This window comes from Coregonus clupeaformis, unplaced genomic scaffold (genome assembly GCF_020615455.1).
Source record: "Coregonus clupeaformis isolate EN_2021a unplaced genomic scaffold, ASM2061545v1 scaf1702, whole genome shotgun sequence".
NCBI lineage: Eukaryota > Metazoa > Chordata > Actinopteri > Salmoniformes > Salmonidae > Coregonus > Coregonus clupeaformis.
Window position 1 is genome coordinate 5,422 of NW_025535156.1, and position 72,089 is coordinate 77,510.

Here is a 72,089-nt window from a genome sequence, read left to right on the forward strand (position 1 = left end):
AAGAGAGCAGTGTCCAGGGGCTCCATTGGCACGTCCCTGTGTAGCCTGGAGAGTCTCTGCATGTTCATCCTGTAGGACGGCTCAGCCAGAACTTCCTGTAAGGCCTCTAGAGAAGTTATTGTTCTTGTCTACTGTTGCCAAAGATAAAGCTTTGCTCCTCCTCCTCTTTCAGACGAAGGAGGTTGTCATATTGATCAGAAAACAGAGGTAGACCCACAACAGGAATTCCATGTTAAATAGCCTCATGAAGTCCATTTGTTCCTCCGTGAGCTACAAACAGTTTTGTCTTCTGGTGTCCTAACAGATCATTCTGAGGCATCCAGTCAACTTGTCAAGGTGTTGTTGCCCAGAGTAGCTGGCCTGTCTCCTTTGTGTCTCCAGATGACCTTCTGGAGGCAGTTGGGCAAAAAGCAGCAGCAATCACATCAGCATATATCATGTGGAAACTCAGTGACAAAAGTCCCCAAAGACATGATAATGACTCCATGCCCCCAGAACTCTGAACAAACTCCCTCCAGTTCTTCGGGGAAGAGCTAGCAGGTTACATTGAACCCTCCAGTATAGATAGGAACATTAGGGCATGGTGGGACGAAGGGAATTCAAACACAAAGTCAACTCTCATGAGCCATGATCAGCCCCCTGTAATAACTCATAGAAGTCCACACCCTGGTTGGAAAATCTCATTACAAACAGCCTGGTAATGTGGCCGGATTATAAATATGTCCTGAACTTCCCAGAGCAAATAGAAAAGCATATTCTTTTACTCTCTCTGTGAAAGTCCATGAGAATAGTGTGAGAGTCCTGATCCAGTCATCGGTAATAAGACATGGGGGATGGCGCAATGGCTAAATGTCCCTCTCCACTGGTTACCCACCGTACATTGTAGACTAGAGGTAGCTGAAGATAGTGAGCCACCAAAATACCAGTCCCCATGCTGGGTCAGTAAGCACCAGGTCATACTGGCTCTCCTTTAGGGTCTCTCATTAAATCCTTGTCTTTCAATACAGCAGTTGCGAGTCACATTCCAGTCCATGAACCTTAGACATTGCAGAGAACATCTCAATTTGCAAATGTATAAGTTTAATACAGAGCTCGTTCCTCTCTCATATCATCAATGACTTTCTTTATGATTGGCTTTACAAATTCCTCAGCAATTCCACACCATCAGTGACAGGTATTGTAATAGAACTGTATTGAAGAGACTCTTCTTTAATATACAAACTTTTAGTTGTTCGTACCACTGTGACGTTGTGATCCCTGAGAGTGAAGAGCCTTGATCAGAATGTCCATGTTCACCCAGTGACTCCCCCTTCTAAGGAAATTACTAGAATTTTTCCCACGCCATCGTAGATTCTCCAAGAAGCAACCAATAAAGATATGAGAAGGCATGAGTTTATGCTTCCATTGTGGCTTGCCATCTTTCATCTGAATGATAGGAGAGAAATCAGAAGGCAGGTTGGAACAGAATGCAAAAGAACAACTCTTGTTGTTGTATCAGGTGGACTCGGACTGACTTCGAAGTCTCCAACTAAGTCCCCCAGCTTCTAACAGACTCACAGACTTAAAAGCTAATCTCAAGAACACCTTTGTGAATGCAAAGAGCTTTAGAAGCTGGAAAGTAGGTAAATTAATTCACTGTAACAATGATTTGTTTGCTAACTTACCTGTATCCGCACAAGCCAAACAGTTGTAGTTTTTTGCTCATACAAGAGGATTCACAGCTGAATTCTTCAGTGAAGCTTATTCAAGCGGATAATAATTAAGCTCTTGCTTGATCTTGTTATGTAATACTGCTTTTCTGAGAATGTAGCCACTGTTAAAAAAAACAGGTATTTTATTTTGTATTTACCAACCTAGGGGCCCAGTTAACTAAGTTTTGGGCCATTATTTTTCAGAGTTAATGAACATTTAAAAGAGTAATGTAAGGGTAATCTAAAAGGTAATATAAAAGGGTAATATAAAAGGGTAATGTGTATATAATGGTAATGTCGACTTCAAATATAAAAAAGTAAAGGGGTCATATAAAAAGGGTAATGCGGTAAAGGGTATTGTACACTTATTTACAAAGGGGTGGATTCAAAGTTATTTATTAACACCTGTTAATTATTGTAATAGTCTCATGTGGCCAGCCTTCCGAATCCTGTTCGTTAACTTTGAGAAGTCTGTTTTTCCGAGGCCTAATTATTGGCCCTAGTTTATATATAGATTGCATGTCAAACTTTATTTGTCATGTCAAACACGGACACATGATGACTTGAACATGCATTCTTGCAGTTAAGGAGGATAATACTGTTTTATACTTAACCAAGAAAGACAGCAACCTGGATAATTGTATTCATTGATGTACTTTTACTTTGTGAGATATGCCTATCAATCAATCAATCAATTTTATTTTATATAGCCCTTCTTACATCAGCTAATATCTCGAAGTGCTGTACAGAAACCAGCCTAAAACCCCAAACAGCTAGTAATGCAGTGTGTAGAAGCACGTGGCTAGGAAAAACTCCTAGAAAGGCGAAAACCTAGGGAAGAAACCTAGAGAGGAACCAGGCTATGAGGGGCACAGTCCTCTTCTGGCTGTGCCAGGTGAAGATTATAACAGAACCATGCCAAGATGTTCGAAATGTTCCAGTAAGTGACAAACATGGTCAAATAATAATCAAGAGTAAATCTCAGTTGGCTTTTCATTTAGCCGATCATTAAGAGTTGAAAACAGCAGGTCTGGGACAGGTAGGGGTTCCAATAAACCGCAGGCAGACAGTTGAAACTGGAATAGCAGGCAAGGCCAGGCGGAGCTTGGGGACAGCAAGGAGTCACACGGCCGGTGAGTCCCGGCGAGGTCCTAGGTGCTCAGGTCTCTCAGTTGGCTTTTTCATAGCCGATCATTAAGAGTTGAAAACAGCAGGTCTGGGACAGGTAGGGGTTTCAGAAACACGCAGGCAGAACAGTTGAAACTGGAATAGCAGCAAGGCCAGGCGGACTGGGGACAGCAAGGTGTCATCATGCCCGGCAGTCCTGACGTAGTCCTAGGGCTCAGGTTCTCGGGGAGAGAGAAAGAGAGAACGAGAGAATTAGAGAGAGCATACTTAATTCACACAGGACACTGGATAAGACAGGAGAAGTACCCAGGTACCAACCAACTAACCCCCAGCCCCCGAACATAAACCACTGCAGCATAAATACTGGAGGCTGAGACAGGAGCGGTCCGGAGAGCACTGTGGCCCCATCCGACAAGAAACCCGGACAGGGCCAAACAGGAAGGATATAACCGCACCCACTCTAAGCACAGCCCCCCGCACCACTAGAGGATAGATCCTCAACCACCAACTTACAATCCTGAGACAAGGCCCAGTACAGCCCAGAGGTCTCACCACAGCACAAACCAAGGTAAGCCAACCCAGACAGGAAGATCACGTCAGTAACTCAACCCACTCAAGTGACGCACCCCTCCCAGGGACGGCAAGGAAAGGAGCACCAGCAAGCCAGTGACTCAGCCCCCTGCAACAGGGTTAGAGCAGAGAACCCCAGTGGAGAGGGGAACCCGCCCGGCAGAGACAGCAAGGGCTGTTCGTTGCTCAAGAGCCTTTCCGTTCACCTTCACAACTCTGGAGCCAGACTACACCAATCATATGACCTACTGAAGAGATAAGTCTTCAGTAAAGACTTAAAGGTTGAGACCGAGTTCTGCCTCTCTTACATGGGTAGGCAGACTGTTCCATAAAAATGAGATCTATAGGAGAAAGCCCTGCCTCCAGCTGTTTGCTTAGAAATTCTAGGGACAATTAGGAGGCTCATGCGTCTTGTGACCGTGCAGGTACAAGTATTGGATATGTAATGCAGGACCAACTCGGAAAGATAGGTAGGAGCAAGCCCATGTAACGCTTTATAGGTTAACAGTAAAACCTTGAAATCAGCCCCCTTGCCTTAACAGGAAGCCGAGTGTAGGGAAGCTAGCACTGGAGTAATATGATCAAATTTCTTGGTTCTAGTCAGGATTCTAGCAGCCGTATTTAGCACTAACTGAAGTTTATTTAGTGCTTTATCCGGCATTGGAAAAAATAGAGCATTGCAGTAGTCTAACCTAGAAAGGTAACAAATGCATGGATTAATTTTTCTGCATCATTTTTGGACAGAAAATTTCTGATTTTTGCAATGTTACGTGGAGATGGAAAAAAGCTGTCCGAAACAGTCTTGATAGTGTTCGACAAAAGAGAGATCAGGGTCAAGAGAGAGTAACGCCTATAGGAGGTATCCTCCTTTCAGAATATAAAACAATTGTATATTAATTTAATCTATCAACAGATACAGCAACATAGAGACAATAATCCCTCATTCATATAAACAAATCAAGAATCATGATGGAACTAGAATCCATTGGCAATTATAACTGGTCTCCCACACCCACATGTGTGAGTAAGTGTCTCTGCCTCTGCACTGACTGTAGTGTCTCTGAATTTGGTGTGCTCAGTGCACTTAGTCTCAGCTTAGTCTATCCGCTGCTGCCTGCAAGGTTGGGGACGAGATGTTGCGCCCATTTGTAGATGACAGGGATGAAGAGTAGAGCAGAGCCCAGAACTGAGACCAGGAGGAAGGTCCACATGGAACACAGGTCCAGAACCTGAGCCACAAACTTCCAGTCCTGCACCACCTGAAGAGAGAGAGAGACCAAACATGCCCTTCAGACTCCAACACATGACCTCGTTGACACATGGGTGGGGAGGGCTTTGCACACAGAGGTGAAGTTACGTGTGACAATCAGAGGATGGAGACAAATATACAGTATGAGAGAAGATGAATATATAGAGAGAATTACAGTAAGACTTCAAAAACCTAAATTCAGTACTTTAGGGATTGATTTGGAATTGTGTTAAAATCATAACAAACAAACACAATATTCTCTCATGCCAACTTTGGCATTTATACTGCAGGGGCAGATTGATTCTCTGTAACTCTATGGGATCTTACCTCTCTGACCCTCGTTCTCCTTGACCACATGCATGGTGATGTAGCGGATAGAGTCCAAAGCAGCCTGCAGGTTATTCCTAGAGGAGAGATGAGGGGTGGACTCTGGTGAAGAGCCCTTCATAATGCCCCCAACTGCCCCCTCTCGCCCTGCCAGTCCTGCACTCTCTCCCTGCAGTCCTGCCCCTGGCCCCGCCAGGGCTAGCATAGCGGTCCACATGGCTGTGCATACACAGCAGCTTGGGCAGCCTGCGCAGGAAGATACAGCGCACCCAGGGCGCCGCCATGGTGCGTGGACGAGGAGCGGTGGTGGATGTTGATGGCGAAAGACGGTGATGACGATGGAGAGCGTGACAAAGATCATGGTGAACACCAGGTACTCCCGATCAGAGGGATGACCTTGGAGGAGGACGGAATGATCTCCTCGATCACGAGAAGGAAGACGGTGAGGGACACCAGCACAGAGGTGCACAGGGAGATCTTTCTCCCGCCATTGGAGGGGAAGGTAGAAGACCAGGATGGTGAGGAAAGAAAGGCCGATACAGGGGATAATGAGGAACAGGGTGTAGAAGAGCGGCAGTCTACGGATGATAAAGGAGTAGGTGATGAAGGGGAAGTGGCAGGATCCGTCCATCCTCAGACCACGGCTACCTGTCGCTTTCACTATCTCCCATTCACCATTGTCAAAGTAGTCCCTCTTGTCCACATGGAAGTCCTCCAGGAGGATGTCAACCTGTTGAGTAAATAAAAGGTTAGAAAAGACTAAACATCAACAGACGTATCTCCCCTTTAACTCCCTAAAGTATAAACAAGAGATTCACGCATTTCTGACATCAGTTAAAGACTGTATGGTCATTAATATACTGTAGACTGTTTCACAATGCTGTGTAGGCTACAACCTGTGAGCCATCATAGGTCCAGGAGCCAAACTTCATGGAGCAGTTCTGCAGGTCAAAGGGGAAGAAGGTGACATCGATGATGCAGGCTGACTTGTAGTTAGCGGGCTGTGTCCAGGTGATGGTGCCATCGTACTTCACCACAGCCTTGGTGACAGAGCCCTCAAAACGTCCATCGGCACTGTTAGAGGAAAGGATAAACATCTGTTTTTCTTCTACAGGATTGAATCAGGCTTTGCTTGACGTGTTGGATTAATTGAATCTGTGCTGTTCAAAATATAGTCTACAGTGAGGGAAAAAAGTATTTGATCCCCTGCTGATTTTGTATGTTTGCCCACTGACAAAGAAATGATCAGTCTATAATTTTAATGGTAGGTTTATTTGAACATTGAGAGACAGAATAACAACAAAAAAATCCAGAAAAACGCATGTCAAAAATGTTAGAAATTGATTTGCATTTTAATGAGGGAAATAGCATTTGACCCCCTCTCAATCAGAAAGATTTCTGGCTCCCAGGTGTTCTTTTATACAGGTAACGAGCTGAGATTAGGAGCACACTCTTAAAGGGAGTGCTCCTAATCTCAGCTTGTTACCTGTATAAAAGACACCTGTCCACAGAAGCAATCAATCAATCAGATTCCAAACTCTCCACCATGGCCAAGACCAAAGAGCTCTCCAAGGATGTCAGGGACAGGATTGTAGACCTACACAAGGCTGGAATGGGCTACAAGACCATCGCCAAGCAGCTTGGTGAGAAGATGACAACAGTTGGTGCGATTATTCGCAAATGGAAGAAACACAAAAGAACTGTCAATCTCCCTCGGCCTGGGGCTCCATGCAAGATCTCACCTCGTTGCAATGATCATGAGAACGGTGAGGAATCAGCCCAGAACTACACGGGAGGATCTTGTCAATGATCTCAAGGCAGCTGGGACCATAGTCACCAAGAAAACAATTGGTAACACACTACGCTGTGAAGGACTGAAATCCTGCAGCGCCCGCAAGGTCCCCCTGCTCAAGAAAGCACATATACAGGCCCGTCTGAAGTTTACCAATGAACATCTGAATGATTCAGAGGAGAACTGGGTGAAAGTGTTGTGGTCAGATGAGACCAAAATCGAGCTCTTTGCCATCAACTCAACTCGCCGTGTTTGGAGGAGGAATGCTGCCTATGACCCCAAGAACACCATCCCCACCAGTCAAACATGGAGGTGGAAACATTATGCTTTGGGGGTGTTTTTCTGCTAAGGGGACAGGACAACTTCACCGCATCAAAGGGACGATGGACGGGGCCATGTACCGTCAAATCTTGGGTGAGAACCTCCTTCCCCCTCAGCCAGGGCATTGAAAATGGGTCGTGGATGGGTATTCCAGCATGACAATGACCCAAAACACACGGCCAAGGCAACAAAGGAGTGGCTGATGAAGCACATTAAGGTCCTGGGGTGCCCTGGCCAGTCTCCAGACCTTAATCCCATAGAAAAATCTGTGGAGGGGAGCGCTGAAGGTTCGAGTTGCCAAACGTCAGCCTCGAAAACCTTAACGACTTGAAGAAGATCTGCAAAGAGGAGGACAAAATCCCTCTTGAGATGTGTGCAAACCTGGTGGCCAACTACAAGAAACATCTGACCTCTGTGATTGCCAACAAGGGTTTTGCCACCAAGTACTAAGTCATGTTTTGCAGAGGGGTCAAATACTTATTTCCCTCATTAAAATGCAAATCAATTTATAACATTTTTGACATGCTGTCAGGATCGTCGATAGATGAAGTGGACCAAGGCGCAGCGTGGTAAGCGTACATACTTTTATTGAAGTACACCACACAAACAAAACAACAAACCAAACGATCACGTGAAGTCCTAGGTTAACACCAAAAAACAAACCTTAACGGAACAAGATCCCACAATGACTAGTGAAAACAGGCTGCCTAAGTATGGTTCCCAATCAGAGACAACGAGCTACAGCTGCCTCTGATTGGGAACCACCTAGCAAACATAGATCTAAACGATCTAGAATGAAAACATAGAACAACTAAACATAGGAAAATCCACACCCTGGCTCAACATTTAAGAGTCCCCAGAGCCAGGGCGTGACAGTACTCCCCAAAGGCGCGCGGACTGCGACTCGCGCCACACCAACACAAGAGGGTAGGGGCCGGGTGGGGCATTCCGCCTCGGCGGCGGATCCGGCTCCGGGCGTGACCACCACACTCTCTCCACCCTCGTTGCGCCCTGGTCTGGTCTGGCCCTCTGGCCGGAGCTGGACTGAACACCGTGGAGCGGATTGCTCTGGCTCGGCGTGGAGCAGCTGACCGGTGCGACCAGGCACCCGGTGGAACAGGCACGGACGTGCCGACTGACGACACGCACCACTGGCTTGGTGCGGGGAGCAGGAACGGGCCGGACGGGCTGACGATGCGCACCACTGGCGTGCGGGAGCAGGAACGGGCCGGACCGGCTGACGAGTGCGCACCACTGGCTTGGTGCGGGGAGCAGGAACGGGCCGGACCGGCTGACGACGCCACACCACTGGCTTGGTGCGGGGAGCAGGAACGGCCGGACCGGGGCTGGCGCAGCGCACCACTGGCTTGGTGCGGGAGCAGGAACGGGCCGGACCGGGCTGGCGACGCGCACTACAGGCTTGGTGCGGGGAGCAGGAACGGGCCGGACCGGGCTGGCGACGCGCACCACAGGCTTGTGCGGAGAGCAGGAACGGGCCGGACCGGGCTGGCGACGCGCACCACTGGTTTGGTGCGGGAGCAGGAAGCGGGCCGACCGGCTGGCGACGCGCACCACTGGCTTGGTGCGGGAGCAGGAACGGGCCGGACGGCTGGCGACGCGCACTAGGCTGCTAGTGCGGGAGCAGGAACGGGCCGGACCGGGCTGCGGCGGCGCGCACCACTGGTTTGGTGCGGGAGCAGGAACGGGCCGGACCGGGCTGGACGCCGCACCACTGGCTTGGTGCGGGGAGCAGGAACGGGCGGACCGGGCAGGAGCGCACCATTGGCTTGGCGCGGGAGCAGGAACAGGCCGACCGGGCTGACGACGCGCACCATTGGCTTGGTGCGGGGAGCAGGAACGGGCCGAACCGGGCTGGCGACGCGCACCACTGCCTTGCGTGCGAGCAGGAACGGTCCGGACCGGGCTGGGTTTCCTCATAAACCTCCGCTCCCTCTGCTGCCTAACCAATTCCTCTCGCCGTGCCTCCACACTCTCCTTCTCCCTCGTGACCAGTGGCCCCCGTAACCTGGCGGCCTCCTCTGCTAACCTGCTGAACCGCTCTATTGCGGCCTCCTGCTGTCCATCCTCTCTCCTCTTCACGCTGCTTGATCCAGTCATGGTGGGATCTTCTGTCACGATCGTTAACGGAAGATGAAGCGGACCAAGGCGCAGCGTGGTAAGCGTACATACTTTTATTGAAGTACACCACACGAACAAAACAACAAACCAAACGATACGTGAAGTCCTAGGTTAACACCAAAACAAACCTTACGGAACAAGATCCCACAATGACTAGTGAAAACAGGCTGCCTAAGTATGGTTCCCAATCAGAGACAACGAGCCACAACTGCCTCTGATTGGCAACCACCCTGGCCAACATAGATCTAAACGATCTAGAATGAAAACATAGAACAACTAAACATAGGAAAATCCACACCCTGGCTCAACATTTAAGAGTCCCCAGAGCCAGGGCGTGACACATGCGTTTTTCTGGATTTTTTTGTTGTTATTCTGTCTCTCACTGTTCAAATAAACCTACCATTAAAATTATAGACTGATCATGTCTTTTGTCAGTGGGCAAACGTACAAAATCAGCAGGGGATCAAATACTTTTTTCCCTCACTGTATGCTGTGTAGGGTTGCAAAGCTACCAGTAATTTTCCAAAGTTACCGGAAACTTCAGTAATTTTGGTAATTAACAGAAAATATATGACAATCTATCGTAACTTTGGTAATTTATACTTGAAAACATTTATTTTTAATGAATATATAGTATTTATTTATTATATCTGTGTCCATATTGTCCATGAGTTTCAAGTAGATAGACCATATGGTTAAGAGAAAATAGCCTAATTAATTAAAAAAGCATTTAATCAACAATGGCATTATTTTCAATTAACTCTGCAACTCTTCCAACTATTAACTTTTATCACAACTACCACCAGTTTGACGCCAAAACATTGACAACAAAGACATATTGACATAGTAAAACATTTTTTGGTTTAGCATCTTATTGAATTATTTCAGATATTTTATGTGATGAGGCCACTAAGGCTGCATTTAGACAATTCAGATATTTTTTAATTAATTGGTCTTTTGAACAATCAGACCAACTCTGAAAAAGATCTGATGTGAAAAGATCTGATGTGATTGGTCAAAGAAATCTGAATTGCGTTGCATGTGTAAAAGCAGCCACAGAGGGTCAGAGATTGTTACAGACACCTGTGATAATCTGAAGTACCCAAAAGGGCCACTAGATGTCTGGTGATAGATTACATAAAATCCCTGAAAGATACCAAAAGTCTGGTAGTTTACTGGTAAACTTAGAATGTTTCCAGTAATATACAGTGCTTGACTTGGGATGGAATGAGTGCAGGAGCTGTATTTTTTCCAAGTCGGTCCATTAGACATTATACTATAGAGACCTCTGATTATTCACTGTTAATTGTTTAAACACATTTTCCATTACTTCTCCATGACTTTTAACACATTTTCATGACTATTATTATAGCGTACATGAAAAAGTAGCATTATTGACACTGGAAAGCTGCTGTGTCTGATTTCATGTAGACCTACCGCCTCCTGCCGTTGTGCCCTTGATCAAGGCACTTAGCCCCCCACATAGAGATGCACTGTTAGTCACATGTTATCATGATCAAGGCACATAGCCCCCCACATAGAGATGCACTGTTAGTCACATGTTGTCAATATGTGGTCAACCCTCCATCTGGAGAGCTCCTGGGTGTGCAGGCGCTTCAACATTACAACCAAATGCTTTTGTCTTTATAAAATTATTCCCTCATTCAATAAGTCAGGGATCAAATGGATAAGGTAGTCTACTTCAAAGCAAGGTATCTAACTAGACATGTTTATATATAAGGCTAAAATATTCATGTTCAGGGGAGATCTATGCACAGCAAGTTATTTGTCAATTAGGCTATTCTTAGAATATTTTTAACGTTGTCGCAATTCCATGGCTCCTGTTTAATAGAGGGGAATCCCAGCTTTCTAAAGGTGCACATTTATTTAGGCTCTACAGTGCCCGTGGAAAGGCAACAATGAAATGAATGCTTAGTTTGTTAGTTAACTAGCGAAATAACTGCTACAAGTTATATTTTGAATTGGTGATCTAGTTAGTCTGTCTGTAATTATTTTATACCTGCTGCTGAAATGTCGCGCTCTCTTTCCTCCGGCAACGGCCCACTCGCACTGGCACACACACAGCGCCACAGACATGCGCTAAAGGGTCATTCCGATTATGGCTGATATGTAGTTTTTTTATTGATTGACCATATTTAAAAGTGTGCTTTCATGAATTACATTTACAACAATTATTAAACTAATTTCCATAACTTTTCATGACCTTACAAATCCTAATTTGACAATTTGTAAGAGGCATCATGCCATTCCGGCTGGCACGTTTGTAACGATCCCGGCAGTCTGAGTCGGGTCCTGTCTGTGTACTAGTTTTTCTGCTCGTGATCTCCAGTTTCCCGAGGGTTCTGGAACGCTCCCTGCCTGGTTGCCGGGCAACGTTGCTAGGTGGGAGCTCTCTTGATTTCCGCACCTGCATCCCATCAGCAATCTGCACACCTGGTCCTGATCATCACCCTTCTTAGGCTCTGTCCTAACATCCATTCCCTGCGGATGCGCTAGCCATGAACAGTATGTTTATCAGCGGATCCAGTCTTAGAGCTTAGAGCATTAGTTTTGTTGTTTTGCACCTTGGTTGCTTGTTGTATGCTTACCTCCGTTTTGTTCTCCCTGCAGTCACTCGTCCGGAACCTTCACCCAACCTCTGCCTGATGAGTCGGCGGCTGCCGAGCCATCATTGGACCAACTACTGCACCCTCAACAACTCATCCACGCCGCCCGCTCTGTTCCCTGGATTATTCAGCAGCACTCGTGGATCAGTTAAATAAACACTCACCTTTGACACCACTTACCTTGTCCTGGTCTGCTTCTGGGTTCTGGCTTAGTAAACCGTGACAACGTTTTCAATCTGCGCAATCTCGAACAGGCTATACTGTCACTCACAGATTCAGAGATTGAGTGCAAATTAACTTGAACAAAACAGAATTAGGAAATGAATGCCCACTCGCCATTGCTATTCAATGAAGATGCCACCTTCATTCTGCTTTGATCAAACTTTTTTGCCTCAGTGTGTGAGTCTGGGCCAACAAAAGGCTACATTGTTTTTATATAGGGGCTGGTACTGAATTCCCAACAAATTTGAAGTGCCGGTAAGGCGTGCTAGTATGGCGTTCCGGACAGCTACCGCCCAAGTCAAGACTAGTAATATACCCTCCATTTGCAACCCTAATGTGGAGATTATAGTGCTCAGAAAGCTTTAGTTCAATATCAGTGCCATCTTTTGTTCTAAATTGTTGGCAGTGATGGGCATGGTACATACTTGTCATAGAGCACAATGTCTGGGATCCAGATGGAGTCTGACGGGACTCTGATGGTAGTGATGCCCAGGTAGTCATCAAGGTTCCAGCGTAGCTTCATGTCCAACCATTCCTAAACAGGAGAGAGAGAGAGAGGGATGAGTCACCTTCACCATCTTTCATTAATGGTCATCTCTTTTACAAGACTGTTGCTGGAGCACACCATAAATTACTTTTCTCCTCCTGAGAGAAAATTGATTCCACTACTCTATACACTGAGTGTACAAACATTACTCTTTCCATGACATAGACTGACCAGTTGAATCCAGGTGAAAGCTATAATCCCTTGTTGATGTCACTTCTTAAATCCCCTTCAATCAGTGTAGATGAAGGGGAGGAGACAGGTTAAATAAGGATTTTTAAGCCTTGAGACAATTGAGACATAGATTGTGTATGTATGCCATTCAGAGGGGAATCGGCAAGACAAAATATTTAAGCGCTGTCACGATCGTCAGGGAGAGACCAATGCGTGTTGAACGAACATGGTGAACTTTATTATCTTTAGTGATAATCGACACAATAAACAAAACAAGAAACGACTCGTGAAGTCCACGGTAACAATGACCGAACACGGAACAAGAACCCACAAACACAAAGGGAAAATAGACAGTATAAATATGGCTCCCAATCAGAGACAACCAACGACAGCTGACACTCGTTGCCTCTGATTGGGAGTCACTCTAGCCAACATAGAAATAAACACAACAGAACTACCAACATAGAAATAAACACATAGAATGAACACACCCTGGCTCAACATATAGAGTCCCAGAGCCAGGGTGTGACAGCTACCCCTAAAGGCGCGGACTGCGAGCCGCGCCTCCAACCTGAACAAAACAGGGCTGGGCGGGCATACCTCCTCGGCGGCGGTTCTGGCTCGGCCTTGACCACCACCCTCCAATAAACGCCTCATTGCGCCCCTGGTCCAGTCTGGCCCCGCCGGCTGGAGCTGAACTGGACTTAGCAGGAGCGGTTAGCTTCAGCTCCATAGTGGAGCAGTTGACCGGTACCTTACCAGGCACCTGTGACCCAGGCACGCAGGTTGTGCAGGACTGACGACGCGCACCCCTGGCTTGGTGCGTGGAGGAGGAACGGGCCTTACCAGGCTGACTGACGCGCACCCCTGGCTTGGTGCGTGGAGGAGGAACGGGCCTTACCAGGCTGACGACTGCACCCCTGGCTTAGTGCGTGGAGGAGGAAACGGGCCTTACCAGGCTGACGACTCGCACCCCTGGCTTGGTGCGTGGAGGAGGGACGGCCTTACCAGGCTGACGACTCGCACCCCTGGCTTGAGTGCGTGGAGGAGGGACGGGCCTTACCAGGCTGACGACTCGCACCCTGGCTTGGTGCATGGAGGAGGAACGGGCCTTACCAGGCTGACGTCTCGCACCCCTGGCTTAGTGCGAGTGGCAGGGAACAGGCCGGGCCGGGCTGGCGACCGCGCACCGTAGACTTGGTGCGAGTGGCAGGAACAGGCCGGGCCGGGCTGGCGACGCGCACCGTATGCTCGGTGCGAGTGGCAGGAACAGGCCGGGCCGGATGGCGACGCGCACCGTATACTTGGTGCGAGTGGCAGGAACAGGCCGGGCGGGCTGGCGACGCGCACCGTATACTTGGTGCGAGTGGCAGGAACAGGCCGGGCCGGGCTGGCGGCGTACGCACCGTATACTTCGGTGCGAGTGGCAGGAACAGGCCGGGCCGGGCTGGCGACGCGCACCGTATACTTGGTGCGAGTGGCAGGAACAGGCCGGGCCGGGCTGGCGAGCGCACCGTAGACTTGGTGCGGTGGCAGGAACAGGCCGGGCGGGCTGGCGACAGCGCACCGTATACTTGGTGCGTAGAGCAGGGACAGGCCGGACTGGGCTGGCGACGCACACCGTAGGCTTGGTGCGTAGAGCAGGGACAGGCCGGGCTGGCTGCGACGCACACCGTAGGCTTGGTGCGTGGAGCAGGGACAGGCCGGACTGGGCTGGCGACGCACACCGTAGGCTTGGTGCGTGGAGCAGGGACAGGCCGGACCGGGCTGGCGACGACACCGTAGGCTTGGTGCGTGGAGCAGGGACAGGCCGAACCGGGCTGTGGAGACGATAGGAGACCTGGAGTGAAGAGAGCGGCCACAACCCGTCCTGGCTGAATGTCACACACTCTGTGTGAGGCATCCCGCACAGGACGTACAGGGCGTGTATCCGTAACCTGGTGGCCTTCTGAATCAGCCCCTTTTCTGCCTCCGTCAGCCCCGTCGTCCATGCCGTGTGCCCCCTAAAAAATTTCTGGGGTTGCCTCTCGACCGTCCGACGAAGCGACCCTGATCACGCCGTTGCTCCTCTCTCCGTCGCCTCTCCACTGTCTCACTCCATGGCCGGGCGATCCATCCCTGCCAGGATTTCCTCCCAAGTCCAGGACCCTTTACCGTCCAATATCTCCTCCCATGTCCAGGCTGCCTGCTCCTCTCTACGGCGCGCCTCCACCGTCTCTTCTCCCGGCGCTTCCTCCCATGTCCAGCCCAAGAGCTGCCCCTGGACACGCTGCTTGGTCGTTGCATGGTGGGTTCTTCTGTCACGATCGTCAGGGAGAGACCAATGCGCAGCGTGCTGAACGAACATGGTGAACGTTATTATCTTTAGTGATAATCGACACAATAAACAAAACAAGAAATGACTCGTGAAGTCCACGGTAACAATGACCGAACACGGAACAAGAACCCACAAACACAAAGGGAAAATAGACAGTATAAATATGGCTCCCAATCAGAGACAACCAACGACAGCTGACACTCGTTGCCTCTGATTGGGAGTCACTCTAGCCAACATAGAAATAAACACAACAGAACTACCAACATAGAAATAAACACATAGAATGAACACACCCTGGCTCAACATATAGAGTCCCAGAGCCAGGGTGTGACAAGCGCATTTGAACGGGGTATGGTAGTAGGTGCCAGGCACACCGGTTTATGTCAAGAACTGCAACGCTGCTGGGTTTTTCACACTCAACAGTTTCCTGTGTGTATCAAGAATGGTCCACCACTTAAAGGACATCCAGCCAACTTGACACAACTGTGGGAAGCATTGGAGTCAACATGGGCCAGCATCCCCGTGGAAAGCTTTCTACACCTTGTAGAGTCCATGCCCCAACGAATTGAGGCTGTTTTGAGGGCAAAAAGGGGTGCAACTCAATATTAGGAAGGCATTCCTAATGTTTTGTACACTCATTGATCACTAGTAGTAGCAGGGTCGGGGTCAATTCCATTTCAACAAAGTCAATTCAAGATTGAAACTGAAATTCTAATTTCTTTCTCATAGAGAAGCATAAAGTAGAATTGGAATTAGATTTGGAATTTCCGTTTACTTCCTAAATTGAAATGGAATTGACACCAACCCTGGTAGTGAGAATAGTAGAGCCAATGATGGATTTCTCTATTCCGCTTTGAGTTACTATTGCTGTACAACTTCATATTACAATCTTTCTGTGTTCTCAGTGCTAACAGTCCTTTAGCAGATGCTCTTATCCAGAGTGACTTACATTAGTGCATTCATCTTAGGACAGTTAGATGAAACAACAACGGGGGGGTGGGGGGAAGGGGGGGGGTGGATATAAACATTTATGGTCTAATAAAGTAGATAGTGGGAGAGAAGCATTGACGTGGACAGAGCCATATTTTCAACCTTATCTCCTCATTCACCGCTGATGAATAGATGTGGCCATGTTAGCTATTGCTCTCTGTCCTCTGATTTGCATGGAGTTGTTTGTCATTGTGGCAGACTAGGGAGAGGCTGACCTGCAGACCCTGGTCTGGAGGGATGATTCCCTGTCTGTAGAGAACAGATGCAGTCAGAGGATATGAATGAAGCTGTCAGGGTGGCTGGGGGCTAGGCAGGCTGCTGGGGAGCGAGAGCTGCAAAGTGGGTGGCTCGTGTGGGCACAAGGGAAGGTGGAGGAGGGTGGGGAGAAATTAAGATGTGAGCTCTTCATGAAATGCCATAAGAACAAGGGGACTTGCAGGGGACGGGAGGTTGATTGTTACTCTAAATGCCATGTTGCCTTTGTTGGTCTAGCTGACGCTGCTGTAGAGCAGGGGTTCCCAACCTTTTTGGTTACTGTACTCCCAAATGAATTTTGCTCCGCCTGGAGTACCCCTGAAGTACCCGCTATGAGCATTTTACCAGTAACCCTATGGACTTATGAGTCTTTTCAAGTATCCCCTCTGGATAGGCCAATATCCCCAGGGGTCCTAGTACCCTGGTTGGGAACCACTGCTGTAGAGTGTTGTGAATATACAACGGCTGGGTCTAATCCTGGACACTGATTGGTTAAAACCGCATTCCAGCCGATGTCTATTCCACAAGTTACCACCGGCTAAAGCCATGACATTGAAATGCCTATTTACACTGTTCCATCTCACTGCGCAATCCACTGTCTCATCAGCCCAGCCAGACAATTTATAAACTTGACCTCCACTGTAAAAGCATCTAGACATTATCTCCCATTTCTTTTAGACTAGCAATTGGTTTTCAATAGTGGAGATTTGTATAAACCTTGCTGTCTGTCTATCTGACATTTGTAACACTGTTTCAATATTGGAAATTTGATCTCCAGCTATCCCATAGTAATGAACTTGTAGGGGTCAGCGAGTTGAGACAAGACAGACAGGCAGGCAGCTTTTTCTCAGCCAGTCGAAATCATGAATCAGCATAATTTGTATGGATTTATACTGTACAAAGAAATGTCAATAGAACACAGGTAAACAAAATCAAGTGCAGCTAGTTTGCAGTCTTTTCCAGCTTCAGTTTGAAGTGATTGTGTTAGCATGTGTTGTTGGCTAGCTCCTCTGAACAACAGTGTCCTGACGAGAGAGCACATTTTCTATGGCAGGTGAAATCGCACATCATTAGCTCATTGTTATGGATGTATCCAAATAAATGTCACTAGAAAACAGCTTAAACAAATGCAGATGCAGCTACTTTGTTGTTATTCTGGCTGCACTGTTTGACGTGACTGTAAGTTAGCCATAGTTGGCTAACTAGCAAGCAAGAACGTATGCCAGCCAGTATGGCAATATAACATTTAGAACGATACAGAACAAAAATATTTAAATACTGTGTCACATCTCTGGGAACCGAACCAATAGAACGTAGCAACCCTTGATTTGTGTCGGGCCTATATCTTGTGTGAGGATGAAATAGTATGAATAAATGTATCAAAATAACGTTTTTAATGAAAATATGTAAGTCATTATTTAAATATGTTGGTAACCCATTGTATAAAAGTGATAATGCCCTCGAAGCCTGTGTATGGAGGATATATTGGCATGGTTTGCCAGCCCTCGACTTCGTATCGGGCCTAACAACACCCGTACCAATATATCCTCCAAACACAGGCTTTTCAGGCATTATCACTTAAATATACTATGCACCCCCCAAAATATGTTTAAGATCTTGCCTGTTTCATCCACACATTGGTTGTCATCAGCTGGTTCTTCTCGTCCTGTAATGGAGAGACCATACTGTAAAGGTTTTATCTGTACCTTTGTGTTGTTATACTGTCAGTATGTGTGTAAATGTGGTACAGAGCAAACAACTAGCCTAAAAGCCTAAATGTATGTATAGTGATATATTCTTTGCAGTGGTGTAATGTACTTAAATAAAACATACTTTAAACTACTTAAGTTGTTTTTGGGGTATCTGTACTTTACTGTTTATATTTTTGATTACTTTTACTTCACTACATTCCTAAAGAAAATAATGTACTTTTTACTCCATACATTTTCCATGACACCCAAAAGTAATCGTTACATGTTGAATGCTTAGCAGGACAGGAAAAATGGTCTAATTCACACACTTACAAGAAAACATCCCTGGTCATCCCTACTGCCTCTGATCTGGCAGCCTCACTAAACACATGCTTCATTTGTTAAGGATGTCTGAGTGTTGGAGTGTGCCTGGCTATCCGTACATTTGCAAAAACAAGAAAATGGTGCCGTCTGGTTTGCTTAATATAAGGAATTTGAAATGGTTTATACTTTTTCTTTTGATACTTAAGTATATTTTAAACCAAATACTTTTAGACTTTTACTCAAGTAGTATTTTACTGGGTTACTTTCACTTTTACTTGAGTCATTTTCTATTAAGGTATCTTAATAAAGTCCAGCTTGCATTGACAAACATCAAAATAATCATCAGGAAAACACAAATCACAATATACCATAATAATCATATTTTTCTCACCACGTCCACTAGCTGGGAGATGGCCAGTCCAAATCTGACCCGTACTGTGCCGTTGAGGTATTCTACAGGCCTTACCCATTTCTGGTAGTTTCTGAAGAGGTTCTTGAACAGTTTGTCCTCTGTCTTGGCATAGGAGGACAGTTTGGGGATTCCTATAGAGGCAGGGAAACACCACATTAGCCTTCCTTAAGCTGCATCATGTCAGCGACGTGTTAACAGGGGATATTATCCTGGTAACAGCTCATGGCCCATGTTCAGCCCAACTAAAGCACATTGACGATGATTCATAGTCCCTGGCTCCTGGCACTTTGTCAATAACCCCATCAATCTCCAGTTTAACATGCAGGAAATCACCCCAGCGATCTCAGCATCATGACAATCACATCTCTGGTCCCTGTTTATCAGACCAGGACCAGACATTCACTATCTATAGAGGAAGAAAGCTCACTGTCACTTTGTCAAGGCAACATAGTCAATGCCTTTTGTTGATGATTTGGTGTTTTCCATTGCTCATGGAAGGAGACAAAGGTCAAGTGTGTCCTTCCTGTTAGAATTCTCTGCAAACTAGTATGTTTGATCAGATATGTTGGTGTTTATAACAGAAGTGTTATTTTATTTACAAGGAGGATTTTTGAATAATATGTTTTATTGTATTTTTCCCTCAAATGTATCCTCCTCTTCCTCCCTGGAAGAGACTCCTCTGCTGCCAATACAGAGTGGTGCTTCATCCCCAGTTCTTCGCCATAGAAGTAGGCCTATAAACAATCTAACAGTGATTAAAGGTTAGAGTCACTTGGCTGGGGTTCAGGCAACAAAGGCTGTCCAAACCTTTAAAAGCTGATGAAGGTTTTGCACAGAATAAACTAAAGATAGCAGCCAGGGTTGCATTTGTGCTCCAATTTCCTCCGTAATTGATGACTCACTGTCAGCGGGATGCATAGACATGGAGAGATTAAATTTGACTCCATTGCTCAATGCCAGCACCAGTGTCAAGTGGGAAGACTTTAATAGTGTAGGCTGCCAGTCTAGTCTGCCTCCCTCCATCATCCAACACTAATGCATTTCTTCCTATCAGCTCTGTTTTATTTGGTCTCTCTCTCTGTAAATCCTGTCAGTCATCCCCCGCTCTGTTCTAATTTAATTTGACTCAGTGTGTTTTCTATCTGGATTATGAGGAACGAAGCCCCAATGAGTTTTACTCTCCATAACTTCATTACAGATGGGTCTGATGTTGTGACTGTGGTTGATGGATACCTCATTGTATCAGTGCATCAGCTGGCCTCTGTGGCATGCTGGTATCCATGGCAGCCTGGTGTTGTAGGCCCCTAGGGGGGTTGATGATGGAGAAAAGGGCTGGAGGATGGAACCTTAGATAGAGGAGGCTTTTTATGTGTGAAGGACACAGTGAGGTCTTTGTGCCCCTTAAGGGCTAGCTGGGTTTTTAGAGAGTGAGAGACCGGAGGTGCACCTTCCATATTAAAGACATCAGCCGTCACTCTAGTCTACATACAACTGCTGACTGGGAGGAACATCTGGAGTTAGCCTCTGTAAATGCAGAATTAAGCACCAGCAATTTTCACGATTAATTTATTATATTCAGCACTTTAGTTCAAACGAAGGATGTAAGGTTGCTGTATTATTACTGTAAACAGGTCTCCAGCGCAGGGAGAAAATGAAGAAGTATCGATTAAATTCTTGAGGGACACAATGCTCTTAAATCATTCCCCACATGCTCATGGGCTTATTTTATGTGTGTTCAATATGACTGTAAATTTACCTGAAGATGACAGGCCCATGGCGGGGCTGACTACAGTTAACACCCCAGTGTCGTCCTCAGGCTCAAGATCAATAGCAGCATTCTTAGACCTCCTCAGTCAATATCACTGTGATTAGCAGATTCATCATCCTTAGACTTTCTCTCTCTCATGCTCGGCACAACTTCATGCAGAAAATTCTGCTGCATGTCTGGCTTCTCTGGGAGATTCTGAACACTACCCTTTGTGAAAAACAATATAAATATGATCCAACAATGTGTCATATAACACCTACAGTACAACCATCACACCATCATCTATTGTAAGTAGTAACTTAGTAACTGTCACGGTTCAGACAGACGACAAGAGGACCACAATTGCGTCACACCAGAAAGTTTATTAAAACTTAAGGGGAAAAGGGAAGTAGGGAGTGAGTGAAGGCTCCGGGGTTATCCCGTCCAATGTGCTGGGTCTGTGCCCCCCCAGTGGCAGCGATCGTCCGATGACGCCGGTGGTTGGTGGTCCAGAAGTCCTGGGGGGAGGAAACACAGACACAACGGGCGGATGAAACAAGGCAGAAGTACAGTTCAGGGAAATCCAAATACGTTGTAGCAAGGCAGAAGGCTGGTCAGAGTTACCGGGGTCGAAGAGTAGTCAGGAGTCGAATGGCAGAAAGCAGGTCTGGTTTTCCTGGGGCAGAAGAGTATCCAAGAATCAGGCAGGTCGGGGTCACAAAACAAGGGTGAGCCAGAAGCGCGAGCACACAGGTTCCGGGTGTGAGCTTTGCAGACGATCTGACAAAGGAGAGCTGAAAGACGGGACTTTAAATACTGGGAGAGGTTAGTGGGTAATGCAGCGCAGCTGGCAGAGTAATTAGAGCCGAGCAGAGCAGGGACAGGTGGAGCTCGTTAGGCTGAGTAGAGAGAGAGAGATGAGCAGAGTGGAAGATAGTGGAAACACATTAAGGTGGTAACCCGGTGAGTGAGAGGGCTCATGACAGAACCCCCCAAGGGACGGCCCCAGAAGTCCCAAGAGCAACACCACGCCGGGCGGGAGGAGGGGAGCCGGGAGGAGGGCTAGAACTCCTCCGAACGGTCGAGCGAACGCCCTCATCCTCGGAGGAAGCCGGGAGGGCCGTGGTCGGGAGATGGGACAGGTCCCGAGACAGGATCAGGCACAGGACAGGAAGCCGAGCGGGCAGGACGGTTAGGGATCCTCTGGGGCGGCCCCTACGGATTGCAGGTTGATCAGGATGCCGTTGGTGGAAGGCGGTGATGAGAGTCCTATCCACAATCCGACTAGCTGGCACCCAGGTCCTTTCCTCAGGTCCATAGCCCTCCCAGTCAATGAGGTACTGGAGACCCTACCCCTCCGTCTGGACCGAAGCAGGCGGCGGACGGTGTAAACCAGACCACCATCGACGAGCCGTGGAGGAGGAGGACAAGGCGCAGCAGGGACCAGCGGACTCTCATGAATGGGCTTAATCTTAGACACATGGAAAGTGGGGTGCACCCTCATGGAATTAGGGCAGTTGGAGCCGGACAGCAGTTGGGCTAATCACTCTTATGATAGGGAATGGGCCAATGAACCGAGGTGCCAACTTCTGCGACTCCACCCTGAGTGGCAGGTTCCTTGACGACAACCACACCCTTTGACCAACATGGTAGGTGGGAGCAGGGATTCTCCGACGGTTGGCCCCGGTAGTGTAGCTGGCAACGGATCTGAGAAGTGTGGCTCGGGCCTGTGACCAGGTGCGGCGACATCGACGGGCAAACGCAAGGGCAGATGGGCAAGTAACCTCCCCTTCCTGACTGGCAAATAGAGGAGGCTGGTATCCATAAACACATTGGAAAGGGGACATACCGATGGCAGAGCAGGTCAGAGAATTGTGTGCGTACTCCACCCATGTCAATTGCTGCGACCAGGAGTGGGGGTTGCGTGAAGTCATGCATCGCAGTGCCTTCTCGAGCTCCTGATTTGCCCGCTCTGACTGCCCATTGGATTGGGGATGGAATCCGGAAGTCAGACTGACTGTGGCCCCCAGCAGGTGACAGAACTCCTTCCAAAAAGCGGAGGAGAATTGTGGGCCACGGTCAGAAACTACATCCTTTGGCAGTCCGTGGATCCGGAAGACGTGTTCCAGGACCACCTGGGCGGTCTCCTTGGCGGTTGGGAGCTTGGGGAGGGGAATGAAGTGTGCCATCTTGCTGAATCGGTCAACTATGGTGAGAATGACGGTCTTGCCCCCTTGAAGGGGGCAGCCCCGTGACAAAGTCAAGGGCGATGTGAGACCAGGGGACGTCTGGGCACAGGCAGGGGCTGCAGCAATCCGGCTGGGGGCTGGCAGGACGACTTGTGTTGGTTGCAGATGGGGCAGGCTTGGACGAATTCCCCGACATCCTTTCTCAGAGCGGGCCACCAGAACCTCTGGGCGAGCAGGTTGTAAGTGCGGGTGGAGCCAGGGTGACAAGCTAGGCGGGAGTCATGTCCCCACTGAACGACCTGGGACCTTAGGTTTTCGGGGACAAAAGGCGGTCAGCTGGGCAAGTGCTGGGACCGGGCTGGTTACGGAGAGCTTCCAGCACCTGTTCCTCAACAGCCCAGGTCAGAGCTGCTACGATGCAGGGACTTGGCAGAATCGACACAGGATCCTTGGAGGGGTTGTCATCCTTCTGGAATTGACCGGGAGAGGGCGTCTGGCTTGGTGTTGCGTGATCCAGGCCGGTATGACAGAGTGAAATTAAACCTGGTGAAGAACAGGGCCCAGCGGGACTGCCTGGAGTTCAACCGTTTGGCCGTGCGGATGTACTCCAAGTTCTTATGATCGGTCCAAACGAGAAATGGAATGGTGGACCCCTCCAGCCAGTGACGCCACTCCTCCAAGGCAAGCTTCACAGCCAGCAGCTCTCGGTTCCCTATGTCGTAATTGCACTCAGAGGGGGACAACCGACGTGAGAAAAAGGCACAGGGATGGAGCTTCCTATCCTCCGCAGCCCACTGAGAAATCACAGCACCAACTCCCACATCCGAGGCGTCCACCTCCACAATGAATTGCCGGTCCACGTCAGGCATCTGGAGGATGGGAGCGGAGGTGAACCTTACCTTGAGGGTACTGAAGGCCTTGTCGGCTGCTGGGGTCCAGGTGAAGGGTTGCTTGGTGCTGGTTAGAGCAGTGAGAGGGGCAGCAACGGTACTGTAGTTCCGGATAAACTTTCTATAGAAGTTAGCAAACCCCAGAAACTGTTGCAGCTTCTTTCTGTTCTCCGGAACTGGCCATGACGTGACTGCTGATACTTTGGCAGGATCCATTTGGATACTTCCCTCTGCCACTATGTACCCCAGGAAGGCCACTGTCTTGACGTGAAACTCACATTTCTCTGCCTTGGCGTAGAGGGAATTCTCCAGAAGACGATGAAGGACTTGCTGGACATGGCGGGTGTGTTCAGACAGGTTTCTGGAGTAGATTAAGATGTCATCCAGGTAAACGAAGACAAACTTGTTTAACATGTCCCGCAGTACATCATTCACTAGAGCCTGGAACACAGCAGGAGCATTGGTGAGGCCAAAAGGCATAACCAGATACTCGTAGTGGCCTGTTGGTGTATTGAATGCGGTCTTCCATTCATCTCCCTCCCCGGATCCGCACTAGGTGGTAAGCGTTTCTGAGATCCAACTTGGTAAAAACAGTGGCTCCCTGGAGCAACTCAAAAGCAGAGGTGAGCAGAGGGAGAGGGTAACGGTTTTCACTGTGATGTCGTTGAGTCCCCTGTAGTCGATGCAGGGGCGAAGAGATCCGTCCCTCTTCCCCACAAAGAAGAAGCCAGCACCAGCCGGAGATGAAGATGAACGGATCAATCCTGTGGACAGAGAGTCATTGATGTAGTCCTCCATGGACCTTCTTTCAGGAGCAGACAACGAATAAAGACGGCCCCTTGGAGGGGCTGTTCCAGGGAGGAGGTCGATGGCACAGTCGTACGGTCGGTGAGGGGGCAGAGATGTGGCTCTTGCTTTGTTAAACACTTCTCTGAGACCATGGTAGCATTCTGGGACATGGGAGAGGTCAGGGGCGGAGTTAGTAGGTACTGGCCGAGGGGGTGAGTGCGGCAGCAAGCAGGCAGGTTCGGTGGCAGTCCTCTCCCCACTCCCTGATCACCCCGGTCACCCAGTCGAGCTGAGGGTTGTGCCGGCGGAGCCATGGGTAACCCAGGATGAGGGGTTGGCCTGGAGAGGGGAGCAGGTGAAACTGGATAGTTTCTTGATGGTTTCCCGGACAGACCCATCAAGACCGGGGCCGTGACATGAGTGACCGATCCGAGTAAGTGTCCGTCCAGTGCCCGGGCAGGAATAGGAGGTGTCAAACGGAGGTTCTCCAGTCCCAGTTGGCGTGCCAGCTTGATGTCCATTATGTTGGCTTCGGCGCCAGAATCCACCAGAGCAGCCAGGGTGTGAGTAGAGTCAGAGAGGCGGAGGTGAACTTGCAGCAAGGGTTTGCGGTCGGAGGACTGGATGGTCATTGAGCTCAACCGGACTCCCCCTATGCCCGGTGAGCTTCGGCTTTTAAAGGGCAGGTTACCACACGATGTCCATCACCTCCACAATAGAGGCAGAGGTTTGAGGTGAGCGGCGCTGGCGCTCTGCAGGAGTGAGAGAGGCTCGCCCAATCTCCATAGGCTCAGACTGATCAAGCTGACTTGGGTGAGTGGCAGTAGCTGACAGGAGCCCAGTCGGATCTCTCGAATGCCGGTAGTTGGTGGACCTTGGCGCCCCCTCTCACGACGACGGGTCTGTATCCTTCTGTCGATCCGGACAGTCAGTGCGATGGCTTCATCAAGAGTGGAAGGCAGTTCATGGGAGACCAACTCGTCCTTGATATAGTCAGCCAAGCTATGGAAGAACGCGTCCACCAACGATGGTGTGTTCCAAGAACTTCGTCTTGCCAGGGTTCGGAAGTCGATGGAATGGTCTGCGACTGTACGTCTGCCTTGTCGAATACTGAACAGTTCACGAGACGCCTCTGCGGTTGGTGAATCCAGGTCAAACACCTTCAGCATCTCCTCAGCAAACAGGTCGAAGGTTGCACATGCGGGGGGTTTGACGTTCGAACTCTGCTGTTCCCCAGAGTCGAGCTCGGCCCGTCAGGTGAGTGATGGCATACCCGACCCTAGCCCCCTCCGTGGCGAAGGTCCTTGGCTGCAAGGAGAACTGAAGTCGGCAGCTAGTCAGGAATGGCCGGACCTGGGTAGAATCGCCGTTGAACCGCTCGGGGTTTCCAATCTTGGGTTCCGGGGCAGCGGCTGAAATGACCGGGGCAGGTAACTCGGAGGCAGGGCTGGTGGGCAGACTGGCTGGGGGTAAGGTTGGTGAGGAGTTGGATGATCCTGGCGAGTTGTTGTTGCTGCTGCTGGGACTGCTGCTGGTGCTGCTGGAACTGCTGATGCTGTTGGTGGCCGACCTGAAGCAGAGAGGTGATGTCGCCGCTCATGCGGCCTAGCTCTCTCTCAGTGTGTTCCAGGCGTAGCATGGCGGTGGGTTGCTCAGGTTCTTCGGTTTCCATGTCGGGGAAGTGTGCGCTGAGTCCATGATGGTCGGATCGTACTGTCACGGTTCAGACAGACGACAAGAGGACCACAATGGTGCGTCACACCAGAAAGTTTATTAAAACTTAAGGGAAAAGGGAAGTAGGGAGTGAGTGAAGGCTCCAGGGGTTATCCCGTCCAATGTGCTGGGTCTGTGCCCCCCCAGTGGCAGCGATGCGTCCGATGACGCCGGTGGTTGGTGGTCCAGAAGTCCTGGGGGAGGAAACACAGACACAACGGGGCGGATGAAACAAGGCAGAAGTACAGTTCAAGGGAAATCCAAATACGTTGTAGCAAGGCAGAAGGCTGGTCAGAGTTACCGGGGTCGAAGAGTAGTCAGGAGTCGTAATGGCAGAAAGCAGGTCTGGTTTTCCTGGGGCAGAAGAGTATCCAAGAATCAGGCAGGTCCGGGGGTCACAAAACAAGGGTGAGCCAGAAGCGCGAGCACACAGGTTCCGGGTGTGAGCTTTGCAGACGATCTGACAAAGGAGAGCTGAAAGACGGGACTTTAAATACTGGGAGAGGTTAGTGGGTAATGCAGCGCAGCTGGCAGAGTAATTAGAGCCGAGCAGAGCAGGGACAGGTGGAGCTCGTTAGGCTGAGTAGAGAGAGAGAGATGAGCAGAGTGGAAGATAGTGGAAACACATTAAGGTGGTAACCCGGTGGAGTGAGAGGGCTCATGACAGTAACTAGCTAAGTAATACTTTTTAAATAAGGTATGTATGAAATAAAAAGCATTTAATTGAGTAAATACAACTCGTGCAAAATCTCTTCTGCAGTTGGCTCTAATGTCCTCCATTAGACCAACACCAGCAAGCATGCTGAGAACCACAGGACCCTATTAATTTAAACTGAGCAAAGATATCCATATCAAATCAGAGGGGAAGAGTCTGCACAACTGGAAAATCCTCACAGAGCAAGGGCATCATAGTTGCTTCATTAGATTTTTGTAATGGAGCAACAATTCAGCATGAATTGTCATGATTGAATGATAAACACAATCTGAAGACCACTTCCCAACCCTTTACGATATCTGTAATCCAGTGTATAGATTGTGTTAGAAATGCTCAATAGGTGTATCTACAATTAGTGTAACCTGAGTGTGTAGCCAGTCAGGCATTACTCCAGGCTATCTCTCCAGAGGATCCCTGGCTGTGTACTGTACTGATGAAAGATGTGAATATTTTATGAGTCATCTTGAAGATCTGGGGTTTACAAAAACACCCCAAGAGAAGGCAGATTAAAATATGTGATCTTACACATCTCCTATCTCTCCTCTGCAGTCCACACAGCCCATGTCATTAAACCCAGCCCGCTAACGAAGGACAGAATTTCATATGAGGAGCTCCATTACATTTTTCCATTTGAGCTATTTAGCAGACGCTCTTATCAAAAATAAATTACAGTCAGCGACTCAAAGTCAGTGCAAGAATCAATCCTGTTTCTGCACAGGCTGGCTGGCAGGGAGGAGGCAGACGTGGAACTATCTGGACTGTCCAGCTTATATTTCTGCTATTGACTGGACAGTTATTAGAACTCTGAGGTTCTTTACCCAAATGGTTAATAGAGACATTTCTTCCCTTATTCAGCTCATCTCCTCTCCCAGCTGAACAGAAGGTCACCAACCACAGGAAATTACTGCACTATGCCAGACAGGGTTGCATATCATTGATACTTAATTAACTGAGAGCAGGAAACCAAACCACTCACCTTCATAACAAATGTTGACAAAGTCTTTGAGACCATACACTTTGATTACAAATCCACTTAAAAGGGAAATTAGGTCTGGATAAATTGAGTGGTCATACTGACATTACTCAGCCCATCTGTTAATGATCATCCCTCATAAGTTCCTCTTTTAATGTAATATTAAAGTCTCAGCTGACGTAGCCTCTTCACTATCTCCCATCCTCAGCTTACGTATCCTCTTCACTATCTCCCATCCTCAGCTGACGTAGCCTCTTCACTATCTCCCATCCTCAGCTAACGTAGCCTCTTCACTATCTCCCATCCTCAGCTGACGTAGCCTCTTCACTATCTCCCATCCTCAGCTGGTGTAGCCTCTTCACTATCTCTCATCCCCAACTGGTGTAGCCTCTTCACTATCTCCCATCCTCAGCTGGTGTAGCCTCTTCACTATCTCCCATCCTCAGCTGGTGTAGCCTCTTCACTATCTCCCATTCTCAGCTGACGTAGCCTCTTCACTATCTCCCATCCTCAGCTGGTGTAGCCTCTTCACTATCTCCCATCCTCAGCTGGTGTAGCCTCTTCACTATCTCCCATTCTCAGCTGACGTAGCCTCTTCACTATCTCCCATCCTCAGCTGGTGTAGCCTCTTCACTATCTCCCATCCTCAGCTGACGTAGCCTCTTCACTATCTCCCATCCTCAGATTTTCCATCTGCCCTCCCGCTCATCTCCTTATCATCCTGTCCCAGTAGATTACCCTAGTTGTGCAGAGTGGGCATCTGTCAGTCTGATAACGTCTCTGATGGCCCATCACTCTGAGAGTGTCTTCCATGTCCTCCACTGTGGTACTGTAGGGAGAACTTACCCAGGGAGTGACACAGGTGGCAGCAGCAGTATGACAGCAGCAGGATTAGAGTGGTGGCCGCTGGCCCAGCTCTCAGCATGATATCAGAGGGGGCTCCAGATCCACACAGCCAGGGAGCAGTCCCTCAGGCAGCCATGACTCCAACACAGCTGGAGCCTAAGAAAACACTGCAATATAATCACAACAGTGCACAAACAGAGGAAGTTATGGGACATGTATACATCAGTATAGATACCTTACATGTACACACAAACATGAATACAGACACATACTGCATACACACACATTTAATCTTACACATTACACACACACACATACACGTGTACATACACATTACACTCACCTGCTTGGATGTAGTGAACACACACAAACCTATCCACATTATGATCACAAACACACATACTGTGCATATCAGACCTGCATCCTCTCTTCCTATCATCCACTCAACACACAATCTATCCTAGATGCAGCGTGAGAGTCCAGACAGTGTGTCGACAGACAGACAGGCAGCACTACTCTCTAGTATTCATCCACTCCATGCAGCCCTGCTCCCCTACCTCAGCTCAGACAGACGATGCTTCAGTCCCTTGCTGCTGCCTCTAAATGAACGGTAGCACACTCTCTCCTCCTTTTCCTCCTCCTCCTCAACCTCCTCCAGAAAGCCAGCCCCTCTCTCTCCCAGAAGAGTCGATCCCCCTAATCATACAAGGGAGCTTCCCCAACAGCACACTGCCTGCAGCCTGTAACCTATCCACAGCCAAGTGTCTACACTGCAAGCCCTGCCCCAGCAGCTCTACCTACATAGATCCAGCACACTGCTATTGTTCTCTCTCGTTCTCTCTCCATAGACAGTGGCTAGCAGCGAGGCTGCCTCAGCCATACGTCTTACTAAGGTAGCTTCAGACTGTTGCTTCAAGTTTAACGGCAGGGTTAATAGGGTGAAGGAGCATGTGTGTATCTGTATGTGTGTGCTGAGAGCTTGCCTAATATACAGCATTCATACCCCCTGATACTAGCTGGAGCACCTGTGGGATGAGAAGATTTAGATTTTGAGATGTTATTTTGTGAATGTGTGTGTGTGTATGTGTGTGAGCCAAATAACTCCATCATGTCTATGATGCATTGTCTCACATCAGATAGCCCGACGGCCGTCTCCACTGATGGGTTGAGGGACGAGCGTCACAGAGGAGTGACGCCATCTGGCGTGAGACATTGGTCTATGATGACGATGCCTTGTGAGAGTGACAGCAAATGGAAAATGCTGGAAGGGAAAAATCAATCTCTTCTGCCTAGCCCCTGGGTCATGGTGCGTGTGGAGAAATGGTAATATGGTGCAGCCAGACACCCACTCCTTTCCTCCTCTCCCCTCCTCTCCCCCTCTTCTGGGAGACATGATAATGGTGGCTTGTCTATTACTCAGCCCTGTCTCCCTCTCCCATTAGACTGAGCTTGCTATGGAAACACTGTAACTACATTAGCCTGCAACATACTCTCATTTGTCCACATCTCTTTCTCTATGTGTGTCTCAGTCTTGTCTTATTATTAATTTGTGTCTTAGTTCATTGGTATTTTCATGTTGGCAGAACAAACCTGTGGAAAACATTGGCTAACACTTTGTTTGAATTTATAATGTTTTTATTCAAGCTTGGTTTGTTTTTATTGAATGAAAGGTTGAATAATGTCATGTACATCTTTGCTAGGCTCAAAGAAAGCACACAGACTGTAGACTGCATCAAATGCAGAGGAAAAAGTTCAAAACCAAAGCAGTATTTAAAAAACGAATCGACACAATAAACATGCACCTAGCTGTACAGTATTAATATCCCCTCTCCTACCAAAGGGGCAGATAAACCACATGTTCTGTCATGTCATTTCAAATGTCATATACTACTGTATAGCACTACTGTATTTGTAATGACAAAGTATACAGTATCATGGTGTTCTCTCTGTTTATTTTTTCAGCAGACAGTAGACAGGGTCCTGTTTTTCTTTTTCCTTCTTTGTTTTGGTCACTTTGGCATAGATGTCAGTTTCACCCTGCTGTTCTGGTCTTTCCACTGAGGGGAGAGGTTGGTAGATTTAGTCAAACATGTTGGATACTGTATGTAGAGAAAGTTAACTGAGTGTTCTGAGAATGAAGTGTCTGTGCAAAACCAAATCATTACAGTTAAGTGTATCTTTATATAAATATACCTCAGAAACACTGTGGTTTGAGTTGTGTGGGACTTGTGTTATGTTATGAGTCGTTGCTCACGTTGCCTTCCTCTGTCTGCAGGCCTGTTGGTCTCTGTGTGCATGTGGCTAAAAATTCATCAACCTGTGTAGCATGTGGTTACGTGTGATGTTCAGGGCTGCCCTTACTCTATGTCAGTATAACAGACAACAGATAAAAATAGGTATCATGTGAACCTACCTTTGTAACCCATCAGACAGTACATGTACATGATATTATTTTACTTGTTTATTTTTTTAGTACCCACCTCTAGTTATTACACTGTACAGTGCCTCATCTCCTGGACGATCAGTTGGAGAGCTACAGAAACAGAAAATGTACTTCAAACTCATACATTTAAATATATAATTAGAGAAATATCAACAATAAGCCTCATACATTTCCTTGATACTGAAGGAAGAGTAAGAGCAGGATTCAGACTTACTGATGAACATCCGATCCCATGCCTGCTGGGAATAAAACAGAGATCAGTTCTATGTATTGTAAAGGCTAAGGGACTCCTGAAAAGAGAGGAACAACTATGACATTGCATACATACCTGACACACCTTCTGAACCCAAGGGCTCAGGACTCCTTCTGTTTAAGGAAAATATTACAGGCATATATCATTTATCATTTGTTATATATCATTTATCATTTATGCATATTGAGTGTGGGAAATGCACTTTACAAATTAAATATTATTATTATTATTTGTGTCATATCTTGTGTCTGGTATAGGATTTAGAAATAATGTAGTAGTTACTTGTCAAGTCTACTCCCGCTCTCCCTCTCCGGTGCTCGAGGTCACCAGTTCACTCATCATTACACACACCTGCCACCATCGTTAAGCGCACCTGCGCTAATTATGGGACTCCATCACGTCATTGATTACCTCCCCTATATCTGTCAGTCCCTCAGGTTCATTCCCCAGTCAGCATTAATGTTATGTTTCTCATGTCCAGACGCAGGTCTTGTTTTGTTCTATGTTTATTTATTATTACACCCCTGTACTTACTTCTCATCTCCCAGCGTCTGCGTTACAGTTACTAAAATGTCTTACCTTTGATGCCCTGATGATTTCAGTCCTGTATTAGAAATAATGTTTTTTAATAGTCAGATACAGTATATCATAAACCAAGGGCTTTCTCTGCTAGGTTATTATTAATAATGTAATGATTAGACAAACTCTCCAGTCACCTATCATGGAATAGGCTCCTTCATCACCATCAATGGGGACCTCACTACTGAACAGACAAGACAAGACATTGACACCATTGTAAATAACTTACAGAAGCCATGGAAAAGGGAAATCATGTTAGACTGTGAAAGGGTATTGTATGAAAAGTACTAAACCTATATGGTAACTTCATTGTTTCATCAAAGATACTGCATATCAGATATTTTCTGGACCAAAATAGGGAAACTAACCCAGGCCTATGACACTTTTATGAAAACTGTCTAATCTCAATATTGTGGTGAAATTGCATAATTTTCCATTAAAAAAAAGTTTCAATTGAAGAGAAACTTACATTACACCAGCTGCGACTAGAACATCCAGCATAATAAAATCAAAGACAGAAAACATACAGTATAACTTAGTACTTAAAGAACTTCATTAAAAGAAAATGAACTATATGTGATGCAAAATATGCTATGTTAAAATATGAACTGATATACTGTACCTGGTACAACTGAGATTAGACTGTAGGTTTGATCCGTATCCTGATTCTCACTAAGGGAAGAGTACAAATATTTTAACCCTGTCTCAACAATGTGGACATTGATAAATCCAGTAGTATTTTGTTTTTATATGGTAGGCTTTCTGTACCTCGGTCGATGGTCACTGCTTATCACTGTAACAGAAAGCAACAGTAAGGAATGACTTAAACCATTGTGTTACTATACATAGACACTTAGTTTTTTTTTTTTTTTTTTATATACTTTGTTTATTGAATTTTCAGTACCAGCATTTAGTAAGTAATTACACTTGAAAGTTATTTGGTATGAATATGGAACAACAATTTGAAGACATCAATACAGCAAAACATGGAGAGACAGACATGAAAGAAAAAATAGACATTAAGTACATAAATAAGATAAAACACAAAAAAAAAATAAAAAAAAATAAAGGAAGAATATCTGTTTTGATCCAGTTGTTATAGGTCAGCTAGCACAGTTATTACCGTCCTTAACATCCGAGATGTCGTATATGCACATACCAGGCTTCTTACATCACCAATATATAAATATACATCACTCTGGAACTGCAGGGAAATGTATTCTTTTGACATAAGAAAAGAAGGGGAGCCCACTTTGCATAAAATTTGTCTACAGACCCATTGAGTGTCTGTTTTATTTTCTCCAACTTTATGCAATTCAAAATAGATTTAATCCAAAGAGCATGAGAAGGGGCTGCAGAGGATTTCCATCTAAGTAAAATTAATCGTCTCGCTAACAACGTGACAAAGGCAATTACATCCTTATTCATTTTGGTCAATTGTATTGTGGGTAAGGAAACTCCAAATAATGCAATGAGAGGGTCTGGCTCGATCTGTGTGCCGCTTAATTCTGAGAGTGTGTTAAAGATGTCTTTCCAGAAACCAACAAGAGATGGGCAGCACCAAAACATGTGCACATGATTAGCAGGGGACTGGTTACATCGAACACAATTAGGGTTCACATCCTTGTAAATTTTTGATAGTCTTGCTTTGGTCCAGTGAGCCCTATGAATGAGTTTGCATTGGATGAGGCCGTGTTCGAGCGCAAATAGAAGAGCTATGTACCCTTTTTGAGTGCCTCTTCCCATAGTTCATCAGATATTTCCTCACCCAGTTCCTCCTCCCAAGAGGATTTGATATTGTTTAATGAGATGGCTTGTAGTGAGCAAATTTGACTATAGATTATTGACATTGTGCCTTTCTGATTAGGAAGAGGGGTGAGAAATGTGTCGAACTGTGTTCCACTAGAAAGGTTGGGGAATCCTGGATCTATGCTGCGGATGTAACTCCGGACTTGTAAGAATCTAAAAAATGATGTCTGGGGAGACCAAATTTAGCTGATAGTTGTTGAAACGTACTAAATGTATTGTTAGTATACAGATCTCTGAATCTTTTAATACCGAGATTAGACCATGTTGAGAAAGCACCATCAATCATAGATGGGGGAAAAGCTGGGTTTGAGGCTACCGGAGCCAAGGAAGAGGTTGTTTGAAACCCAAAGTGGCGCCTAAATTGATTCCAGATCTTCAATGTTGTTTTGACACATGTATTGTTGGTGAAGGAGGAGTAAGGGCCTGTAATAGAGGAGTGAGCGAGGGAAGACAGTGATGCCGGTGTAGACGAGGCAGCCTCCATCTCCAGCCAAGTTGGGGGTGGGAATATTACTCTGCTCTGCAACCAGTACTGAATGATCCTAAGGTTAGCGGCCCAATAATAGAATCTGAAATCTGGTAGAGCTAGACCGCCGTCTGGTTTGGGCCTCTGCAAGAGCTGTTTTCGCATCCTAGGAGGCTTTTTGTCCCATATAAAGGGGTAGAATTAGGCCGTCGATCTTTTTGAAAAATGTATTGGGTAGAAATATTGGAAGGCACTGATAGAGGTATAAGAATTTAGGGAGAGTATTCATTTTAATAGAGTTAATTCTAGCAACTAAGGAGAGGTGTAGCAAAGACCACCGTTCCAAATCGTCCTTAGTACGGGTTAAGAGAGGAGCAAAGTTGGCTTGAAAAGGTTTTCAAACCTAATTGTGACATGTACCCCGAGATAAATAAAACTGCTGTGTGCTATTTTAAATGGCAAGTTATGTAAAGGGGATTTTTTTGCAGCCATGTTAAGTGGCATCAATTCACTTTTACTGAGATTTAGTTTATACCCTGATATGTGACCGAAGGATGCGAAAGTGGCAAGGGCAGCAGGGACAGAGACAGAAAGATTGGATGTGTATATTAATAAATCATCTGCATATAAAGACAGTTTGTGTTCGTGCCCGTATCTGACTATGCCTTTGATGAGGGGGTTGGAGCGAAGTGCTATTGCAAGTGGCTCTATGGCGAGGGCAAACAGTAAGGGACTTAAAGGGCAACCCTGACGTGTCGATCTTTGCAGAGGGAAGCGATCTGATTGAGTGTTATTAGTCCTGACAGAGGCTTGGGGGGATGAGTACAGAAGTTTTATCCAGGTCATGAATTTGGAGCCAAAGCCAAATTTATTTAGAGTGTAAAAAGGTATTTCCATTCCACCCGATCAAACGCTTTCTCCGCGTCCAGGGATATAATGGCTTCAGAGGTATTGTTGACAGAAGGATTGTATATAATATTAAATAATCTTCGGAGATTGAAGAATGAGTGTCTATTTTTTATAAATCCTGTTTGATCCGGAGAGATAATTGATGGGAGGACTGTTTCTAGCAGCGTTGCCAGAATTTTGGCTAGAATTTTATAGTCCACATTTAGCAGGCTAATTGGACGGTATGATGCACAGTCAAGAGGGTCTTTGTTTTTTTTAAGAATAACACAAATGGTTGCTTGAGTGAGAGTATGTGGGAGAGCACCATTTACAAATGCATCATTGTACATTTCAATTAGAATAGGGGCTATTTTGGTGATAAACTTTTTATAAAACTCTGTCGGGTAGCCATCAGGCCCTGGGCTTCTCCCAGATTGAAGGGATTTGACAGCGTTAGACAGTTCTTCAACAGTGATCGGCTGCTCTAATTTTTTTACCAAATCCCGGCCGACCGAAGGCACAGATAGTGAGTGGAAGAAATTATCCAATTCCAGTGTATCCGCTTTACTTTCAGAGGTATATAGAGACTGGTAAAATCTCTTGAACTCCTCATTGATCCCCCCAGGATCTAATGATATCCCAGATGATGTACGAATTTTTGTAATCTGAGATGATGATGATTGTTGACGAACTTGTGAGCTAATAATTTACTGGCTTTCTCTCCTTGTTCATAGTAAGTGCTCCTAGACTTGACAAGCATTTCAGTAACCTGGTCTGTTAATAGTGTGTCAAATTCTGCTTGCAGAGTTAAACGTTCCTTATAAATATCTGGGGATGGTGAAACGGCATAAATGTCATCTAATTGGGCAATACAGCGTGTTAGCATAGATAACCTATTCCTTTTCAATTTGTTCTCATGTGCGGTGTAGGAGATAATTTCACCTCTGATATAAGCTTTCAAAGTTTCCCAGAGAGTAGACGCAGAGATGTTTGGGGTTCTATTTGTAATCATGAAAAAGTCGATTTGACTCAAAACAAAGTTGACAAAGTGTTCATTACTGAGCAGTTGGGTTTTTAGTCGCCAAGGCGGTCGCTGATTGTCAACATTTTGAAATGCTACTTCCATAGTAACAGGGGCGTGGTCAGATACAACAATTGGGTTATATGAACATGAAGTTATGGAGTGGAGGAGCCGGTCATCAACAAGGAAGTAGTCTATGCGCGTAAAAGTGTGGTGAACCGATGAGAAAAAAGAGTATGCTTTCCCAGCTGGATTAACCATTCTCCAAGGATCTGAGACTGCGAATTCAGACATAAAGGTTCGAACAACTCTAGCTGAGGTTGATAGGGTGGTAGGTTTAGTGGAGGATCGATCCAATTGTGGGTCTAACCAACAGTTAAAGTCACCTCCTAAAATCAACATATGGGTGGACATATCTGGGAGTGTAGAGAAAACCGATTTGAAAAAATCACCGTTGTCCCAATTAGGAGCATAGATATTAACAAGAATAACCTTTGTATTGAGCAGCCTACCACTGACAATTATATATCTACCATGGGGATCTGCGATCACCTTAGAACATGTAAAAGGTACCGATCTGTGAAGTAAAATAGCCACCCCTCTCGCCTTACTCTGAAATGAGGAATGGAACACCTGACCCACCCATCTGCACCTAAGACTTGAGTGTTGTGATACCTTCAGATGAGTTTCTTGGAGAAAGATGATGTGAGCTTTCAAATGATGAAGATGGTGTAGCACCCTACTACGTTTAACTGGGTTATTTATGCCCCTGCAGTTCCAAGTAATAAAATTAAAGCCATTCCCTCCAGCAGTATGGGCTACACTAGGCTGAGTCATATCTTAAGAGAGAGAGAGGATGTGTAAAGGACAAGGTACAATGTAAACTGAAGATCTTAGTTGAACCTAAAAGCGCAAATGTAAAAAAACAAAGACAAACGAAGAGGCACAAAAAACATATACAAACTATATACATGAACAAACCCTTCCCTCACACCCGCCTTGCCGAAGCATCTCCCCAAATGAGATGCAAGCAAAACCTAAATACGAAGAAAGTTTAGGAGCTAAGCATGATAACTCTTACTCTGTGCTACCTAAGATTAGTGACCATTTAACTAGAGTAAGCCAAACATGAATAGAATGGTCCCCAATAGAGTCTAAGGAAAACTATCCTCAATTAAGAGAGGTTTAACCTCGACGCAGATGGTAAATGATCAGACTGAAACAGCCATGCAGACCCCCAGATATTGGCATTAGAGGCGGCAAACCTGGGCTGGAAATAAAAAGATAAAGAAGAGAATGACATTCATATGTCGATGAACCCAGCAGAGATGGCTTCGTTAGTCACCCATTCGGCCTGCTAACTAGCCTGCTAGGAAGACCAGCTAGCCAACCATTTGTTACAAACCATGCGGTACAACAGCCGCTTTCACGTTCTTGTTGATGAAATCTGCCGCTATAGCCGGGTCCTCGAATCTGTGCATGGAACCGTCCGGTAAAGTCAGTCTCAAAACCGCAGGGTAGATGAGGCCGAACTTCACGCCCGGGCAGGTGTGTAGTTGGCGTTTCACAGCTCCAAAGCTAGCCCGCCTCTTAGCCACAGCTGTTGTGTAGTCCGCAAATATCGAGACTCTTTTACCCTTATGTAGAAGAGGGGATGCTTCTCCCGATCTTCTCAGTATGTCGTTGCGGACGTGAAAGAAATGCACCCTGATGACAAATGGTCGTGGGGGTTCTCCATCCCTGGGTCGGGCTACGCAGAGTGCGGTGAGCCCGGTCTAGCAATGGCTTCTCCTCTAGCCCGAGCAGCTCCTGAAGTAGCTGGGCCATGTACTCCGTGGGTCTTGGGCCCTCCACTCCCTCCGGTATTCCCAATAGACGAATGTTGTTCCTCCGCATTCTACTTTCCATATCTTCGCATCTATTATCGAGGAATGCCACCCTAGTTGTCAATGAGCCGACGCTAGCCTCTAGCTCGCTAATGCGAGTGCCGTGGTCTGTAGCCCTCGCTCCAAATCCGATAAAGTCACCCCATGTGCGTCGAGCTTATTCTGTATACTCTCGATAGATTTTTTAAGCTCGTCTTTGATCGTTGATATCTCTGACCTGAGGTTGGTAGAGAGACAGTCAATTTTTCCGAAAATGTCGGCTTTGAGGGTGCCTATCACGGATTGTAGCATCTCCACAGTCAGTGTTTCCGTGGGGCGGCATTGGTAGCGTTCGATGGCGGGGGTGAGTCGGGAGAAGTTGCAGGCTTGTTGCGGCCTGCTCTTGCAGACTCTGTTTTTGGTCGGGTTGATGTCATTACGAATTTAAATTTATTAAACTTGAACTGAGTTGTTTATGGGTCTCTTCAGACGCCTGGGCAAACAGAAATGTATGCAGTTTTGCAAAGTTAAATATATAAATTTGGTCACTAACTCAGGAGCGATAGGGAGACGCGTGCTACATCCTTGGCTTCCAACAGCGCCCCCTCCATAGACACTTAGTTTAACGTCAAGCATCTGTTCACTTTCCCCCACCATGTCACATAGCTAGATATGGGGATTGTAAGGCTGGGATTCAATAATATCTGCATTAGATCCGCGTTATAGCTCGCTTGACATTTAAAGGGAATTTCCGATTGAGCCCTCATCTGCAGCATTTTGTGAATGCGAACTGCTAGTGGACTAATCTACAGTTACAATATATAAACAAATATATTGCTTAACTTGACTGTTTACAGATTGGTTTATCAAAATTCCAAATTCCACATTGCTTGCTTGACATTAAAAGGGAATTTCCGATTGAGCCGTCATCTGCAGCGTTTTGTGAATGCGATCTCCATGAACGGCGGGGAAAATGCTTTTAAAAGCTGCATTTTCGGCTGTCCAGTTACAGTGTTAAGAATTGATTCCTGGCCTAAACCAAACAGAGACTGTCAACTTCACTTACTTTGTTTCAGGATCCCCCAGTACCTCCACAGTAACAGCAGTACAGACAGCATCAGAAACAGGAGGACCAAGGCTGCTCCCACATTCTTTAGTCCCTCTGTGAAGACCATTGATATATTAGACTCTGGTGTAAAGTAGAAGCTGGTGTTTTACTTGATGCTGAGTCTTGAGTACGTAGGCTTTCTTTACAAAGCAATATATTGGCTGAAAATGTGTCTGAATGACAAATATTCAAACAGCACTGCAACAAATGGACAAATATACAGTATGGATAGCAATCTTAGAATTACAAACATACATTATACACAAATATTGACAGAATCTTACCTTTCCATTCTCCATCGACCTTAAAGACTACTAAATTCTCCCCTGTTGACTTCAATTGACTGGGTAGAAGTTTATCTCTGCTGTAAACACAGCTGTAGTTGCCTGAGTCTTCTTTTGTAACATCCTTCATGGTGAAAATGGTTTCATCTTCACTGTTGTCCAGCGCTGCAATTCTTATCCCAACTCCATTCTTGCAAAGGTAAACATTTACATTGTCCTGGTGTCCTCTGATGCCAGTAGTGCTACATTTAAAATTGACTTTTACCCCTTCAGCCACATTAGACGGTCCAAAGATCTTTGCTGGGTAGATCTCTGCATAAAAAAAATACCAATAAGGTGTGAACCCTTAAAACATTTTTTGAAAGTTAGAATTTCCCGTAAGTGTAAGTGAGTTTATTATTAAGAAGATAATTTGCGTTTTAAAAGTATATACTGTATTTTACACACTGATTGACGAAACACGAATCACTAATCACCAAATAATATATACAGAAATACTTTACTTTTGTGTTCAGAATTTGCGTCTTCACATTTGACAAGGATGGATGCTGTGGCTTCATGGAAAAATTAACACACTTAGGGAAAGTATTTTGTTCAGGAAATTAACCTAAATATGAAAATAATTAAAAAGATTACTTGAAAAGTAGAAAATACTCACAGGCCACAAGCCATAGGAGTCCTAATGCTGCCATGATGTTGGCTGAGACTTCTGTGGTGTGGAGAGATGGTTTCAGAGAAATGCAATGATGACGTACAGTACCTTACCTATTTAGTCTAACGATGGTAACCACACATTGTACCACTCAAAATCCGGCCAATAGGTCTGTTTGGTGTGCTTTCTCAAATACTTTTGACATATTTAAGCATACTTTCGTAACAAAGCCATTTTGTCATTACAGTCACACCCTTACGTTGCAGAGGAGAAGTGACCTGGTACATACACTATCAATTGAAATCATCAGCAACATGTATAAACAAATATTTAGCTAAACTTGACTGTTTACAGATTGGTTTATGAAAATTCCACATTCCAAATAGTATACCAATTTGGCAAATTATATGTTCAATATAGTTTATATGACAAAATACTCAGTTTGTATATTTTATTGAACATTCTATCTATCACCCATCCTACCAGGGGTTTTATTGACTGTGACTGCAACCATTTGGTACTTTATATATCCCACTGTAGAAGTAACAGTTTGAAATACATAACCCTTTGTAGGTTCAATTACAATTGTTCCATATGTGGTAAGTACTGTAAAACATGTGCATTGTATATGGTATAACCACATATTTCTCAAGAAATAGTATTTATCTGTCAGTGTATTACTATTGTTTGTCTTCCAGAAAGAGACAGCATGATTAGCCTACTTCTTACGGACATCAGTAACTAACAGTCACTACAGTCAGTAGAAGTATGACCATATCTGAACATATCAATCAGATTTAGGGGTTGCAAAGGTAGGGTATATTACTGGAAACTTTCAAAGTTTACCAGTTAACTACCAGCATATTGGTATCTTTCAATGATTTTATGTAATCTACTTCAGATTATCACAGGTGTCTGTAATAATATATGGACCTCTGTGTGGCTTTATCACATGTAAAATATATGAAATAATTAAATAAGCTGATAAAAAAATAAAAATAAAAGAATGACAAAGCTGTAAAACATTATCCAAAATGTATAAAACGGATGGGTCTAATCCTGATAGAGGGTTACTACTTTATCATCTTCTTTGACTTTCTAGTACACTGCCACCTTGATAACTGTATCAGTAAAGTTAGAGAGTAGAGGTGTGGGATTCATATGTAGTGACTAATGATGTAGGTTGGGTATCTCAAGTGGACATTTGTTTTAAACAACATTTGATATTTGAGTCTGTTTTAAGCTTTGTAAGCTATGGGGAGTGACAGTGTTAGATCTTTTTGCAATGTGTAACACAGTCTTCCTATTAGCTTTCAAATGTACAACTGTAAATATACAACTGTCCTGTAGGCTGATAGCCTACCTCAAAGGCTATGCATGGTCAATCCCTCATCTGCAGTGGCCCTACAGCATTAACTGTGATACGGCCTCTGCAGAAGTGAGGGCATTCATACTTCTTGCTCTTTGTGGAGCAGAGCTGTTGAGTGGGAAGTTGTCAAGGAAGTGAGTCTGTGTTTATACAGGACCTCCCGCCCCCACCTACCGTCAACAAATGTTGTCAATGCGGAGCTATATGGAGCCCTCCGCATTGTTACAACATTTGAGAGGTGCACGGCGATGTTGTACGGAGCTAGATTTAGCCTCTGCATGCCAACTGCTTCACACCCTCCATATGGCACCTCCGACAACATTTTCGGATCAAGCATAAATTGTCTCTTTCTTCTCGATCACACCGACAACGTCATTGCATTTTGGTTACACCAGATGTATTTTTGTTTGCCTTGCAGCATTGCGTTGCAGAGGCAGTTGCAGTGCGTTCTGTGTGGCGCATAAGTTGGATTTATCGAACGTATGCGTCAAACTGTATGCGTAGACGGCTTGACAGAAATGGTAGCAGAAGGTGAATGTTGAACTTTTGTTGCACACATATCCAGATGATGCTGCTTACTATTTTGTGCATTGATGCTGTCGGTGTGATCAAGGCGTTACCGGCCTCGCGCTCTCTCGCAGCTTGGATTGAAAGTTTCTGCTGTATAAAACCAGTCTATTAATGCCAAATAATACAATCATTCCGCTGTCAAAACAATAGCTTACTAGGGATTGTTTAATTATGCAGACAACGCAGTCTAGCCTACTAGTCTATCTATAGCTGTATACAGTATTAGCTGGTAGCCTATTTATATTACACATTGAAACTCGGACTCCACGCTGTCAGGGCTACCTGTCTCATCACTCGTAGGCTTATCAGTGTTCTCAGAAGGGGGGTTGCTTTTGTCGTATATGATGAATGGTGGCAATTATTGCCATCAACAAAGAGTCCGTTATGCTGCATCGTGTTAGAGGCTTTTATTCATACCACGAGGTTACAGCATAACTTACAGACACGCGTTGTCCGGAGAACGGCTCCTCCAATTGCTATGGCCGTTCTAACGTCTCATCGTTTAACCCCTATTTATAAACACTGATGCCCCCTCTTCTGGCCAATCACCAGTCTCCCCTGTCTACAACCCACCTCCTGTCTGTGATATGTGGTATTACACCTAAAACATTCCCTCTTGATACTACCATAAACAACATTCCATTTCTTCATGAAAAACATTTAACAAAGGCATAATCTTCAGATACTATATTCCCCCTTTCGAGACGCAACTAAACGTCCTCGAAACCAAACAGAATAGGATTATGACTAGTAACAACTTATCTTATTGAGTATCTTTAACCTTAAACCAAAACATTCTCCTCTAGAGTGTAAATACCTTTCTTATGAAATATGAATAACTGTTGATGAAGTGTGAACACATTACTATGAATTATGAATAAATCTTTATGGAGTGTGAGAGCGAAAAACCTGTCCGGCAACCTTTGTTCCAAATCCATCCATCCATCAATCAAGACAGTAAAATTCTCTCACGGTCCCTCTGCCCCAGGCAACCACCGCGGTACTCCAGATAAACTCATAAACCATGTAAATACATTTGAAACTATGATGCCACCAAATACACATGTTTCCCCTGCAAACAAAATCCTATCCAGAAACATCCACTCTCAAGCTGGTCAACCCATAGGACTTGAAAAGGAATCTCTCCCTGCCTAAACGTCCTTTCCCTAACCCCATCGAAATAAACAAAAGCATCTAAGATCCTCATCTGCATTCAATAACATCAAACATCATTCTACTAAAATCAATACCTAAGAATATGACACCATTATGTATTACACATCAAATATGTCTATATTTCATTGCAGACACTGGAATGTAGTCCACTACACTTCATCTCCTCCGTAGTCTCCTCTTCCAATGGACTTGTTGATGATGGAATCAGCCACACCCTCCTTGTTTCATCTCCTCCAGTCATATTGTCCCTTCATATTGTCTTTGTTTGAGTATTCCAATCTCCACATGTTCTCCCAAATGCTTCTGGAATGACAAGAAAATAAACGACCAAACAGTATCTTTTGCAAAACAACATTTTCAAATTAAACCTCAACATCAATTTAAGAATATAAAAATGACCTATAAATGATGTATGAATCACATTAACCTATCCCCCCCTTGATTCATAAATCATACCAACATCACCCTACTATTGAAAAAAATTTTTTTTGAAAAATAATCAACTCATAAAAAAATGATATTTATCCATCAGTAGTCCATCCATCTTTATCCAGATCAGGAACAGTCAACACCGGCATCGGAGTGTTGTCTCCAGGAATCACTCTCCAACCTATCTCAATATCATAACTTTCTCAAAGATCAGTAACAAATTACAAACATCACAGTGTTATCAAAAGCTGAAACTAAAATCTGACCCATCACTGCCCCTACTGGCCTAATTGATCTTGCAACCAAATCTTCTCAGATCTCCCAAACACATCCCTTATAATGCATCTATAACCCCAGTGATCTTATCTGAACTATCTGGACTCAAAGTATAACTAATATTTATCAATATTATCTTCCCAAATGTTACACCATACCATGAATGAAGTCCCCCCTTCTCTCTTAGACTTACCTTCAATGATAGGTTTGAAGACTATGACATGTAGCCATGTCTCTTTTCACCCCATTTTCAACCCTAGCTTCAGATTTCTGTGTTGGTACCACTCCTCTTTTAATGGTAAAAACCTCATATGGAAGCTTAAACGTTGACCTGTAACAACATCCTATCCCCATAGGGTAAGAATATACTCTATCATCACAAACCCACCAAATATCTCTAAAATTCCCATAGTCACATTGTCAGTCAAAAGCTAATCTTTTAACCATCAAAGTCCTGCTCTTCTTACTACCTGATATATAAAAAGTAACCTATTATTTGTCATTACTACCCTTAAGGTCATACTTATCCAAGGTTATCCTATACTCATCACACTCTGATATTCCCATAAACATACCCCTTACCTCATATGTTTTATTAGAACAACAACAACTTTTATCTTCACTGGTTCACCTGAATACTTCAGGTTTCCACTGTTACCTGACTTTACTTTCCATCAAACAATTCCCATAGGGTAATCCATTTACCCAAGAACACTTAAACCCTATGCTTAAACCACTGTTCTGACAACGACATTATTTTATCGGTCAATGACTGTTGCCGATACCACAGCCATGACAAAGCATAACACTGACCCATACCCGCCAGAGGCTGCGCGACCGTCTAACACGTCTTGGGCTGGCATCCCCAACAGACATCAACCCTCAAGATTCCTCACTGATTCTTACAGAATGAGTTAATCTATCTCTAATTTCCACAACAGAGGAACGAGCAGTACTGATCAGATACCCCCCCCCTCTGTCATCAAAATCAAAAGACCCCATCCTGCAGCTTCCATGATGAATCTATATTCTCCATTTCAGATTAATCTATATTGTTTCTATCTGCTCTCCTATTTTAATCCTATTCGTACCATAACCTCCTGAGTCCCTCTTGCTACCTCTACTTTCAGAACAGTTGTTGTCATCCTTCCTACATTTGCTATTACCATCGTATCATTAATCCCTTCCCAAAGTTACCATTAACGTTGTTGATTTAGTTGATGAATTAAAACCCTTAATTCCCCTCTAGTGGGAAACTACCAACATCCTATTCGATTATTCCCTGTTGGAGTGACTACTGTAATAAACTTATCCTTAACTCCCTCTGTGACTGTGGAACGTTCCACAGACTTCAAATCTTCCATTATAAGCATCACTTTACGAATTACATAGCCCTTTAACCAATAATTCTTAACCGGAACAAATTTCTATGCTTTCACTAGATAAGTACACATTCTCCCTGATCTTTATCTGTAACCTTACGCAAAATAATCCCTTGTTTGACTAAGTGCAACCGCTTCTACTTCTGATCCTGCTAACAATACTTATTCTCCCTAATTATCTCTCTCTCTCTGTGAAAGAAACGTCATCATCCTAAATGGCATATTATAATTATTATTCTCCTAACCCTAATAACAGTATTTTCCCCCTATAATTGGTGCTGGACCCCTATAATCAACCTAGTTTTCCCAAAGCTCTGAACTCTTTACTTGTACTTCCATCAATCACCACTAGTGTCACTTTTTCCCCCTTTCAGTTCTACCTCTAAACTTTAAACCTTTTGATTATAACAAAAGGTACCCCCAATTACCTTGATCTTCCTATTCTAAAGTGTCATTCATTACTATTCTCTCTCTCTCTTACTACTAACTTTAAACTTAGCTTACTGTCTGAGTTCCTTCAAACCTACTCTACTCCTAACTTATTTTAATCTAATCTTCTCCTAACCTTTAAAAACCCTTTTCCACTGATTTATTGACAAAATCCCTTCCCCACCAATTTTTAGAATACGTGATTGGGAATTCCCCACCTGCTCCTGACTCCTTTACACAGACTTGGCAAAACGACTAAACACCTTTTAGCCTAACCTCAAATCTCTTAGTGTAAGAATGTAACCCAAAATAACAGTCACCCCTATTAAGTTTTTTCCCCAGACAGATTGTCTAACAGGCAATCTAATACATTATCATCCTTCCTATGATATTATCTTTTAAGCAAATGATTCCCAAAAACCCTACTTCTCAAAATATTCTACCAGACAGTCAGTCGTCTAGTGTGCCTCTGATTGAACACTTCAATTTACACCATGCATCTCTTCCCACAATATCATTGATATATTGTCCTAATATTAGTATGTCTATTGTAATTCCTATTTGACTTCTATAGCAGAGCTCAATTGATTCCCTAAGAGTAATTAAACCGTTTTACTACCTCAAATCCCTATCCTAACCTAATTAGTTTATTTTACAGAGTGGATATGGATAACCTCTTTAGGCTGAACCCAGATACGTTTTTCCCCTATTCACTATCACTTCTAATGGTCGGTTGTTTTTACTTCAATTGTTGGCTATTTTCTCTTCTTCTCTAATCGATGCTCTCAGCTGATACCCCCCTTCCGGATATTCTAGGCACTCTAGAATATTTAGTGTTCACCTGGAGAACAGGTGATCTTGAATTGCCCCTGTATCTTCCTCTGTTTCTTCTTCTCCAATTCTGTGTCTGTCCAGAAACTGACAGTGGATATGGATAACCTGGTACCCCCCCCTTGGCTGGTACAATTGCACTTGACATTGTCCAGTTGAAGCTGTAACAGTGATTGTTGATTTGGTTCACTCTGATTCTTCATAACCAACACTTCTTTTCTTCTTCTCCACCACCAGTTATAAGTTGTATTTGATTGAGTTTTCTTCGTCCGGTTCTTCTCGTTGTGGACCTATCAGTATTCTTCAAAAGGTTATCTTCTAAGTTCTGTTCTTGAAATATCATCTTCTTACCAGTGGCCTTTCCTTTGGCCTCACTGTATTATTCTTCTCCTTCAATTCTTGAGGTCTTCATCCAGTCGTGTTACTTCTTCCACTTCTCCATTTCTTCTTTGCTCTTGTACCTTCAACTTTCATCAGAGATCAAATCTCTAGTATCCATTTCTTCTTTCCTCTCTTGCCACTTCCCTCTGATCACAGAGTCACCTCCACCCATGACCTCTCATCTTCATCATCCTCTTCTCCTTCACGTTCCAGACCTCTCATTTTCTTCCTTCTGGAGTTTTGAATTCATCTTCATCGACGCTTTCTGCTCGTATTCGTCTTCATCTCTGATGCCATAATCACCATGCTAGATGATCACTGAAAGCTTCCTTCTCGTAAGGTGGGTGTCTTTGTGCTGAATCCGTATGTGAGAAAGGTGTACTAACATCTGCCATTAGTCTCTCCTAACACTACCTTAGTTAAATAATTACTATTTTAGTCAATTTTCCCCTATATCAAGCCCTTTATATTCCTTTATTGTGAACTATGTTATTCTAGACTGTATAGCCTCTGGCTTCCCCCCTTAAATTATTAATATAACCCTAACAACCCCAAAAAAAAAAAAATTTTTTTTTTTTTTTTTCCTCCTCCCCCAAAAAAATCAAATTAAATAAAATATGAATATTAAAAAATTCAATTAAATGCCTTATTCAAAAACCCTTTAATTAAAAATAAAAACCAATTAAAAACTCAATTAAAAATTATGAATAATTCAAAACCAATTCTCTATTCATATATCACCAATTTCAATTAGTGTTAGCTATCTTACCACAACCCATCAACTGCAAGTAAATGCAAGTTAGTCATCTTCAGACTAAAATACCCATAAACAAAGCCTTCTAACCTTACAACCCTTCAATACTCCAATTCCCATAACCCCTTGCTCTATTAGCTCTAATTATCTTAAATTTACAGAACAATCCTCAATCCCTCCTTGATTCCCAACACATCTGTAATCAAACCCCAGTGATACACAGAGCCACCAAAATACAACTTTTAATGAAATAGTATTTGCCAAGTCTATGTAAAATTGTCATAACATCACATATCTTGTTAGGATGATTTTGTGTACTAGCCTGATCCGATCCTCTGCTGCGTCACGTGATCACTTCCTGTATCTCCTCGCTCCCCCTCTCTCCTGTCTCTCATGACAAGGGACAAAGACACAGAAACAGCTTTTAATAGTTAATGCCATCACTGAGTGTTTCCAACCATTCAATATTCATTCGTTCTACATTCGCTCTAAGACTTTAACTCAGGACTAATTATAGATCGCCCAAAAACATTTATTTTTATTCATTATTTAATTATTTAATTCACTCTATTATAATCCGTTACCATATATTTAATTTATAAATTCAATAGGTACCCAAACAAGTTTCATCTTAACCCACCGCCGTTTAAACTAGAATCATCGTGTTAAAATTTCTCCTGTCTGTCTATTTGTTCCATCGTCTGTGTTCCTCTGTCTCCCCCTGCAGTTCAACCAATGTGTTGTTTTGCAGAATCCCACGCATGCGCAAATATGATTTATTACATAAATCGCTCCAAAACATTTCATTTAACTTTAATCGTCTTTTAATTTAATTAATTATACTCCGTCAACATATATTTGATTTATAACTTTACTACATCTCGCCAAATAGTTTCCCGTTCGAACAACAGCCGTTTAACACCTAAGAGATTTTTCCCCAAAATCTCTTATTCTGTGACTATTATCCCTTGCCGACCCCACATGGGACCTATGACCCTTACCCATAATGCCGTGCTTTGTAGGCTTAGCACATAACCACATGTTGGAGTTTTTAGCCGCGTAAAATCACGCATGCGCAAATATCATTTTAACCTCATACTTGAGTCTCAGCATCCCCTCATGGTGCCGTAAAACAAAACGTTCCCTAATCTCGTGCCATAAACTCCAACTCCCACGTTTGGTACTGTAGTGTCGCAAAATTAAACGCATGCGCAAATATCATTCCTCAATACAATTTCACCGTGGAAGGAAGATTCTCTACTCTCTCTCCCCAAACATAATAACAGTCCAGCTGTAATTCCCCATTTCCCCCTTATAGTCAAACAACATTTACCAGCGCTCACAAAACATATAACCTGACTTACAAACACATAAACAAGTTTAAGAGACTTTCACCCGTCGCAACGGAATCTCTAAGGATACGTTAGCATGTAGCACGCAACACAATTAGCATGTAGCATTAGCATTTAGCTTAGCCTAAGGTACACTCACACTTTAGCCTTACAAAAATTAGCCTGAGCAACGATGTACCACGTGGCCCAAAACAATCCAGCCTTAGCTTCAGCCTCTAGCCAACTGCAGCCTACTACACAAATCAATATCCTGCACCGTTGCCAAATAAATAATCGTCCAATTCTCCCCCGTCTAACTTTTTGTTGCCTTGAAAGATGAATCTCATATCAAGAGGTTACCCCCAACCAATTTCCGTCGACCAGAGGAGGAGTATAACATAGCTACAACCATTCACTTCATAATTCCCGCTTAAGGAATCAACCTGACTCAGTCTAACTAAGCCCTGGATTTCTGGCCCACTCCTGCGAGTCGCCCCATTTTGAGGTCTTTCCAGATTAACGGTGCCCTAAAAATGCATACGTATCCCAACATTAATTGCCAATCCATTGTCACCCGTTACCAATGAAATATAAAGTTCTACCGTTCCTTTTGCTCTAAATTTGCCATTGTCACCCGTTACCAATGAAATAAATTTTAGCAGACTCTAGTCGACCAGCAACAACGCCACCTGAGGCCAGGTTATAATGGAGCATCGCTTCAGTGTACACAAGTCATATCCAATCTAACAAACTCCGAAGCGGCAAGAACACTCACCCTTTCCATGCCTCAGAGAGAGTTAGCCCAGCGATTGACTGAAACAAGGAAGAGACGCAAACCCAAGCCCCCACGTTGGGCGCCATTATGTCGTATATGATGAATGGTGGCAATTATTGCCATCAACAAAGAGTCCGTTATGCTGCATCGTGTTAGAGGCTTTTATTCATACCACGAGGTTACAGCATAACTTACAGACACGCGTTGTCCGGAGAACGGCTCCTCCAATTGCTATGGCCGTTCTAACGTCCTCATCGCTTTAACCCCTATTTATAAACACTGATGCCCCCTCTTCTGGCCAATCACCAGTCTCCCCTGTCTACAACCCACCTCCTGTCTGTGATATGTGGTATTACACCTAAAACATTCCCTCTTGATACTACCATAAACAACATTCCATTTCTTCATGAAAAACATTTAACAAAGGCATAATCTTCAGATACTATACTTTCATGAGCGACCCTGGGTTTCTGGCATTCGTCAGGAGAAGGCGTAGAAGGAGGACTGGCACTCTCGCTAGATGAACCAAAGGTTTTTATAACTATCCCAAGGTCGACCACAGCCTGTCGTTTCCAATGGGAACAAATGAGTCATAGTGAGCCGAACAAGCAAGGAGGGGGGAAGAGCCAAGCAGGAGCTAGCGAGATCCTATTGGTGCGTTCTAGCATGTATTTGCATATTTCCGTTAGGGAACGCCTAGTCTGTGAAGTGTTTGTTTTTTACTTTGGCAAAGGGTTAAATCTACTAAATTTAGTCCAATCTGTTCGTAACATATTCTAGCTGTGGTCCTCTGTAGCTCAGCTGGTAGAGCACGGCGCTTGGAACGCCAAGGTAGTGGGTTCGATCCCCGGGACCACCCATACACAAAAAAAAATGTATGCACACATGACTGTAAGTCGCTTTGGATAAAAGCGTCTGCTAAATGGATTTTTATTATTAGCTTTGGGAACAGATAACTGTATTGAGATCAAATGTTTAATCGATTATTACATTTGCATAATATCCGCCAAAATCCATCTTCTCCTATTGTCGGCCACAGGGCTTCCTCTCATCACCATATTTTGTCGTGGGTGAAAATGCCAACTGGATGCTTCACACTTATACATCCATTTAAGTATCTGTGGAGAACTGTCAATATTTTCGAGGGGAGGAAAAAGAGGAGGAGCAAGGCCGCTGTCATTTCTTGGGCCGGGAAGTGATGTTTCTGTCAGGACTGAGAGGCTGCTAGTGTTAACTGCTGCATACAAATAGGCCTACTAGCTTCCACCAGTGATGGTGTTTCATCAGTCGAGGACCAGGTGGTAGCTTTGCTGATGTGGTTATCTTCGTTAATTTGGCATGAGCTTGATCAAATAGGATTTTGCCTGTAGCATTGACTGCAAGGGAAGCCAGCGAGCATTTGGCCTCCCTTGATAAAATGTTTTAATAATAATAATAACCAATCAGCATTGAGCTAAACTGAATGAGCTCAGCTGTGAATGGTCCTGATGCATCAAAATAAAAGTGTCAAGGGAAGCCAGTTTGGATTTGGCTTCAGACCAATCACATCACATCAGAAGCCAAACGTCATTGACAGAAACAAACTTGAATTGTTGCATCTCATTGTGTCGTTGTCCTCTGGTGGCTAGCTAGCTAAAATCATCCCTTTTCTAAATTAACCATGGATGGAGATAGGGATTTGGACATGTGGTTTTACTTAATTCTCCGTGCTGGCCAATGATTATAACAGCGTATTCATACATTGTGCCCCCTGGCCTGAGAGGATGGAAGTTCAACATGTAGCTAGATGTAGTATGCTAATGTTAACTAGCTGGCCTGGTGCATCTTTGCCCATGAAAGGAAGTTAGGCTAGCGAGCAATCATTTTAGCCAGGTAGCATAGGACAACAAACACTAAAAGCGTGTACTGTATGACAGAGTCATGGACCGTTTAGGCAACATGAAAGAGGAGGATGGCATTGCCGTTTCTATACAAGTAGGGTGAGTCAACATGTTTTTTCTACTTGCCTACACACACACACATAAATCAGTACCATGGACAGCCACATCATATTTAGCTTACGTTGATTGGACTAAATAGTTTTTGGTATCTTTTAGTTGTCACTGTATTAGACTAAGCATAGGTGATTAGATCATGTTGAAATGGTGCTGGAATAGTGGAGGCAGCTCTTGTTTTCTTGCGACTTACGGTAACTTTCAGTGGTTCTAAATCAATAGTTGTTTAGTAGTACGAAAATGCCGGAAACATTACCTTGCTTGACCATGCTGTAGGTCATGTAACTGTTTGTTACATGCAATATGCTTTTATGGACTTCACCGGACAGATGTTGCTCTCCGGTTTTGTAACGAAACAAATGTGTGGTTGAATTTATTCTGCCACTGTGTCTTCTTATTGTCTCGGCCTTAGGCCTATATCACGTTGTCAAGGCATATGAACTAACAGGTTGTAGAGCAAACAACGCAATTATCACAACATAGGTTGTAATATGACTTTTTTTTTGGGGGGGGCTTGCCTTCCTGGTGATTTTACCCACGCACCGCCACTAACACTTGGTATTTTGTTTATCAATCTCCATCCGAATATGACCTGATTCACGTAACTTTTTAAAACTTGATACCCAGTAGGTGAGGAGGCCGAGGCGGGATGCCCCTGAGAAATAGGCTAATTAGATGCATGAAAACTATATTGTCTGTCTGACTCACCTACTACCATGTAGACTGGACAAACACAAATACTTCACTTGCTACATGTGGAAATTAAAAAGGAGGGTTACTGTCAAAATTATTTATTTTAAAAAGTAATACAATTTAGACATAGGTGTGAGATGACGGGCGCATGGGCCCCCAAAGCTTGTGGGCCGCCCGCCTTATGGGGGCTGCGGAGGTTTCCCCTACGCCAGTGGTCACACCCTTATGTTGAAGAGGAGTGCCATTAAGGAAGACAGTCTGGTACATACAGGCCCATATAGACGTCAAATGAAATCATCATAAACATGTAGAATTTTATATCAAATTTGTTTATTTATTTACTATCACTTTTACAGTAATATGAACAGGTTTTCCTTGCAGAACTGCTAGTGGTCTAATCTACAGTTTCAACATATAAACAAATATCTTATGTTACTAAACTGTTAATTTTACGCCAAAGAACAATAATTACATGTTGATAAACTTCACTGTTAATAGGTTGATTTATGAAAATGCCATATTCCACATTCCAAACAGTAAACCAATTTAGCAAATTACAAGTTCAATACAGTTGATATGATAAAATTCTCCGTTTGTATAGTTTATTGAACACTTTACGGATCACCCATCCTACCAGTCAGAGATTCAGCTGACTGTGTGTGCAACCATTTGGTACTTTATGTGTCCCACTGTAGAAGTAACAGTTTGAAATGCATAACCCTTTGTAGGTTCAATTACAATTGTTCCATATGTGGTAAGTACAGTAAAACATGTATTTTATATGGTATAACCACATATTTCTCAAGAAAAAGTATTTATCTGTCAGTTCATTAATGTTTGTCTCCTCCAGAAAGCGACATTATGATTAGCCTACCTTTTTGGACAGCAGTAACTAACAGTCAATAGAGTTAGAAGAAGTATGACCACAACAGCTGAACTTATCAATCGGATTACATTGACCAGTCTCACATGTTCAACTCCATATGCTTCCCCAACTTCTTCTCCACTCTCTGGCCCCTCTGTGAAGACCATTGATATATTAGACTCTGGTGTTTTACTTGATGCTGTATCAGAGCATTGTCTTACGTCAGATTGTGTCACTCCTATGCGATCCTCGTCCTAAAAAACGAATCGACACAATAAACATGCACCTAGCTGTACAGTATTAATATCCCCTCTCCTACCAAAGGGGCAGATAAACCACATGTTCTGTCGTGTCATTTCAAATGTCATATACTACTGTATAGCACTACTGTATTTGTAATGACAAAGTATACAGTATCATGGTGTCCTCTCTGTTTATTTTTTCAGCAGACTGTAGACAGGGTCCTGTTTTTCTTTTTCCTTCTTTGTTTTTGGTCACTTTGGCATAGATGTCAGTTTCACCCTGCTGTTCTGGTCTTTCCACTGAGGGGGAGAGGTTGGTAGATTTAGTCAAACATGTTGGATACTGTATGTAGAGAAAGTTAACTGAGTGTTCTGAGAATGAAGTGTCTGTGCAAAAACCAAATCATTACAGTTAAGTGTATCTTTATATAAATATACCTCGACACACTGTGGTTTGAGTTGTGTGGGACTTGTGTTATGTTATGAGTCGTTGCTCACGTTGCCTTCCTCTGTCTGCAGGCCTGTTGGTCTCTGTGTGCATGTGGCTAAAAATTCATCAACCTGTGTAGCATGTGGTTACGTGTGATGTTCAGGGCTGCCTCTTACTCTACGTCAGTATAACAGACAACAGATAAAAATAGGCATCATGTGAACCTACCTTTGTAACCCATCAGACAGTACATGTACGTATATTATTTTACTTGTTTATTTTTTAGTACCCACCTCTAGTTATTACACTGTACAGTGCCTCATCTCCTGGACGATCAGTTGGAGAGCTACAGAAACAGAAATTGTACTTCAAACTCATACATTTAAATATATAATTAGAGAAATATCAACAATAAGCCTCATACATTTCCTTGATACTGAAGGAAGAGTAAGAGCAGGATTCAGACTTACTGATGAACATCCGATCCCATGCCTGCTGGGAATAAAACAGAGATCAGTTCTATGTATTGTAAAGGCTAAGGGACTCCTGAAAAGAGAGGAACAACTATGACATTGCATACATACCTGACACACCTTCTGAACCCAAGGGCTCAGGACTCCTTCTGTTTAAGGAAAATATTACAGGCATATATCATTTATCATTTGTTATATATCATTTATCATTTATGCATATTGAGTGTGGGAAATGCACTTTACAAATTAAATATTATTATTATTATTTGTGTCATATCTTGTGTCTGGTATAGGATTTAGAAATAATGTAGTAGTTACTTGTCAAGTCTACTCCCGCTCTCCCTCTCCGGTGCTCGAGGTCACCAGTTCACTCATCATTACACACACCTGCCACCATCGTTAAGCGCACCTGCGCTTAATTATGAGACTCCATCACGTCATTGATTACCTCCCCTATATCTGTCAGTCCCTCAGGTTCATTCCCCAGTCAGCATTAATGTTATGTTTCTCATGTCCAGACGCAGGTCTTGTTTTGTTCTATGTTTATTTATTATTACACCCTGTACTTACTTCTCATCTCCCAGCGTCTGCGTTACAGTTACTAAAATGTCTTACCTTTGATGCCCTGATGATTTCAGTCCTGAATTAGAAATAATGTTTTTTAATAGTCAGATACAGTATATCATAAACCAAGGGCTTTCTCTGCTAGGTTATTATTAATAATGTAATGATTAGACAAACTGTACTTCTCCAGTCACCTATCATGGAATAGGCTCCTTCATCACCATCAAGGGGGACCTCACTACTGAACAGACAAGACATTGACACAATTGTAAATAACTTATAGAAGCCATGGAAAAGGGAAATCATGTTAGACTGTGAAAGGGTATTGTATGAAAAGTACTAAACCTATATGGTAACTTCATTGTTTCATCAAAGATACTGCATATCAGATATTTTCTGGACCAAAATAGGGAAACTAACCCAGGCCTATGACACTTTTATGAAAACTGTATAATCTCAATATTGTGGTGAAATTGCACAATTTTCCATTAAAAAAAAAAAGTTTCAATTGAAGAGAAACTTACATTACACCAGCTGCGACTAGAACATCCAGCATAAGAAAATCAAAGACAGAAAACATACAGTATAACTTAGTACTTCAAGAACTTCATTAAAAGAAAATGAACTATATGTGATGCAAAATATGCTATGTTAAAATATGAACTGATATACTGTACCTGGAACAAATGAGATTAGACTGTAGGTTTGATCCGTATCCTGATTCTCACTAAGGGAAGAGTACAAATATTTTAACCCTGTCTCAACAATGTGGACATTGATAAATCAAGTAGTATTTTGTTTTTATATGGTAGGCTTTCTGTACCTCGGTCGATGGTCACTGCTTATCACTGTAACAGAAAGCAACAGTAAGGAATGACTTAAACCATTGTGTTACTATACATAGACACTTAGTTTAACGTCAAGCATCTGTTCACTTTTCCCCCCACCATGTCACATAGCTAGACATGGGGGATTGTAAGGCTGGGATTCAATAATATCTGCATTAGATCCGGCGTTATAGCTCAGCTTGACATTTAAAGGGAATTTCCGATTGAGCCCTCATCTGCAGCATTTTTGTGAATGCAAACGGCTAGTGGACTAATCTACAGTTACAATATATAAACAAATATATTGCTTAACTTGACTGTTTACAGATTGGTTTATCAAAATTCCAAATTCCACATTGCTTGCTTGACATTAAAAGGGGAATTTCTGATTGAGCCGTCATCTGCAGCGTTTTTGTGAATGCGATCTCCGCTGAACAGCAGGGGAAAATGCCTTTAAAAGCTGCATTTTCGGCTGTCCAGTTACAGTGTTAAGAATTGATTCCTGGCCTAAACCAAACAGAGACTGTCAACTTCACTTACTTTGTTTCAGGATCCCCCAGTACCTCCACAGTAACAGCAGTACAGACAGCATCAGAAACAGGAGGACCAAGGCTGCTCCCACATTCTTTAGTCCCTCTCTGAAGACCATTGATATATTAGACTCTGGTGTAAAGTAGAAGCTGGTGTTTTACTTGATGCTGAGTCTTGAGTACGTAGGCTTTCTTTACAAAGCAATATATTGGCTGAAAATGTGTCTGAATGACAAATATTCAAACTGCACTGCAACAAATGGACAAATATACAGTATGGATAGCAATCTTAGAATTACAAACATACATTATACACAAATATTGACAGAATCTTACCTTTCCATTCTCCATCGACCTTAAAGACTACTAAATTCTCCCCTGTTGACTTCAATTGACTGGGTAGAAGTTTATCTCTGCTGTAAACACAGCTGTAGTTGCCTGAGTCTTCTTTTTGTAACATCCTTCATGGTGAAAATGGTTTCATCTTCACTGTTGTCCAGCGCTGCAATTCTTATCCCAACTCCATTCTTGCAAAGGTAAACATTTACATTGTCCTGGTGTCCTCTGATGCCAGTAGTGCTACATTTAAAATTGACTTTTACCCCTTCAGCCACATTAGACGGTCCAAAGATCTTTGCTGGGTAGATCTCTGCATAAAAAAAATACCAATAAGGTGTGAACCCTTAAAACATTTTTTGAAAGTTAGAATTTCCCGTAAGTGTAAGTGAGTTTATTATTAAGAAGATAATTTGCGTTTTAAAAGTATATACTGTATTTTATACACTGATTGACGAAACACGAATCACTAATCACCAAATAATATATACAGAAATACTTTACTTTTGTGTTCAGAATTTGCGTCTTCACATTTGACAAGGATGGATGCTGTGGCTTCATGGAAAAAATTAACACACTTAGGGAAAGTATTTTGTTCAGGAAATTAACCTAAATATGAAAATAATTAAAAAGATTACTTGAAAAGTAGAAAATACTCACAGGCCACAAGCCATAGGAGTCCTAATGCTGCCATGATGTTGGCTGAGACTTCTGTGGTGTGGAGAGATGGTTTCAGAGAAATGCAATGATGACGTACAGTACCTTACCTATTTAGTCTAACGATGGTAACCACACATTGTACCACTCAAAATCCGGCCAATAGGTCTGTTTGGTGTGCTTTCTCAAATACTTTTGACATATTTAAGCATACTTTTGTAACAAAGCCATTTTGTCATTACAGTCACACCCTTACGTTGCAGAGGAGAAGTGACCTGGTACATACACTATCAATTGAAATCATCAGCAACATGTATAAACAAATATTTAGCTAAACTTGACTGTTTACAGATTGGTTTATGAAAATTCCACATTCCAAATAGTATACCAATTTGGCAAATTATATGTTCAATATAGTTTATATGACAAAATACTCAGTTTGTATATTTTATTGAACATTCTATCTATCACCCATCCTACCAGGGGTTTTATTGACTGTGACTGCAACCATTTGGTACTTTATATATCCCACTGTAGAAGTAACAGTTTGAAATACATAACCCTTTGTAGGTTCCATTACAATTGTTCCATATGTGGTAAGTACTGTAAAACATGTGCATTGTATATGGTATAACCACATATTTCTCAAGAAATAGTATTTATCTGTCAGTGTATTATTATTGTTTGTCTTCCAGAAAGAGACAGCATGATTAGCCTACTTCTTACGGACATCAGTAACTAACAGTCACTACAGTCAGTAGAAGTATGACCATATCTGAACATATCAATCAGATTTAGGGTTGCAAAGGTAGGGTATATTACTGGAAACTTTCAAAGTTTACTAGTAAACTACCAGCATATAGGTATCTTTCAAGGATTTTATGTAATCTACTTCAGATTATCACAGGTGTCTGTAATAATCTCTGGACCTCTGTGTGGCTTTATCACATGTAAAATATATGAAATAATTAAATAAGATGATAAAAAAATAAAAATAAAAGAATGACAAAGCTGTAAAACATTATCCAAAATGTATAAAACGGATGGGTCTAATCCTGATAGAGGGTTACTACTTTATCATCTTCTTTGACTTTCTAGTGCACTGCCACCTTGATAACTGTATCAGTAAAGTTAGAGAGTAGAGGCTGTGGGATTCATATGTAGCGACTAATGGTGTAGGTTGGGTTTCTCAAGTGGACATTTGTTTTAAACAACATTTGATATTTGAGTCTGTTTTAAGCTTTGTAAGCTATGGGGAGTGACAGTGTTAGATCTTTTTGCAATGTGTAACACAGTCTTCCTATTAGCTTTCAAATGTACAACTGTAAATATACAACTGTCCTGTAGGCTGATAGCCTACCTCAAAGGCTATGCATGGTCAATACCTCATCTGCAGTGGCCCTACAGCATTTACTGTGATACGGCCTCTGCAGAAGTGAGGGCATTCATACTTCTTGCTCTTTGTGGAGCAGAGCTGTTGAGAGGGAAGTTGTCAAGGAAGTGAGTCTGTGTTTATACAGGACCTCCCGCCCCCACCTACCGTCAACAAATGTTGTCAATGCGGAGCTATATGGAGCCCTCCGCATTGTTACAACATTTGAGAGGTGCACGGCAATGTTGTACGGAGCTAGATTTAGCCTCTGCATGCCAACTGCTTCACACCCTCCATATGGCACCTCCGACCACATTTTCGGATCAAGCATAAATTGTCTCTTTCTTCTCGATCACACCGACAACGTCATTGCATTTTGGTTACACCAGATGTACATTTGTTTGCCTTGCAGCATTGCGTTGCAGAGGCAGTTGCAGTGCGTTCTGTGTGCGTATAAGTTGGATTTATCGAACGTATGCGTCAAACTGTATCGCGTGAGACGGCTTGACAGAAATGGTAGCAGAAGGTGAATGTTGAACTTTTGTTGCACACATATCCAGATGATGCTGCTTACTATTTTGTGCATTGATGCTGTCGGTGTGATCAAGGCGTTACTCGCTCGCGCTCTCTCGCAGCTTGGATAGAAAGTTTCTGCTGTATAAAACCAGTCTATTAATGCCAAATAATACAATCATTCCGCTGTCAAAACAATAGCTTACTAGGGATTGTTTAATTATGCAGACAACGCAGTCTAGCCTACTAGTCTATCTATAGCTGTATACAGTATTAGCTGGTAGCCTATTTATATTACACATTGAAACTCGGACTCCACGCTGTCAGGGCTACCTGTCTCATCACTCGTAGGCTTATCAGTGTTCTCAGAAGGGGGGTTGCTTTCATGAGCGACCCTGGGTTTCTGGCATTCGTCAGGAGAAGGCGTAGAAGGAGGACTGGCACTCTCGCTAGATGAACCAAAGGTTTTTATAACTATCCCAAGGTCGACCACAGCCTGTCGTTTCCAATGGGAACAAATGAGTCATAGTGAGCAGAACAAGCAAGGAGGGGGAAGAGCCAAGCAGGAGCTAGCGAGATCCTATTGGCGCGTTCTAGCATGTATTTGCATATTTCCGTTAGGGGAACGCCTAGTCTGTGAAGTGTGCGTTTTTACTTTGGCAAAGGGTTAAATCTACTAAATTTAGTCCAATCTGTTCGTAAACATATTCTAGCTGTGGTCCTCTGTAGCTCAGCTGGTAGAGCACGGCACTTGTAAGCCAAGGTAGTGGGTTCGATCCCCGGGACCACCCATATACAAAAAAATTTATGCACGCATGACTGTAAGTCACTTTGGATAAAAGCGTCTGCTAAATGGCTTTTATTATTAGCTTTGGGAACAGATAACTGTATTGAGATCAAATGTTTAATCGATTATTACATTTTCATAATATCAGCCAAAATCCATCTGGCTCCATCTTCTCCTATTGTTGGCCACTGGGCTTCCTCTCATCACCATATTTGGTAGTGGGTGAAAATGCCAACCGGATGCTTCACACTTATACATCCATTTAAATATCTGTGGAGAACTGTCAATATTTTCGAGGGGAGGAAAAAGAGGAGGAGCAAGGCCGCTGTCATTTCCTGGGCCGGGAAGTGATGTCTCTGTCAGGACTGAGAGGCTGCTAGTGTTAACTGCTGCATACAAATAGGCCTACTAGCTTCCACCAGTGATGGTGTTTCATCAGTCGAGGACGAGGTGGTAGCTTTGCTGATGTGGTTATCTTCGTTAATTTGGCACGAGCTTGATCAAATAGGATTTTGCCTGTAGCATTGACTGCAAGGGAAGCCAGCGATCATTTGGCCTCCCTTGATCAAATGTTTTAATAATAATAAGCTTCACCAGACAAGCCAACTTTATTTCAAGAGGAGCAAGCAGCATGCTTCAAGTGGAGTTAAAGGAGGAATTCGCTAAGCTTTCAGATTGTTTCAGAAAGATGCTCGATGCCAACGATGACTACAGGATTGGACTGGAGGCTGACATGACTGAGGATAAGGAACCAGGTCTTAATAAACAGCAAGAGGCTGACATTGATAGATCTGTAAATGAAGGTGAAACGAAGTTGGCGGAGATAAGAGACGTTGTTCAAACAAACCTGTGGTCGAGGTATGGAAGGAGTGAACTTCTTGTGGCAATCCTGGAAGCAGAAAAAGCCAATGATAAAGCGGCTGATGTACCTGTGGAAAGTGCCAATTTAGAGAGCTATGAAGTGCACCTCGCTCTCTTGGACAAGAGAATAAAGAGGCCATCTCAGCAATGTCAACATGGGAGCGATGGATCCCTGTAGGATTAAAGGACGAATTAGATGGAAGAGTCAGGACATAAGAGCATTCTACTACAGGCTTGAGTTAAGGAGACCTGAATTTGCCACTGCACTGGACGATCAATGAGCAAGGCACAGGAGGGAAACTACTACCCCAACCGGCAACATCCACACCAATAGTGAGAATCAAGCCAATCTCTCTACCTATCTTCAATGGAATCAAGAGAGAATATCACAGATGGAGGAAAGACTGGGAAAGGCTACAAAAAAGCAGGGAGAGCCATCCGGATCGACTGAAGTTAAGAAAATTCAACTCCTGGAGAGTGTGGATGACAAAATCTCAAAAAGACCTCAGACTTTCAACCCTACACCACTGCCGATGACATGTTCAGAGTCCTGGAGAACAGGTATGGCAACAAGTCAACCATCATAGTGGAAATCCTGGAAGAGCTGGAGAAGATGCCGCATGTGAAAGGGACCCAACCAAGAAAAGTCATTGATCTCATACAGTCAGTGGAGAAGGCTCTAGCAGATCTCACAGAGTTAGGAAACTCTGGAGCCATAAATAACCCACTGGTAATTAGATCCATTGAAAGCAAGTTGCCTGACTTCATTAAAAGAGACTGGGTGATGTTTATGGTTGAACCCAGAAACAATGTCACATCAGACAACCACTTTGTCATGCTCTTGAAGTTCCTGAAAAGTCAAGAAGAAATACTAGAGAGACTCGAACAGCTCAGAACTGTGGAGAAGGTGGAAAAATCAGATCGTTTGGACAAGAAGTATGACAGAAAGATTGCCTCAACAAAAACCACAAAGAAAGAAGAGCTTGATGAGGTATGTGGTGTATGTGGTGATAGTGGGCACAACAACAAAATCTTCTTCTGTAGAAAGTTCAAAAGACTTAAGCTACCTGAAAAGAAAACTGTATTGAGAAAGCTGGGAGCATGCAGAAAATGTCTCGGATGCCATGATGAAGATGGATACTGCAGAGACACTTTCCTATGCAGAAACAAAGACTGTAAAAGGGAAGGTGGTGCCCCAGACCACCATATTTTCCTCTGCCCAAAAGGAGAAGTCAAAAGAGGGGAAGAGAGAAAGAGTGGAAAAGACGGCAAAGGTGAAAGCAAGCTAACGGAGGAACAAGAGGAGATCTTGTCTGAACTTTCCCAGGAAATGGCAGATCGATGCAGAAAGGCTTTCACCAACACCAACAAAACCGCAGTGACACTCGATGCTTCAGGCCAGTCTGAGCTACCGCAGAGAAATGGGCTCTCTGAACTTCCTGTCATCATGATGTTGATGCAAGTCACGGCAAACGCAGGGCAGAAGATTGGGACTTTAATTGACCTTGCTTCAGACACAAACTACATTACCCATAAGGCTGCTGAAAGACTGAGGTTAAGACATGAGAAGATAACTTTAGTTGTGCATGGGGTTGGTGGTATGACCATGGAGGTGAACACACAAAGGTATCTCCTCAAAGTCAGAGTCAAGACACCTAAAGGGACAGAGAGAGCTCATGGAAATGGTCTGCTACGGCTTGGATGAAATCGCCAGAGTGCATCAAGTAATTGAACCTGAGAAGTTGAAAAAATTCTTCCCAGAAGTCAAACTTACAGAATTGGAAAGGCCAGAAGAGGTTGAACTTCTCATTAGCCACCGAGAGGGAAGACTCTGCTCCCCAGAGGGTAAAAATCATCGGAGACCTTGTCTTGTGGGAGGGTCCATTGGGGAAAACAGTGGGTGGAGCACATCCCGACTTATTTGAAGAAGTGGAGGTTGCAGCATATGAGTCCAAAACACACTTCAGCTCGCTCCATGAGGACAGCAGCTGTCAAATATCAAGAAATCACAAGTCCAACAACTGACACAGCCCAGCTACAGCAGGAGGCTGTGACTCAGACCAAATTTACAGCTGCCAGTAACCGTGAGTTCCTTGAGTGGTGGCACTGGGACAGCATCGGAGCTGCATGTGAGCCAAGATGTGGAGGATGCCGATGTGGAAACTGTCCACCAGGAGGAAAGGAAATGACCCTGGCAGAGGAAAGGGAACTGGAGATCATTAAAGAAGGCCTCACCTACAAGAAGGGGGATGCTCACACACCGGCTCCACATTGGGATGCAAAGTATCCTTGGACGGTAGATCCAGACTCTCTCCCGAACAACAAAAGTGCAGTCCAGGCTTGTTTTTAAGGATGGAAAAGCAACTAAGCAGAGAGCCAGACTGGAAAGTCGCATATGCTACCCAGATCCATGAAATGGTCGAGCGAGGCGCAGCCATAAAACTCACCAACAAAATCATGGGACGCAGTGGAACGGACCAGTGTGGTACGTAAGCCACCTGGTGGCACCAAACCCTCATTCGGTGACTACACCGGTTCGTATTGTATGGAATAGTAGCCAGAAATACAAAGGCGTGGGTATGAATGATCTTCTTCTGAAGGGACCAGACGTTCTCAACCCTATAAGAGCTGTCTTGCTGAGGTTCAGAGAAGGGGACGATGCATCTCTAGGAGACATCAAAAAGATGTACAACTCTGTATGGCTGGAGGAGCGTGAGATGCATCTTCACAGGTTCCTCTGGAGGGACAGCCCAGATGAAGAGAGAAGTGAATATGCAACAACCAGAGTCAACATTGGGGACAGACCTGCTGGTTGCATTGCTCAGTTGGCTATGAGGGAAACAGCGCGCCTGCCCAACTTTCTTCACTTGGAGGATGAGCGCAGAGTCATTGAAGAGGACAGTTATGTGGATGACCTCTTAACCTCCCAAAATGACCTGAATAAACTTGACAAGATCACAGCGAATGTCGAAGAGATCTTGAAAGCTGGAGGGTTCTTCCTCAAACCATGGGTCCGGTCAGGGCAAAGTGGGAGGCAAGGAATGGAGATGGAGGTTCTAACAAAGACACAAAGTAAAACCTTAATTCTTCCAAATCAAATGAGGGACGAAGACAACAAAGCCTTGGGTATCGGCTACCAAATGGATGAAGACATGCTCTACATGTTAACCTCAGTTAACTTTTCCAAAAGGAAAAGAAGATGAGAGTTGGAAAAAATCTTCTCAAGGAGGAGGTGAGAACTGAGACACCTAACCCACTGACTAGGAGGGCTCTCTTAAGCCAAGTGGCTGGACTGTACGACCCAATTGGCTTAGTTACACCTGCCAAACAGAAGGGAGCAATTCTTGTTCGAAAAGCATTCCAAGAGGGAGGGGGTGGGAAACTAACCCAAGAAACCTGGGACCAACCTCTCTCAGAAAGCCTCAGAGAAGAAGCCATCCAGCTTTTTGAAGAATATCAAATCAAATCAAATCAAATTTTATTGGTCACATGCGCCGAATACAACAGGTGCAGACATTACAGTGAAATGCTTACTTACAGCCCTTAACCAACAGTGCATTTATTTCAAACAAAAAAGTAAGAATAAAACAACAACCAAAAAGTGTTGAGAAAAAAAAGAGCAGAAGTAAAATAAAGTGACAGTAGGGAGGCTATATATACAGTAAAATAAAGTGACAGTAGGGAGGCTATATATACAGGGGGGTACCGTTGCAGAGTCAATGTGCGGGGGCACCGGCTAGTTGAGGTAGTTGAGGTAATATGTACATGTGGGTAGAGTTAAAGTGACTATGCATAAATACTTAACAGAGTAGCAGCAGCGTAAAAAGGATGGGGTGGGGGGGCAGTGCAAATAGTCCGGGTAGCCATGATTAGCTGTTCAGGAGTCTTATGGCTTGGGGGTAGAAGCTGTTGAGAAGTCTTTTGGACCTAGACTTGGCACTCCGGTACCGCTTGCCGTGCGGTAGCAGAGAGAACAGTCTATGACTAGGGTGGCTGGAGTCTTTGACAATTTTGAGGGCCTTCCTCTGACACCGCCTGGTATAGAGGTCCTGGATGGCAGGGAGCTTTGCCCCAGTGATGTACTGGGCAGTACGCACTACCCTCTGTAGTGCCTTGCGGTCAGAGGCCAAGCAGTTGCCATACCAGGCGGTGATGCAACCAGTCAGGATGCTCTCGATGGTGCAGCTGTATAATTTTTTGAGGATCTGAGGACCCATGCCAAATCTTTTTAGTCTCCTGAGGGGGAATAGGCTTTGTCGTGCCCTCTTCACGACTGTCTTGGTGTGTTTCGACCATGATAGTTCGTTGGTGATGTGGACACCAAGGAACTTGAAGCTCTCAACCTGTTCCACTACAGCCCCGTCGATGAGAATGGGGGCGTGCTCAGTCCTCTTTTTTTTCCTGTAGTCCACAATCATCTCCTTTGTCTTGGTCACGTTGAGGGAGAGGTTGTTGTCCTGGCACCACACGGCCAGATCTCTGACCTCCTCCCTATAGGCTGTCTCATCGTTGTCGGTGATCAGGCCTACCACTGTTGTGTCGTCGGCAAACTTAATGATGGTGTTGGAGTCGTGCCTGGCCATGCAGTCATGGGTGAACAGAGAGTACAGGAGGGGACTGAGCACGCACCCCTGAGGGGCCCCGTGTTGAGGATCAGTGTGGCAGATGTGTTGTTACCTACCCTTACCACCTGGGGCGGCCCGTCAGGAAGTCCAGGATCCAGTTGCAGAGGGAGGTGTTTAGTCCCAGGATCCTTAGCTTAGTGATGAGCTTAGAGGGGCACTATGGTGTTGAATGCTGAGCTGTAGTCAATGAATAGCATTCTCACGTAGGTGTTCCTCTTGTCCAGGTGGGAGAGGGCAGTGTGGAGTGCGATAGAGATTGCATCATCTGTGGATCTGTTGGGGCGGTATGCAAATTGGAGTGGGTCTAGGGTTTCTGGGATTATGCTGTTGATGTGAGCCATGACCAGTCTTTCAAAGCACTTCATGGCTACAGACGTCAGTGCTACGGGTCGGTAGTCATTTAGGCAGGTTATCTTAGAGTTCTTGGGCACGGGGACTATGGTGGTCTGCTTGAAACATGTTGGTATTACAGACTCAGTCAGGGGACATGTTGAAAATGTCAGTGAAGACACTTGCCAGTTGGTCAGCACATGCTCGGAGTACACGTCCTGGTAATCCGTCTGGCCCTGCGGCCTTGTGAATGTTGACCTGCTTAAAAGTCTTACTCACATCGGCTACGGAGAGCGTGATCACATAGTCGTCCGGAACAGCTGGTGCTCTCATGCATGCTTCAGTGTTGCTTGCCTCGAAGCGAGCATAGAAGTGGTTTAGCTCGTCTGGTAGGCTTGTGTCACTGGGCAGCTCGCGGCTGTGCTTCCCTTTGTAGTCTGTAATAGTTTTCAAGCCCTGCCACATCCGACGAGCGTCAGAGCCAGTGTAGTATGATTCAATCTTAGACCTGTATTGACTCTTTGCCTGTTTGATGGTTCGGCCGGAGGTCATAGCGGGATTTCTTATAAGCGTCCGGGTTAGAGTCCCGTTCCTTGAAAGCGGCAGCTCTACCCTTTAGCTCAGTGCGGATGTTTCCTGTAATCCATGGCTTCTGGTTTGGGGTATGTACGTACGGTCACTGTGGGGACGACATCATCGATGCACTTATTGATGAAGCCAGTGACTGATGTGGTGTACTCTCAATGCTGTCTGAAGAATCCCGGAACATGTTCCAGTCTGTGCTAGCAAAACAGTCCTGTAGCTTAGCATCTGCGTCATCTGACCACTTTTTTATTAACCGAATCACTGGTGCTTCCTGCTTCAGTTTTTGCTTATAAGCAGGAATCAGGAGGATAGAGTTATGGTCAGATTTGCCAAATGGAGGGCGAGGGAGAGCTTTGTATGCGTCTCTGTGTGTGGAGTAAATGTGGTCTAGAGTTTTTTCCCTCTGGTTGCACATTTAACATGCTGGTAGAAATTAGGTAGAACGGATTTAAGTTTCCCTGCATTAAAGTCCCGGCTACTAGGAGCGCTGCATCTGGATGAGCGTTTTCCTGTTGATTAATGGCCTTGTACAACTCATTCAGTGCAATGTTAATGCCAGCATTGGTTTGTGGTGGTAAATAGACAGCTATGAAAAATATAGATGAAAACTCTCTTGGTAAATAGTGTGGTCTACAGCTTATCATAAGATACTCTACCTCAGGCGAGCAAAACCTCGAGACTTCCTTAGTATTTGATTTTGTGCACCAGCTGTTGTTTACAAATATACAGAGACCGCCACCCCTTGTCTTACCAGAGTCTGCCGTTCTGTCCTGTCGGTGTAGCGTATAGCCTGCTAGCTGAATGTTATCATTGTTGTCGTTCAGCCACGACTCCGTGAAACATAAGATATTACAGTTTTTAATGTCCCGTTGGTAGGATAACCGTAATCTTAAATCGTCAATTTTATTCTCAAAAGATTGAACGTTGGCTAATAGGATTGATGGGAGAGGCAGTTTACTCGCTCGCCGTCGGATCCTTACAAGGCACCCGGATCTGCGTCCGCGATATCTCCGTCTCTTCCTCACGCGAATGACGGGGATCTGGGCCTTGTCGGGTGTCTGTAGGATATCCTTCGCGAACGCCTCGTTGAAGAAAAAATCTTCGTCCAATGCGAGGTGAGTAATCGCTGTCCTGATATCCAGAAGCTCTCTTTGGTTATAAGAGACGATGGCAGAAACATTATGTACAAAATAAATTACAAATAACGCGGAAAAACACACATAATAGTACAATTGGTTAGAGGGCTGTAAAACGGCAGCCATCTTCTCCGGCGCTGTATGTAAAATATGTGCAGCTTGGAGAGGTGAAATTCCACAGGAGCCTCACACCAGCTGGCTGGGAAGGGAAACCTTGGGGCATCACATTCTCTGATGGAAGTGACAAAACCTATGGAGCTGTGATGTACTTAAGATGGGAGACAAGTCAAGGCACTAAAGTTCGATTCATTGAATCAAAAGCCAAGCTGACACCCCTGGATCAGAAGGGAGAAGCTGTGAAAGCTGAGATCTGTGGTGCTGTCTTCGCAGCCAGGATCAGGAAGTATGTGGAAAAGCATGCTCGAATGAAGATCGAGAGATGGTTCCATCTACTTCACAGTCAAACGGTCTTGGGAGCCATTCAAAGAGTCAGTTATGGGTACAAAACCTTCTTTGCAAATAGAGTGGGTGAAATCCAGAAGGCTGGACAAGTGCAAGACTGGTGGTGGATCCGTGGGGATCTAAACATAGCTGACATCATAACAAGAGGGGGTGCTGCTGAAGATTTGAAGGAGAATTCCACATGGCAAAATGGACCAGAGTTCCTAAAGTGGCCAGTGGAGGAGTGGCCTACAAAATCAGCTGGAGAGGTTGCAGCTCATGCCAGGGAGAGTGTAAACAAGCTCCAGAGGAAGGCATTCTCAGGTGCATTAACAAGAGCTCAAGCAAGAAGTAGTCAGCAGAAAGAAGACCTACAAGGCACTCAGGAAAGTCCAAAGAGTGAAACTCAAGAGGGAATACCTGTGGTAAACCCAACTCTTCTTAGAAGGAAGCCCACTGGCTGGGTTAAAGATCTTGTGGAAGTAAGAAGATTCAGTAGCCTGTCCAAACTGGTGAGAGTCGTTGCCTGGGTTTGTCTAGCAGCCAAGCAGTGGCTGAAGAGGAAGGGCCGGGCCCTTAAACAGGCAAAGAGGGAGGTAAGATCACCCAAGCAAGCTGTGCTGACTGTCAAAGAACATGAAGATGCACTCAAAGACCTTTTCCTCGCAGCTCAAGAAGGTACAGATTTTTCAGACACAACTCTAAGCAGACTGACAGTGTACAAAGATGTGAACTCTGGGCTGCTAGTTTGTGGAGGCAGAATTCAGACATTCAACGAAGATAAGACAGCAGTGCCAGTTTTAGCCTTTGAAGCATGGGTGTCTACACTGCTGGCACAAGAATCCCACAAAGCAAACCACGAGGGAGTGGCGGGAACCCTTCTCCGGATGAGGAAGAAAGCCTGGGTAATAAAAGGCCGTAGACTTGCCAAGAAAATGGTTGACAACTGTGTGGTCTGCAGGAAAAACAAGGCAAAACAGTGTCAACAAATCATGGCTGACCTGCCTCTAGAGCGAACAGGCCCAGCTGCACCTTTTGAATTCACCACCATGGACCTGTTCGGCCCTTATGAAGTGAAAGATGAGGTCAAGAAGAGAACTAGACTCAAAGTATGGGGAATAGTCTTCTGCTGCATGGCTTCCCGAGCCATACACACTGAAGTGGTGAGTGACATGTCATCTGAAGGGATTCCTGCTAGCCTATCAAAGGTTCACTTCACTGAGAGGACACCCCAGGAAACTCTGGTCAGACCCTGGCACTAACTTTGTGGGAGCCAAACCCGCACTTCAAAAATTCCTTAACCAACTAAACAAGTCTGAACTTGAAGACACAGCTGCCAAGCATGGTACAGAATGGTCATGGAAGATCCACCCTGCAGACTCTCCCCATAGGAATGGTGCCGCAGAGGCAGCTGTCAAAATAGTGCAGCGGGCGTTGAGCAACCTTGGTGGAGATGGTGTTTTCACGTGGGGAGAATTCCAAACTTTTCTCTTCATGGCAGCCAACCTTGCTAATGAGAGACCCATCGATGCAAGAACTCAAAGCAGAGAAGACTGTGTAGAGTACATCACCCCGAATTCTCTGCTTTTAGGACGTACAAATCCAAAGGGAGACCCTGGAGATTTCCAGTTTGATGGCTACCCTTACAAAAGACTTTTCAAGCAGAGTTAAGCCATTTCTGGAAGAAGTGGAGCCAATTGGCTGGACCTAATCTGTTCATAAGGAACAAATGGCACACCAAAGAGCGAAATGTTGCTGTTGGAGATGTGGTCTGGTTGGCTGACCAAAACGCCCTAAGAGGACAGTACAAGCTGGCTAGAGTGGTCGGTGTCAATGCTGACAGCAAAGGCATCGTAAGAGATGTGCTGGTGAAGACTTTTCCCAGCTATCCTGTTCACATCACAAAGTCAAACAGCAAAAAAGGGCCCACAAGAGCAAACGGTGAAAGAACGAAGAGGCTTCAAACCAAAATCCCAGCCACAATTCTTCATAGAGATGTCAGACGCCTTGTCATTCTACTTCCCATTGAAGAACAAACAGAAGTGGGAAGGGCTTGTGTGACCTCTCTGGATTTGAAAAAAACCAGGAGCTCAAGTGGGAGGTGTTGAGCTGAATCTCAGGAGTGAGTCAAATAACTACACTTCCCAGAGTGCACCAGCAGCAGCAAACCGGCTGCTTGTCACCTGATCAGTCATTTTCACTGATTTGGAGCACCTGTGAAGGCATGAAGGGGCTCAGTCATTCAGAAGAACAAACTTCAGAGAGAAGACTCCAAGTTCACTCACAGGTTCAGTCCAAAGACGCCAATGGTAAATGGTTAATTCACTTAAGTTATTTAGAATGTTTATTTAAATGTTTAAACTAATTTAAGTTCATTAAAATGTTTAATTAAAATGGTAACTTTTTGTTCTGTCTTTAAAGGTTTACAACCTAATTTACTGGCTAATTTACTGGCTAATTTACTGGACAGACCAATCAACTGAAAGCAAACTAAAAATAAAAAAGATTGAGTGAGAAATGTGAGTTGTCCCTGTGTCCTTTGGATGGTGAACAAGAGGAGGACTTGACAATAACCAATCAGCATTGAGCTAAACTGAATGAGCTCAGCTGTGAATGGTCCTGGTGCATCAAAATAAAAAGTGTCAAGGGAAGCCAGTTTGGATTTGGCTTCAGACCAATCACATCACATCAGAAGCCAAACGTCATTGACAGAAAAAAACTTGAATTGTTGTATCTCGTTGTGTCGTTGTCCTCTGGTGGCTAGCTAGCTAAGATCATCCCTTTTCTAAATTAACCATGGATGGAGATAGGGTTTTGGACATGTGGTTTTACTTCATTCTCCGTGCTGGCCAATGATTATAACAGCGTATTCATACATTGTGCCCCTGGCCTGAGAGGATGGAAGTTCAACATGTAGCTAGATGTAGTATGCTAATGTTAACTAGCTGGCCTGGTGCATCGTTGCCCATGAAAGGAAGTTAGGCTAGCGAGCAATCATTTTAGCCAGGTAGCATAGGACAACAAACACTAAAAGCGTGTACTGTATGACAGAGTAATGGACCGTTTAGGCAACATGAAAGAGGAGGATGGCATTGCCGTTTCTATACAAGTAGGGTGAGTCAACATGTTTTTTCTACTTGCCTACACACACACACAGAAATCAGTACCATGGACAGCCACATCATATTTAGCTTACGTTGATTGGACTAAATAGTTTTTGGTATCTTTTAGTTGTCACTGTATTAGACTAAGCATAGGTGATTAGATGATGTTGAAATGGTGCTGGAATAGTGGAGGCAGCTCTTGTTTTCTTGCGACTTACGGTAACTTTCAGTGGTTCTAAATCAATAGTTGTTTAGTAGTACGAAAATGTCGGAAACATTACCTTGCTTGACCATGCTGTAGGTCATGTAACTGTTTGTTACATGCAATATGCTTTGTGGACTTCACCGGACAGATGTTGCTCTCCGGTTTTGTAACGAAACAAATGTGTGGTTGAATTTATTCTGCCACTGTGTCTTCTTATTGTCTCGGCCTTAGGCCTATATATCATGTTGTCAAGGCATATGAACTAACAGGTTGTAGAGCAAACAACGCAATTATCACAACATAGGTTGTAATATGACTTTTTTGGGGGGGGGGGGCTTGCCTTCCCTGGTGATTTTACCCACGCACCGCCACTGCCACTTGGTATTTTGTTTATCAATCTCCATCCGAATATGACCTGATCCACGTAACTTTTTAAAACTTGATACCCAGTAGGTGAGGAGGCCGAGGCGGGATGCCCCTGAGAAATAGGCTAATTAGATGCATGAAAACTATATTGTCTGTCTGACTCACCTACTACCATGTAGACTGGACAACACAAATACTTCACTTGCTACATGTGGAAATTAAAAGGAGGGTTACTGTCAAAATTATTTATTTTAAAAAGTAATACAATTTAGACATAGGTGTGAGATGACGGGCGCATGGGCCCCCAAAGCTTGTGGGCCGCCCGCCTTATGGGGGCTGCGGAGGTTTCCCCTACGCCAGTGGTCACACCCTTATGTTCAAGAGGAGTGCCATTAAGGAAGACAGTCTGGTACATACAGGCCCATATAGACGTCAAATGAAATCATC

General features: G+C 44.3%; 2 long non-coding RNA genes and 1 pseudogene across 2 annotated transcripts; all 3 read right to left on the reverse strand.

Moving 5' to 3' along the window:
* Positions 1–4,489: 4,489 nt before the first annotated feature.
* LOC121582299 lies at positions 4,490–29,309 on the reverse strand (annotated as a pseudogene).
* Positions 29,310–30,639: 1,330 nt separating this feature from the next.
* Positions 30,640–31,689, reverse strand: LOC123487403. The gene is made up of 4 exons (XR_006659764.1): positions 31,407–31,689; positions 31,293–31,314; positions 31,116–31,168; positions 30,640–30,692 (listed from the first exon to the last, which is right to left on the reverse strand). It is a non-coding gene; the product is annotated as an uncharacterized LOC123487403 (long non-coding RNA).
* Positions 31,690–32,510: 821 nt separating this feature from the next.
* On the reverse strand, positions 32,511–39,100 carry LOC121583270. The gene is made up of 3 exons (XR_006003485.2): positions 39,026–39,100; positions 32,679–32,703; positions 32,511–32,582 (listed from the first exon to the last, which is right to left on the reverse strand). It is a non-coding gene; the product is annotated as an uncharacterized LOC121583270 (long non-coding RNA).
* Between the last annotated feature and the right edge of the window lie 32,989 nt (positions 39,101–72,089).